This window comes from Akebia trifoliata, chromosome 12 (genome assembly GCF_017979445.1).
Source record: "Akebia trifoliata isolate Shusen 1 chromosome 12, ASM1797944v1, whole genome shotgun sequence".
In the NCBI taxonomy this organism is placed as follows: Eukaryota; Viridiplantae; Streptophyta; class Magnoliopsida; order Ranunculales; family Lardizabalaceae; genus Akebia; species Akebia trifoliata.
In genome coordinates, this window is record NC_141386.1 from 19494748 (window position 1) to 19566836 (window position 72089).

The following is a 72089-nucleotide window of genomic DNA, read 5'->3' on the forward strand; positions in this document are numbered from 1 at the left end:
CTTTGATTTACCTTATTGGAAACACAACCTGTTGCGGCATAGTTTGGATGTCATGCACATTGAAAAAAATGTGTGTGATAATGTCATTGGGACTTTGTTAAACATCGAAGGAAAGACAAAGGATAATTTGAAGGCTCGTTTAGACTTGCAAGAAATGAAAATACAAAATAAATTTCATCCAATTAGTATGAGAAATAAGACATATTATCCGCCCGCGTGTTTTACAATGAGCAATACTGAAAAAGAGAAATTTTGTAATGTATTGAAGAATGTTAAGGTTCCAGATGGTTATGCGACGAATATTTCACGATGTGTACACCCCAAAAAATGTAAGATTTCAGGACTCAAGAGTCATGATTATCATGTGTTGATGCAACAACTATTCCCGATAGCCTGGCGAGGTACATTGGTTAAGCATGTGAGCGCAAACTTAATTGAGTTGTGCACATTCTTTAAAGAGTTGTGTTCTAAGGTTGCACGGGCAGATGACTTTGAAAGGTTGCAGTCTTGGATTGTACTAACATTATGTCACTTAGAGAGGATTTTTCCCCCAGCGTTCTTTGATGTTATGGTGCATTTACCCATTTATTTAGCTGTCGAGGCATGAATTGCTGGACCAGTACATTATCGATGGATGTACCCTATTGAAAGGTATGCATTAATTTTTGTATTCTTTTTTGTTTTAGTTTCACATGCAGCACATTATTCAATCTCATAGTCAAATTATCTCAATGCATGGTCATAGGTACATTTTCACACTTAAATCTTATGTGCGTAATCAAAGTCGACCAGAAGGTTCTATCGTAGAAGGGTACCTCGTAGAAGAATGCTTAACATTTTGCTCGAGGTACTTTTATAGTGTGGAGACAAGGTTTAATCGGCCAATAAGAAATGATGACTTTGGTAACACTATCTCAGGTCGACCGTTGGGGAAAGAACAAGTGTTTACTCTAGATGAAATGTCATAGAAATAAGCAAATCGATACATGCTCTTCAACTCTGAAACACTTGTCCCATACTTTGAGTAAAAATGCATATTTATTTTAATTTTTACCATGCGTGTTGAATTTAATATATCCATAGTTAATCATATTTCTTGAACTCAAACATATACAAAAAACACAAGAATGAACTTAAGCAGCAGCATCGTCAGGTCAGTTGTTTTGAAATTGATAGGCTTCATGCCAAAGAATTTGATGATTGGCTTTTTAACAAGTCTTTTCATTAAGAGAATTTTGTACTTTCAGATGAAGTTAAGAAATTAGCAAAGGGTCCTGATCATGTTGTAAAAAGATTCAACACGTATATTATTAATGGATTCAGATTTCGCATAAAAGATAGTAAAAGTAAGAGAAAAACTCAAAACAGTGGAGTTATCGTAGTTGCAAATACATTAAGTTTCGCAAGTGTTAGTGATAAAAACCCAATTCAAGGAGACATTACCTATTATGGTGTATTGACTGATATCATTGAGCTTAATTATTATGGATGGAAACGTGTTGTATTGTTTAAGTGTGAGTAGATTGATGTTAGAAGAGGAATAAAAAAAGATGACTTGGGGTTTACGCTCGTGAATTTTACATACTTATCCAATACTGGAGCAAATGTTTATGATGAACCATTTGTACTAGCATCTCAAGCCACATAAGTATTCTACGTCAAGGACTCCTCAGATTCAAATTGGTATACTACTGTACAGTCAAAACCAACAGTAGAGGATATCGATGATTACTTGCAAAGCTTGCCTTGTAATGATCGAAGTATGGTAGATACTTTGATCGCCTCTGATGATAATGTAACATGAGATAGGTCAGATATGCCAGGAATAACGATTAATGGACCTCTAATTATCACGACACCTGTAACTGCCACAAATGAAATTAGGGAAGATGACATTGACGAGTCAGATTTCAATAGTATTGATGGGGATGAGTTGGAGTCCAGTGATGTTGTTTGAAATTATTCATGGACAATGATGCAATTCCAAGTTTAATGTATAATTTGAGATAGATTTGGTAATTAATAATTCAAAAAACTCATTAGTAAATATTTGAATTAACCTCCATTATCATTAACTTAATAACATTTCATATAAGTTTTCAAAATAACTAATCATTTTCTTGATCTGTATTATAGGATACAAAATCATGATTCAGAACCTCCCTAACATGGGGATAAGACGATACATTTGGGGCCCACGCAGATAGACATGACTGCCCCTTCCGATCAGGCATCTGATTCAACATCTAGTAAGATGGCATGCCCAATTGTTTTTAAGATTTTGCTCGCATATATGTACATGTAAGATAATTGAATGATAATTAATTTTTTGTATATGATTTTCTACAGGATCTACCAAGATGCGTAAAAAACGTGTATGGGGCAATACACGTCTTGAATCACTTTGGAATATTGGCCCACAGGATTTAAAAACACGTGTTCGAAAAAACAACTACAAACAACCTATTGGCAATGGGGCCCAGTTACTTGGCCAGTTCTTAGGTACCACGGTACGAAAGCCACGGTTCTTATCTTTCATGTATTCAGATTGGAGGCGAGTGCCGGTTGAAGCTAAAGAAAATATTTGGCAGATTGTTCAGGTAATCTAAAAAATAAATCAATTAAACTACATTGACTGTTTATATTTATCTAGAAATTTTACTCCTATGCTTTTTTAAATTTGATGTAGGGGGTTTTTGATATCAATGCCGACTTGAAGGGTTGAGTTCTTGAATCCTTCAATCAAAAATGGGAAGACCGCAAATCTCTTTGAAAAAAAAATACTATTTAGACTTTGTGGGTGCTCCAGATGAGGCAAAAAAGAACCTCCCACCTTTCATGGATTAAGTGGAGTGGGATTGGCTTGTTCAATTTTGGGAAATCAAAGTTGGTAAGGTATGAGTACCAACCATAGTTACATATAAATTCATTTAATTAACTGTTGGTAAGATTTGAATATTATCTAATTTTTTGTGGTTTACTTTGTAGATGCTTGAAATTAAAAACAAATCCAATTGTAAGAATAAAAAATGCATCACACATCTGGCACAAAGAGCTTTGCAAGAAAATTCAAGGAGGAAGTAAAATCAAATAACCATTGAGCCTATTTAGTACATGATTGCAATAATATTTATTGACTTGTTATGCTTTACTTGTTAATAGACAGAAAAGAATAATGGGATGGAGTCATCCCAGATGCAAATGTTCATAGTAACCCACACAAGAAAGGACCAGACCTTTATAGATGCAGAGACAGCGAGAGTTGTTGTAAGTATATTACTTCCAATGCCTATTTTATTAGAAAAGCTTATGTATCAAAATTTTCTATCTTATAAAAATGTTTTTAAGTTACAATAATTTTTGTCCTTTTTTTTTTTTTTTTTCTAAATCATGTTACTAATGATTGTATTTAATTTATTTTAGGATGAGATAAGACAAAAAGAGAATGAGTCCCAACTGTCAGATAGTTTCCAAAGCAACACAGGTAGGAACGACATCTTTTCCCAAGTCATGGGAGAAGATGGCCATGGTCGTGTCAGGCAGATGGGGATGGGAGTGAGACCTTCAGCATTTTTTGGACCCCAACCTACTCGTCAAGAATGTATCTCATAAGTCGTTGAGGCAAATCGTCGTGCTAATGAGGCATGCCGAGAAGCCGCTGCAACACGCCGACAGATGATTGAATTTCAGACAAATGTGTCGATGCAATTCGAAGCATTGATGTCATTTATGAGTCAGCAACTTGGTCGTACCGTAATATGGCTCAAGTACTTCGAGGTACACAGGTAATAACTTGTTATTCTGCCTTCTTAAACAAAAAAATTTTAATTGCATTTTCTTGTACTAATACTTAAAATAATATTGTTTGTAGGCTTCCAATGGTAGCGATTCACAAACCTCTGTTGAGCAGTAATAGTTTGATCTACAAGCTTTTTTGACAATGATCGGTGATCAATTTTTTGTTTTGTAAGTTTCATTACTAGTAACAATTTGATCAACAATACCTTCTTTTAATTAGAGATCAATGATCAATATTTTATTTTCTAAGTTCTGTTAATAGTAATAGTTGGATTCACAAACTTTTGTTTATCAGGTAGGAATAATCAACTTTTTGTACTATAAATTAGACAAAAACTTGGTCTTCAATGTGTATATTGTGTCTTATATATATGGTTTGATATCTAACACTTATTAGGTAAAACCTTTTTAACTCCGCCAATGTAAAATTAACGTTTTACATTGCCGGTCCCAAGCCCAGATAAAGAAGGAGGGAGAAGGTATGCCATGGAGGGTTGTTTGAATCTCAAGGAGGTCCAATAATTCTTGCTCAGGTAAACCGATCAATTGTCTAAGTTATCTATTCTTCTATTTCCTTGTTTTCAAGAAATGGGGTTGTGAATCTTTTACTTGATTAAAGTTAATTCTCTATTTAGTTTGGCAATTTTTCATTGACATGTTGATGGGTGCAGATAGAGAATGGAGTATGAGATAGGTGCTCCTGGTTGAGCTTATACTGAATTTGCTGTAGAGATGGCAATGGATCTTGGCACTAGAGTCCCATAGGTTATGTGCAACAAGATGATGCACCTGATCCGATCGTAAGTGATTGTTCACTTTGTTGACGATTTTCATTCACTTTTTCTTGTCATTTTCCTATAACTATGATCATTCTTGGTGATTTTCATGTGATGTGTTTCCTGACTTTCTTAGTGGAGTTTACTACTCACCAATATGCTTGGGTGGTTTGTGTGCTTTTTTGTTTTCTTTGTATCCTAGGTTAAGGGATGGCTAGGCAAAATGACACCCTTAGACAAGTCGATGCTTAGACAAAGCCTTACTGATTTTTCTAGGCATTGCTTATGAAAGAACTAAAGAATAAGTATAATATGATAAAATGTAAGGTAAAATAGCATATTTCCATTGGCTATGTTTGATATTAGTAGTAAAAATTATCAATTATTTATTTCTAGATTTGATTGTTCTCACGGCAAGCATGTTCTTTATGTTTTTTGATTTTTTTTTTTGCTTCTAGAGTTAATCCCAAATTCCTGGTTGCTGTTATAAGCTTCGGCCTTAAGTTGGAGTTACTTTAATGTTAAATCTAAAGTGTTCTTTGTTTTGCTAGACTTTATCTTAAGTTTAGTTACTCACCTTTATTATGTTTCGAAAAAGAAAGCTCTAAAATATTCAGTGTCTGTTACTCCAACACAAAACACTCAATTTTGGGTAAATTGTCCATATGTTCTACTATAATCTTTCCACAGACCTATTTCCTAGTTGCCTAACCTCCAGTTCGATAAAGCCACTCTCAGTATTGCAGTTGTGTTATAAAAATTTCACTTTAGTTTGATGGGTACGCTTAGGTCTCATTAACTTCAAAGTGTTGTCCACTTTAGCCATCCAACGACAATTTTCCTACCCTTACCAAAATAATAAAAATGTTCATGTTGGGTGTTTTGTGGCTATCAATATTTACTAACAAATCATACCATAAGTTTCCATACTAAAGTTGTGTTGTGCATATTTTTTCGTAGTCCCGATTTTGAAATCCTTAGTTTCTATGGTTTACCATCATGGTTTTAGTTCTGATGTTGAACTATCAATTATTCATGATTCTAAGCTAGCTTGTTTCTCTGTTGTTCCAGATCCGTTTGGAGTCTATTGAATCGGTTAATAAGATATTAGAAGAAGCCAATAAGCGCATTCAACCCTCTGGAACTGGTATGATAGTGTTGCATTCTGTTAATGTGGTTCTATAAGATTTTATCTGAATGCTCATTTACTTGACTGACATAACCACTACTGGTTGACATGATTATGAAATTTGGTTATTTGTTTATTATTACTGCTTGTCTTTTGATATTGTCTTTGTAGTGGAGTTATTTGTTTCCCTTAGAGGTCGTCTATATGATAGTAACAAAAACTTAGTGATGGCAACTTTGTCTACTATTGGTGGAATTGCATTTGCAATGGGCCCGATGGTTGAAAAATCGAGCAAGGTTTACAAATTAACTTTCAAGAAAGATTTACTATTTTTTCTTAAAGTTTCAATCATTGTGTTTTGGTGGCTTGAACAAAAGTGAGGCTTGGTGTCTTGTAGGGAATTTTGTCAAGCATTTTGAAATGCCTTGGTGACAACAAGAAGCACATGTGAGAATGCACTTTGCAGACTTTAGATTCATGGGTTGCAACTGTTCATATTGATAAGATGGTAACTGTTGACTTGTTAGTTTTGGAATGCTTTTTTTTTTTGACAATTACTCAAATTTCATGGAATTGCTTGGGGTTTGTAGGTCCTGTACATTACAGCTGCATATTAGCTCATTTAAATGAGGAGAAGGGTGGGTTGCATATTAGCTCATTTGATGTCTTGGGTGGGCCAACAGAGATGTAGAGGACAAAGAAAGAGGGTTATTGAAAGCGCCCTCGATCCGCGGGGTGCGCGGATCCGCTTTTGACCCTTGAGGTTTGGGAGTCGCCACCTAGTTATTGTGGTCTAGGAACCAAATTGACCCTACAATGGATAAAAAGAACTAATCTACTATAGAAATCTGAATCCGGGGATCATGTTACGGGGTTGGAAGGTGTTAGGCACCAACCCCGCCCGGCCAATGCCGGTCTCTACTTATCCCAAATAGATCTACATTGCTAATGATAAAATCTAGATTAAAAAAATAATAAAAAACCTTACCTTCGATCTGCAAAAGTGTTATTCCCTCAGATCTGGTTAGAATGGCTCCTTGTACCGTACTCCTTACTTTGTTCTGTCTCCGGATCTGATTTCTGATCTCCGAGGCAAGGTATCTCCTTCTTGGATCTGGATGCTTTGAATTTGTTGTAGATTTTTGGGGTGTTTTTGAAAGGTTTCTAGATGTTTTTTAGGCTAAAATCGGAGTAGGGGTGTTAGGGAAGGAGTTGGGACTCCAAAATTAGGGTTTTGGGGAGGTTGTGGAGGCTTCTTCACCTACTTTTTCCAGGGTTTTTTCTTTGATACGAAAATAGGGTGTGGAGGCTCCTATTTATAAAGTTTTTAGAAGCATTTAGGGTTTGATTAGGGTTTCTTTTTAGGGTTTCAATTAGGGTTTTGACTTAGTCTTTAGGGTTTTAGGGTTTTGACTTTAGTCTTATGAGATTGACTTGATTAGTTTTAGATTAGGGTTTGGATTTAGGGTTTTGACCTTAGTCTTATGAGATTGACTTGATTAGTTTAGATTAGGGTTTTGATTTAGGGTTTTGACCTTAGTCTTATGAGATTGACTCGATTAGTACCTTGACTTCAGTCTTGCTTGATTGACTTTAATTTTGACTTCAGTCTCACTTGATTGACTTTAATACCTTGACTTCAGTCTTGCTTGATTTACTTTTAATTTTTGGAGAACCCCCTTCTATTATATCTTTAATTCATTGAACCCCCAAATGGAGGGGTCCTTAAAGAAATATCCCACGAACCCTCAACAATTTTGCCTGAGAGTCCAATTAATCGATTTTTAGGTTCAACTTTTTAAATTAATTTCATTAATGTTTCACTTTAATTATTTAATGTTTTATTTATTAATTTCGAATTTTTTAATTATGAAAATTGTGAAATTACCGTTTTGCCCTCGGAGAGGATTTTTTACGTTTTAAGTCATTTTTCAATGTTTCAGGATGTTTTGGAATCAGTTTTTCGTAAGGAATTCAATGGGAATGTTGGTTTTTGTCATTTATGAAGTTTTTTATATGAAATGATCGTGAACTTTATGAGGGGTATTTTCGTAATTTTGTCAAATGTTGTGAAAATTGGCGAAGTGGTTTACTTGGTTTCGATTTGTTGTTTTTCCTAAGCGTAATGTAGGCTCTAAGGTTGTTTTGAGGTTAGGGGTATTTTGGTAATTTAATCATTTTTTGTGATTTTTATCGTGAAGCTTCTTTTTGGTTTGCAAGATGATGATTTCTATGTTTCTGAGGTCGTATTTTCCTAGCGTAGCGTGGTTTCTAAGTTTTGTCAGTTCGAGATACCTCATCCGGATTTCTGAAACATATCTGGTAACAAAATAAAGCATTGGAATAGACATCCATCATTGGGAACCTTTGCGATCGGGTTGACGACTTGATTAATCAGGCGGATGCAAAAATGGGGTGTCTACAGTTATTTTTTCACCTTTGAATTTGAATTTTAAATTTGGGAGCTTGGTGGCAGTTGAGTAGTCATCCAAAATTTGCAAGCATCTTGGCCTACATGAAATTTTTTGAAGAATAGGGAATAAAGTTTTATGGCTCACATATTAAGTCATAATTATTTCTTTATACTATCACCATATAAATCATATTTCCATACAACAGCAACAAAACCCTTAAACAAAAACAACAACCACAACAGAGCCCTTAATTACCCAAATACACACAACACATCAACCACCACCCCAACAACAACAACAACAAAGCCTTATGCCTTGGATGCATAATAGAACTGACATAGGCAACAACAATCTATTGCAACCTTCAATGTTCATGTGAAGCATGGGGTGGCACTAACTCCAAGCGACTTTGGATATAATGATGTTAATCTCACTACCAATAACTTCTCGCCAACGATGATCTGTATTGGCCTTGAGAGAAGCACATAGGTTCCTCGTCATTTTCTAGTAAATGAGGGTGTTTAGTGGCCGCCAACACATTCTTTTTAAAGATCCCAAGCTTGGATCGAGTGACCATAGGGTGAATAGGAAGGCTATCTTTATGAGGATGGTTGCTAGCTGTTTTGGGTGAGGGGGAATGAGAAGGTAGGCAGGTAATAGAGGGGTAGGGCGTTGGAAATATCAGAGGAGGCAAGGGTTGGTATAGCTTCAAGGAGGGATGATCATGGAGATGATGTGGATATCGTATGGTAAGGATATGAAGGCAAGGGCAGTAAGGATGGAAAAGTAATAGGAGGGGATGTCATGTCACACAAAGATAGGGTACTTTTAATGGCGACGAATGGAAACGAGTCCTCATTAAATGTCACGTGTCGTAATATGTGCAAGCGATTAGTAGGAATGTGGAGACACTTGTATCCTTTATGAGAGGGACTGTATCCTAGAAAAACACACAAGAGAGACCGGGGAAGAAGTTTATAGGAGTTTTAGGAACGTAGATGAGGGAAGCACACACCCAAAGGTTCACAAGGTGGTGTAGGTAGTAGCCATGCCAAAGAATACTTCAAGAGGAGACTTATTATCTAATAAAGGAGAAGGGAGGTGATTCACGAGATAGGAGGGCGTGGTGAAGGTGTCAACCCAATGTGTTAGAGGAACAGAGGCACCTATCATGAGAACAAGGCCGGTCTCAACAACGTGTTTATGATGGCGTTCAACAAGGCCATTTTGTTGGGGGGGGGGATAGAAAGAGAAGCGATGAGTGATTCCATACTTTTATTTTACGTTCAAACAAGTTTTCAATTTTAGTTTTGAAATAAAGAAACACTATAAGAGAATCAGATTTGCTCACAAGAGGAAATAGCCAAGTTGTATCTGCTAAATGCATTCATTAATAACAAATAATAGCTAAAACCATCTCGAGAAGGAACCGGAATCGGTCCTAAACATCGGTTATAATCAATTCTAAAGGACATGTAAAGACAGTTGGACTATACTAAAAATACAACGGATGACTCTTACTAGACTGACATGAACTACACAAATTTAGCTTTGTATTATGAACTAAGAGAATGGGCTGCAACGACGACTTTGACAATGCACATCCTTGGATGTTGTAGACACCCCATTTTTGCATCCGCCTGATTAATCAACTCGTCAACCCGATCGCAATGATTCCCAATGATGGATGTGTATTCCATTGCTTTATTTTGTTATCCGATATGTTTCAGAAATCCGGATGAGGTATCTCGAATTGACAAAACCTTAGAAACCACGCTACGTTAGGAAAATACGACCTCAGAAATATAGAAATCATCATCTTGCAGACCAAAAAGAAGTTTCACGATAAAAATCACTAAAAATTGACCAAATTACCAAAATACCCCTAACATCAAAATAACCCTAGAGCCTACGTTACGCTTAGGAAAACTCTCTCGAACACATAAAATAACAAATCGGAACCAAATAAATCATTTCGCCAATTTTAACAGAATTCGACAAAATTACGAAAATGCCCCTCATAAAGTTCATGACCATTTCACACAAAAAATTTCATAAATGACACAAACTAATATTTCCATTGAATTCCTTACGAAAAATCAATTCTAAAACATCCTAAAACATTAAAAACCGACTTAAAACGTGAAAAGTCCTCTCAGGGGGTAAAACGGTAATTTCACAAAGTTCATAATTAAAAAATTCGAAATTAATAAATAAAATATTAAATAATTAAAGTGAAACATTAATGAAATTAATTTAAAATTTTGAACGAAGAAATCGATCAATCGGGTTTTCAAGTAAAATTGTTGAGGGTTCGTGAGATATTTCTTTAAGGACCCCTCCATTTGGGGGTCCAAAGAATTAAAGATATTTTAGAGGGGGGTTCTCCAAAAATTAAAAGTCAATCAAGCAAGACTAAGGTCAAGGTATTAAATTCAATCAAGTGAGACTAAAGTCAAAATTAAAGTCAATTAAGCAAGATTGAAGTCAAGATATTAAAAGTCAATCAATTAAGACTAAAGTCAAAACATTAAAAGTCAATCAAATAAGACCAAAAGTCATAACAGAGTTCTAATTAAATAATAACTCAATCTAATAGAGTTCTAACTTAAAAACAATTCTACCTAAAACAATTCTAATTAAAACACAATTCTACCTAAAACAAGTCTAACTAAAACACAACTCTAATTAAAAGAACTCTAATAAAATACTAACTCTATCCAGATCAACCCCTAAAAACATCTATAAATAGAGGTGCTCACACCCTATTTTCGTATCAAATCATAAATCCTAAGAGAAGTAGGTCTAAAAGCCCCCCTAGCCTCCCATAAACCCTAGTTTTGGAGTCCCAACTCCTTACTTAACATCCCTCCTTCGATTTTAGCCTAGAAAACACCTAAAAGCACTTCGAAAATACCCCAAAACCCATAACAAACTCGAAGAATCCAGATCAAAAAAGGAGATACCTTGCCTCGGAGATCAGAAATCTAAATCCGGAGACAGAATGAAGCAAGGAATACGGTACAAGGAGCAATTTTTGTCGGATCTGAGGGAACAAGGTCTTTGCTATTGGAAAGGTATATTTTCTTATTCTTTTATTATCTAGGTTTTTTTAGCAATGTAACTTATTTGGGAAGTTAGTAGAGACCGGCTTTGGCCGGGCAGGGTTGGTGCCTAACACCTTCCTACCCCGTAACATGATCCACGAATTCAGTTTTTTCTTTTCTAGATTAGTTCTTTATCTATTTAGAGTCATTGATCGGTTCCTAGACCGTAATAACTAGGTGGCGACTCCCAAACCTCAAGGGTCAAAACCGGATCCGCGCACCCCGCGGATCGAGGGCGCTTTCAGTGACGACTCCACTGGGGACTATTGAGGATCAAACTTGAAAAACCCCAAGTATGGGAGCATTGCCAAGATGATCTAGTTTTTTTTATTATTTAATTCGATTTATTTTATTTATTTTTTTCTGTTTATTTATTTTGTGACTTGATTGTGGATGATTTTGGGTATTGCATTTTTTTCCCAATTAAGGATCACTTTTGATGACCCCTAAATAATGAAAGATTCAAATTGACCTATGAAAATGATGGAATGATGAAGGTTGGACAGAAATATTAAAACGTTTTTATAGAATATTTTAGTAAGAATTAAGTTCGGGAACCTATTAATAAAACTTAGATCTTCTCGATTAAATTAATTTAAAACCTGAGTTCACTCAATTTCGTTATAGGAAGCCTTAGATATCATCGATGCAAGTTCAATCTGTAAATCTAGAATTGTTGCTGAATTAAGGTTGGGACAGAAATGTTAAAACGTTTTTATAGAATATTCTAGTGAGAATTAAGTCTGGGCATCTATTAATAAAATGTAGATCTCATCGATTAGATTAATTTAGAATCTGATTTCACTCCATTTCGTTATCGGAAGCCTTAGATATCATCGATGCAAGTTCAATCTGTAAATCTGAAATTATTTCTGAATGAAGGTTGGGACAGTAATGTTAAAACGTTTTTACAGAATATTCTTATGAGAACTAAGTCTGAGCACCTATTAATAAAATATAGATCTCATCGATTAGATTAATTTAGAATCTGAGTTCACTCAATTTCGTTATCGGAAGCCTTAGATATCATCGATGCAAGTTCAATCTGTAAATCTGGAATTGTTTCTGAATGAAGGTTGGGACAGCAATGTTAAAACATTTTTACAGAATATTCTAGTGAGAACTAAGTCTGGGCACCTATTAATAAAATATAGATCTCATTGAGTAGATTAATTTAGAACTTGAGTTCACTCGATTTCGTTATCGGGAACCTTAGATATCATCGATGTAAGTTCATATTGTATTTTCCTAATTCACAGAAAATCCGAATTTATCTAATGTTGGCACAATTAATGTTCCTGAGAGTGAGCTCATCTCAACCATTGTTATTCTATCATCAATGTAACATCTATTGGAATCTCGATTTATTTTGGATCACCCAAAAGTGATCATTGATTGGACCTTAAAAATTATAAAAATTATGCCTATTGCAATGTTTGTTTGATCAATTATTATATGCCATGCTCATTAATTGATTTGCCATGATCTTGACAGATATATTTGTGATGTGTTTGCTTTTATCTTAATTTCGATGTGATGGGTTTTGTATTATTTTCTTGATCAATATTCATTTGATATCCATATGTGATGACATAATCTAGCCCATGGGCCCATGTGTTTGAAAAAGGCCCTAGGCACACCCCACCCTGTTTTGCACACACCACATGCACGTTTACTGTTTTGCACACTTACACATCCTATATAGCCAACGTGGCACTAGTGCGTGGCCCAATCTCTTCGGAGATGCGACGTCATTCATGAATACCACAACTTCATTCACGTACCTTAGGGTATATCAAACTGGGGCATCAATACCGTTTGATCAGGTGATTCTGAGAGATGTATTGATGCACCCAGGCTGAAGCGACCTGAGCCTTTTACCTATTGTGAGCCACACAGTCACATGTCCCGATTGCCAACGTAGTATTAATACGTGGTCGGTCCCCTCGTGGGATGCCAAACCATTTATGAAAGCTACAACTCTTGACTCGTACCCATAGGTATGTAAAAGATAATCTAAGTATATCAATTGCACTTCTTGTCAAAATCGGTGCCTAAGCAAGATCTTGCCCCGTTGTACCCTACTGTACGAGGGGGATAGACTACGTCTATTTTAGACGAGAGGTATTTAAGTGGGCCCTTGCTCAGCATTGTGCGCCACCTCTCAACTGGAGATCAAACTGGTTGTTTTTTGCTTCAGAAAAGTGAGTTGAGATTTTAGATTATCACCTATACGGTATATCAAACCAAGTCACCACGTATCGAGAGGTATATAGGTGTGCTTGGGCAAGGGTGGCTAGATAAAAATACATTGCACGTAGTAAACCTAAAGTCTAGAAGCCTTCCTATAGATCTCGACCCGAACTGACTATGGGTGTTCCCGGGTTGCTTTATTCAATCCAACCAACAGGTAGGTGGGCAGACCGATCCAGAATAATCAAACAAAACCAGTAATATAGGTCTGACCCAATCTGTGAAATGTACCGATTAATTTGAACCATTTAAACTGGTTGGCCCAATTGACAAATGGATCAAACTGATCAATACCAAATCAGTTGGACTAATTGGTTTCACTTTTAAAAATCCAGACCACTTTGTATAGAAAGATCGATCTTAGGATCAAATTAGTTTGTCTGATAAAAGGTTCAATCCCAATTAGGGGTAGACCCACGTTTAATCTTTCTCACTTTCTTGGTCACTATAAACTTATAGTGTATTTGGATTCAATATTTTCCACTGGACTTGGGCTATTCTATATCGAAACTTTAATCATGTGGTTAAGAGTCAAACTTTTAGAGTTAATGGTTAACCTTGATTTACTTCTAATCAGGTGATAATTGGTCCCTAAACGTTCTAAACCCTCATCTGTGTCATTTTAGGTCCTTTAAAAGAGTCATTTAGTCAAAGTACCAATGTTAAGTTCAAGTAGTCCATCCACCCAAAAGAACCTTCTCTCTTTGTAGATAATTGTCCCTGAGTTTTCTTTGAGTTTCAATCCAGTTTTTGTCAATCTTTAAATCCAGTTAGTTGTTTCAATTACGTTAGTCTTTATTCAACTTTCAAGTTTTAGTTGAGTTTGTCAGTCTATGTTTTTCAATTCCAATAAAATATAGAAGCTTTTGATTATCATGCGTGTAATAATGATTTGAGCATAATATCTAATATGAGGATTGACTTAGAGCTCACTAATCAAACTTGATAAATATTTGAATTAAAGAGTACACTCAAAAAGTACAAATGGGTACTACATTTTCCTTAGAAGAACATGAGAAGAATAATAAATTTACTTGAGAAATTCAACAATGTTCCTGCATGGTCTCGTGAGAATATATGGATAAATTGCACCAAAATAGATCAAATCCTAAAGTTGAAGGTGAACTTCAAAATAAAAGATTATCAAGAATGATGTAGTTGAAACCATCAACAAAGGTGTTAAGATCTACAAGAAGGGAATCATCATATTTTTCACTTAAGAAAGAAGAGTTCTCATTCGCGAAAGAATATAAGATTTTTTTCGAAGTTTGGAAAGGGTTGAACGAGTCAACGTCAAATACAAAGAAGTCAATCACAATCAACTTTGTAAAAGAAGACTGAAGATTTCTCTTTATCAGAAAAATACTGAAGATTATTCCTTCTCAGAAGAAGATTGAAGATTACTCATTCTCAAAAGAAGACCTTACTCGATAGAGCAATCAAGACATCAAGTTCTTAAAACCTTGGCCAAATCAAGTAGTATTTCACAAAAGGAGGCCTTCATTGGTCGAACCATTTTCCTGTCTTACCAAGAAAAATATAACCTTCTTTAGCCCCTCGTAGCCTTTAAAAAAAAAAAACCTCTTCTTTCTAAACCATGCCGACCAACCTTGGGAGGGAATCTTAGTATGAACTACGTTTTGACTTGATCCTAAAAGGAAAAAAAAATATTTGGGGTACGTAGGCAACTTGAGAAGTTACTTCAAGCCCGGTCATTAAAATAAAAATGTATTATCTTAAGGAAAGTGCCATCCAAAAGAAAAATCCCCTATTGAAATGTTCAAAAGAAAAGAATGCTAAACTAAGGGCATTAGAAAAAAGAATTAAAAAAAATGATAAAAAAAAATGCCAAACTAGGGGCATTTAGAAAAAAATCAAAATAATTGACAGAAAAGAGAGAATATCAAACTAGGGGCATTTTGGGAAGTTGAGCCTTATATCTTTTCTTTCTAAACCATGTCCTAAGCCCACCTATTAAGTCCTCCTGAATGCTTATTGACTCGGTTAAGGTGCAGGGAACCAAGAAGTTGTCGAGTTAGTTATTCAAGATCATCAAGAAAAAAAAGAAAAGCCCGCTAAGTCGAAAACCCGAAAAGGCGATTTAGGCAAAATTTAGGGCATAACTATAAAAAAGAAAGCCTGCTAGGTTGAAAACCTGAAAATGCGACCTAGGTAAAAATCAAGGCATCATTAGAAAAAGAAAAACGAAGTCCGCTAGATTGAAAACCTGAAGAGGCGATCTAGGCAAAAATTAGGGCATCATCAAATGGGAGGAAAGGTCCCATCAAGAAGAAAAATTCAGAAGGAAGCTTGTGCAGAAATTAGAAAATACATAACCATTCAAGCCACAATATTCCTTTTTTAGCCAAGAGCTCACATCCGATGAAGACAATGTTGAAGTCAAAAAAATCAGAAGTCATCTTGAACATTGTAGGATCTTCAAAAGTATGTTTACTTGTTCAAGTGTTCGCTAATGGAAGATGTAAAATCATCGACAACTTTGAAGAGAAAGATATTCTATTCTAATATTTATCAAGATTTTTTAAGTCTAGCTCAAGTATTTCTCAAAAATAATGATCAATTCTTTATTGTACATATGATAATCTTAAGAGTCTTAAATTTAAGAGAATGTCAGTTCTTCTATCTGTCATACATCAGAGTCCGTATTTTTCAAACGTAATCCATTCCATCAGTCTCGTAGTCAAGTCCCAGTTAAAGTCAGCCTTGAAACTAAGGGCATTTTTGAAGGTCATTTTAATTCCAAAGTTTTTATTCTTAATCACATGATAAAAAGAAAATCTTACAAAAACTTAAAAGTCTGGTGAAGTCCAATGACAATTATGAATTCAGATGCATGATAAGCCAATAAAGGCCCGATCTTTCAAACTTTACGCTCGATTAATAGGATTGTTTAAGTTCCTATAAATCTAAGCCCGATAAACGTGGCTTAGTAAGTTCGAGTCTGAGAAACGAGACTCCAACTTTTTGAATCATAGAATGAATAGGATTTTTGAAGTGCCTACAAACCTAAGTTCGAGTCCAAGAAATGAGACTCCAACTTTTTGAATCATAGAATGAATAGGCTTTTTGAAGTGCCTACTCCAACTTTTTGAATCATAGAATGAATAGGCTTTTTGAAGTGCCTACAAACTTAAGTTCGAGTCCGAGAAACGAGACTCCAACTTTTTGAATTATAGAATAAATAGGCTTTTTTAAAGTGCCTATAAACCTAAGTTCGAGTCTGAGAAACGAGACTCCAACTTTTTGAATCATAGAATGAATAGGCTTTTTGAAGTGCCTATAAACCTAAGTTCGAGTCCGAGAAATGAGACTCCAACTTTTTGAATCATAGAATGAATAGGCTTTTTGAAGTGCCTACAAACTTAAGTTCGAGTCCGAGAAACGAGACTCCAACTTTTTGAATCATAGAATGAATAGGCTTTTTGAAGTGCCTATAAACCTAAGTTCGAGTCCGAGAAACGAGACTCCAACTTTTTGAATCATAGAATAAATAGGTTTTTTGAAGTGCCTATAAATCTTAGTTCGAGTCCGAGAAACGAGACTCCAATTTTAATAAGATTGTTTAAGTTCCTGTAAACCTTAGTCAGAGTCCAAGAAACGAGACTCCAACTTTGTTTGAATCATATCAAACTAACAGGATTGTTTAAGTTCTTTAGCCCGAGAAGCGTGGCTACAATTGGCTCGAGTCCGATATACGAGACTCAAACTTTTTCTAACTTCAAATAGGATTTAACGAAGTTCCTACAATGTTATGACTCAAATTACCTCATTATTCAACCTTGCCATGATTGCTTTCGTTGCATAATCACATTTCAATTTTGAAACATTATTGTCAGTGAGAGAAGATCTCTAGGACCTGACACATTTTTACTCAGTAAGCATCACACTTTTGCACACACGTGCACTTTTACATTAGTCAGGAGAATTTTCTAAAATTCGAGGATCTGACATCGTCAGTGAGAGTTCAAGTTCGAGGACCTGACAACCTTTTAGTTCAAGGAGAGTTTTACGGTCAAGGATCCGAACACCCTGACGAATTGCTAAATCAGGCTGCAAAATAAACTATCACTAGCTTTGACATTCGGATATCGCACTATCTAACGAAATAGATTTGCTATCTAGTTTGCTTCAACCCTCTGCCAAAGACGGGCATCTGTAGACACCCCATTTTTGCATCCGCCTGATTAATCAACTCGTCAACCCGATCGCAATGATTCCCAATGATGGATGTGTATTCCATTGCTTTATTTTGTTATCCGATATGTTTCAGAAATCCGGATGAGGTATCTCGAATTGACAAAACCTTAGAAACCACGCTACGTTAGGAAAATACGACCTCAGAAATATAGAAATCATCATCTTGCAGATCAAAAAAAAGTTTCACGATAAAAATCACTAAAAATTGATCAAATTACCAAAATACCCCTAATCTCAAAATAACCCTAGAGCCTACGTTACGCTTAGGAAAACTCTCTCGAACACATAAAATAACAAATCGGAATCAAATAAATCATTTCGCCAATTTTAACAGAATTCGACAAAATTACGAAAATGCCCCTCATAAAGTTCATGACCATTTCACACAAAAAATTTCATAAATGACACAAACTAATATTTCCATTGAATTCCTTACGAAAAATCAATTCTAAAACATCCTAGAACATTAAAAACCGACTTAAAACGTGAAAAGTCCTCTCCTAGGGGCAAAACGGTAATTTCACAAGTTCATAATTAAAAAATTCGAAATTAATAAATAAAACATTAAATAATTAAAGTGAAACATTAATGAAATTAATTTAAAATTTTGAACGAAGAAATCGATCAATCGGATTTTCAAGTAAAATTGTTGAGGGTTCGTGAGATATTTCTTTAAGGACCCCTCCATTTGGGGGTCCAAAGAATTAAAGATATTTTAGAGGGGGGTTCTCCAAAAATTAAAAGTCAATCAAGCAAGACTAAGGTCAAGGTATTAAAGTCAATCAAGTGAGACTAAAGTCAAAATTAAAGTCAATTAAGCAAGACTGAAGTCAAGATATTAAAAGTCAATCAATTAAGACTAAAGTCAAAACATTAAAAGTCAATCAAATAAGACCAAAAGTCATAATAGAGTTCTAATTAAATAATAACTCAATCTAATAGAGTTCTAACTTAAAAACAATTCTACCTAAAACAATTCTAATTAAAACACAATTCTACCTAAAACAAGTCTAACTAAAACACAACTCTAATTAAAAGAACTCTAATTAAATAAACTCTATCCAAATCAACCCCTAAAAACATCTATAAATAGAGGTGCTCACACCCTATTTTCGTATCAAATCATAAATCCTAAGAGAAGTAGGTCTAAAAGCCCCCTAGCCTCCCATAAACCCTAGTTTTGGAGTCCCAACTCCTTACTTAACATCCCTCCTTCGATTTTAGCTTAGAAAACACCTAAAAGCACTTCGAAAACACCCCAAAACCCATAACAAACTCGAAGAATCCAGATCAAAAAAGGAGATACCTTGCCTCGGAGATCAGAAATCTAAATCCGGAGATAGAACGAACCAAGGAATACGGTACAAGGAGCAGTTTTTGTTGGATCTGAGGGAACAAGGTCTTTGCTATCGGAAAGGTATATTTTCTTATTTTTTTATTATCTAGGTTTTTTTAGCAATGTAACTTATTTGGAAAGTTAGTAGAGACCGGCTTTGGCCGGGTAGGGTTGGTGCCTAACACCTTCCAACCCCATAACATGATCCCCGAATTCAGTTTTTTCTGTTCTAGATTAGTTCTTTATCTATTTAGAGTCATTGATCGGTTCCTAGACCGTAATAACTAGGTGGCGACTCCCAAACCTCAAGGGTCAAAATCGGATCCGCGCACCCCGCGGATCGAGGGCGCTTTCAGATGTCCTAGACAACGATGCCAAGTATCCAACGAGGCACGTTCACCAACAAAACTTGAAGGAGATGAGGATGAAACAAGAATATCATGACACGATTCCAAGCAATAATTGCCATTTTTATTTGGTCTGTGTAGAAGAACTTTCCCCATGTGATAATCCTTGATAACAAAAAAATGAGGGTGAAATTCAAAGAAGGCATCATTGTCATGAGTAAAATTTGAAACAGATAATAGATTAGTCGTGATCTTGGGAACATGCAAAAGGTCTTTAAGTACAAACTTGTGAGGAGAAGTGGATAGTGTGGACATACAAATGTGGGAGATTAGGAGACCAGAACCATTACCAATACGAAGTTGATCAGGTCTTTTGTATTTGGATTGAAGATGTAGATTCCTTAAGTCGGCGGTCACATGATTAGGATCACCATTGTCAAGGTACCAATTGGGATCGTAGGACATGGTGGATGTTGCAAATAAGCAATGGCAGTAGGTGACAGAGTCGAGTTTCCATGGGCTCAATCAAAGTGAAACCAACATTTTCTTTGTGTCTGTGTTTGTATGCATTTATTTGTCTGTGTGAGTGTGGTGCATGGATGTCTGCATATATAGGTCTAGAATGCCAAAACAATGTTTCTGTTCGTCTCCATACTACTGGATTTCAATGCTTAATTTGTCCATCTTTCATGATGTGCATTAGCTCTATTAAACTCTTTCATGAATTTATAAAATCAGAATTTTAAATCATTAGTCCACTTGTTTCCATGTGGGAAGTTTGAATATTTCTCATTTTTTATGTTACATTCTCATCCTACATGTGTTTGTAAACAGATGGAATTGACAAGCAACAGATGAAATATTTCTCATTTCTCCGTTCAATGTAGTTGCTTGGCAAGGCAATTACGTGCCATATAAGGTGGGAATTTATATTAATTCCTCCATCCTGATTTTGTAGATAAATACAATTTTCTTGGAATTGTTGGCTCTTCTTCTATGAAATTATTAACAAGTGACTGTTACTAAAATTTTGAAATTACCTTGGGTCATGTACCTTGCAGTATGATCTAAGTAAGTTCTACCCATTTAATACTGTTCTGATGGATCATGGTGACCCTTCAATAAATACTGGTAAGTGTGTTTCAACCTCTCAACATATTTTTATTAGATAACATAAAAGCAAATAATCTTTGTGTTCATATACACTTCTTGTTTAAGTTGTATTGTTTTTTTTCTAACTGAATGGCAGTATTGATGGCGCCATCTGAGAAGCCTGGTGTTGCATTGCATGATTTTTTCATTTTCCCACCTTGATGGTTGGTTGCTGAGCATACATTTTGTCTTCCATATTACCATCGCAATTGAAGATAAATTAACAATGTGGACTAGGATTTGTTTAGGAGAAAACCAAGAGCTATAGCGATGCACTAATGAAAGATAAGAAACAATGTGAATTAGGATTTTCTATGGCTTTTTTGTTTATGAAACATAAGCTTATTTCTAATGTGAATTGCTTTCTCTTCGTGTCATTTTCCAGGTCTAACCTCCTAAGATTAACAATGTCCAGCGGCTATGAGTTGCATAGCTGCTTCACATACTCCATGCTACTTTTATTCCTTAGTACAGCTGGATTTTGGGTAACAATTTATGTTGTAATTTGTTTGTCATGTTTTGAGATATATTAATTCCAATGCCTCAATCATGTTTTAACTCCTCACTTCGATCTCTCTTTCTCTCTGTCTCAATTTTTTGGAATCGATCGATCATTTTTGGTGAATGATTAATTACAGGCACCACCACCACCACAAAGGAAACGCAAACCCCATCGCTTTCCTCCAGGAACAGTGGCTCTTCGTGAGATTCAACATTTTTAGAAAAACTGGAAGCTTCTCATACCAGTAGCCCCTTTCATCAGAATTGTGAGTTTTAAGCTTATTTGGAATCCAAAACCAGAACTATTTGTAGAATAATCTAATTAGAGAGTTCGATCTATCATTTTAGGGTTTATATCAATTACTAGGTGTTAATCACGCTTGAACTATGACTTATAGTCTTAATTTAAGCTAGAGCAAGTCAAATTACTTAAGACCAGATAGAACCCCAAAATGCTTTGCAATGTTAACTTAGGATTCATATTTAGCAATCTTTTAAGTAAAATTTCAAATTAGGATTGTCTTGTCTTGTGCCACTCTTGCATCAATGGTCAATGGAAATAGCATTATAACTTATGCTTGAATCTTGCAAGATTCTTATCTCCTTGAAGAAAATTTCAACCTTTTGGAAGTTATTCATGTCTGGTGCGTGAAAAATAGAGCAACTGTTTTTCTCGCCAAATTTTGTAATACATTTTATTTTTCTCTTTTAGATTCTCCCTCTTTCTTGTGCCCCTTTCAAGGTGTCCTTGTTGTAGATGCTAGTAATTGTAAATATTGTCTTATTCCCACCTAACCAGAGTTCAGCTGCCCCCCCTCCCAGCTCTATCCAAACCCCCTCCTCATTGTTGTTTTCTGATTTTGATCCCTCTTGAGATGGCTCAGTTATGGTTTGCACCATGGGTTTCAACTTAAGTTGGTAATGTTGAACCACTAGTAGATTTTGCAGCATGAGTTCTAGTGAAAGGGGGATGACCATGTAACTTTCAGCAAACTGCTAATATGATTTGGATCTCTGCCATGGTAAATTCAAATATTTTCCAGATGTCCTACATTTTTCCAAAATTAATTTTTTGGTCCTTGTTCACGATCCTGACAACACTTGGTACCATCCGAACATGGGCTGATATTTCTGAAACATAAGTATGGCAATCAAGACCCATAAGAGCAATCGATGGTCGGTATAGAAATCCATGAAATCGACAAAAAAAATCTTGATTAATTGTGTGCTACCTAAGCAACATAGTCTTGGTTAGGAAAAAGGGGGAAAAAAATAACTTCTGTTTAGAGAAGATTGATTCTCAAACCTTGATCTTTACTTGAAGCTTTGATTTTGACTAATCATGGCTTTGATTCCATTATATAGCTTGCTATTGCTACTGCGTTTTTATTTTAGGTTAGACATATGTTGCATTCGTAGTTCTTTGGAAAATATATGGGCATTTATCATTTCTTAGAGGTATATCCGTTGAATGTATATGTAGCATCTTAATATGCTTTATATTCGAGTATAATTTGTAGTGTTCGGTGAATTCTACAAGTTTAGTTTTGCATTCAAAAGCCATATGACAACATTTCATTATCTGCACAAAAACCTCCAAATTTTTTAATTTTTTTTGTTGGAATTATTGATTGGATGTAGGTAGATGCTATAGCTATACCTCGTTAAAATGTACATAGACACATGTTACATTCAATGGGGTGACCATTTTTGTAGGCGGCTGAAGATTATTTGGTTCAGATGTTTGAAGATGCATTGCTTTGTACTATTCATGTGAAGCGTACTACACTTAGTAAGTTGAAACTCTGTTCTATGCATGCTCTTTTTTGTTTGAGTTTTCAATGGACGTAGGTAGGAGGATATAAGTTAAATGTAATATATATATATATATATTTTTTTTTCTAAAAATTTATCTATTGCAGTGGATATTTATATCCGCTGCTATATGTAGTATATTTTATTAATTAAAAACTGATATACTGCCGCAGATAGTAAAATTCGTCACTATATGTACTATATTTTTTTAATTAAAAACTGATTTATTGCAGCGGATATTAAGTTCCGCCACTGTAGGAAGCGAATCTATTGCAGCGGATATTAATATCAGCTGCTATAGGTAGAATATTCTATTCATTAAAAATCGACATATTGCAGCAGATATTAGTATCCGCTGCTATAGGTAGAATATTATATTCATTTAAAAAATCGACATATTGCAGCGGATATTAAGATCCGCGGCTATAGGTAGAATATTCTATTCATTTAAAAAATCGACATATTGCAGCGGATATTAAGATCCGTCGCTAAATGTACTACCTGCAACAGCGGAATACATTATCCGCTGCTATAGTTAGCGACGGAGGAATCAACGACGGATATTTGATTCCGCTGCTCATCGTCGCAATAGCTTTTACCGACGAAAAAATTGCCTTATAGCGGCGGAAAAATCCGTCGTTATAGATAAAAAATGTTGTAGTGCATTTCGCCAATTTCATAAAATTCAACAAAATTACGAAAATGCCCCTCATAAAGTTCACTATCATTTCGTACAAAAAATTTCATAAATGACACAAACTAATATTCCCATTGAATTCCTTACGAAAAATCGATTCCAAAACATCCTGGAACATTGAAATATGACTTAAAACGCAAAAAGTCATCTCCGAGGGCAAAACGATAATTTTATAATTTTAATAATTAAAAATCTAAAATTAATAATTAAAACATTAATTAATGTAAAGTGAAATCCTAATTAAAATTAAAATTAAAGTCAATCAAGTAAGACTAAAATCAAAATTAAAGTCAATCAAGTAAGACTAAAGTCAAAATCTTAAAGTCAATCAAGTAAGACTAAAGTCAAAAAATTAAAGTCAATCAAGTAAGACTAAAGTCAATCTTAAAGTCAATCAAGTAAGACTAAAGTCAAAATCTTAAAGTCAATTAAGTGAGACTAAAAGTCAAAACCCTAATAGAATTCTAATTAAACAATAACTCTATTTAAAACAATTATAATTAAAATATAACTCTACCTAAAACAATTCTAATTAAACACTAACTCTACCTAAAACAATTTTAATTAAATACTAACTCTATCAAAACAAGCACTAAAAAAAATCTATAAATAGGGGTCCCTACAACCTATTTTCGTATAAAAAAATAAACCCTAGAAAAAGTAGGTCAATGAGCCTCCCCAACTTCCCCAAAACCCTGATTTTGAAGCCCTAACTCCTTACCTAACATCCATAGCCCAACTTTAGCTCAAAAAACACCCAAAAACCCTTCTAAAATACCTTAGAATCCATTAAAAAAAAATCAGAAAACTCACAGATCCAAGAAGAAGATACTTCAACTTGGAGATCAGAAATCAGATTCGGCAACAGAACGAAGCGATGAATACTGTACAAGGAGTTGTTCTATCAGATCTGAGGGAACAAAACCGTTGCGTTTGAAAAATGTAACTATTTTTATTTTTTTTATTATTATTTAGGTCTTGTTAGCAATGTAGTTTTATTTGAGAATTAGTAAAGACCGGTGTTTGCTGGGCTGGGTTGGTGCCTAACACCTTCCAACCCTATAACGTGATCCCCGGACCCGTATTTTTCTTTCGTGGATTAGTAGTATTTACCTTTTTAAAGTCAATATTTGTTTCCTAGACCATAATAACTAGGTGGCGAATCCCAAACCTCAAAGGTCAAAAGCGGATCCGCGCACCCCGTGGATCGAGGGCGCTTTCAGTGGCGACTCTGTTGGGGACTATTGAGGATCAGACTTAAAAAACAAGTATGCGAACATTGCCAATGACCTAATTTTTTATTTATTTATTTTTTAGTTAGTTTTTTTAATTTCTTGTTTATCGATTTTTTTTATTATACTTGTTGGTCCAATCATTAATTATTCGGTTCGATTTTGAGTGCGTTGATTTGGTATATGATTTTCTATGGTTCAATCGAAAGTTACTTAAGGTGACCCTAACTGGTGAAGGATTTCAAGAAATCAGTTTGTTCAAGATGGATTAATGATTGTTAATGCATGGAGGTTGTCGGTTTTAAAAAAAAATAAAAAAATAAAAAAATAAGATAATTTTTAATTTTTTCTTTCTCTCTTTTTAATATTCATTAAGTGTACGATGATCTATCCTTTGATAGTTATTTTTTTAAAAGAAAAAAAGGGGGCTGGTGTGTTAAATTTTTTAATGTGTTGTTGAGGGCAGCAATGTTTTATAAAAAAACAATAATAAAGAAAATTTTCTTTTTTGTACTGTTAAAAGGCAGCAGGGTTTTTACAAAAAAGGGCTGGTATGCCATAAAAAAAAAACGTTTTTATTTTTGTCATCTTCTTCTTCAATAAGAAGAGAAGAAGACAACAAAAGAGAGAACGTCCTCTCTCTCTCTCTTACTTCTTCCTTCTCCACCAAACCAGCGACCCTCCAATTCATCGACTTGGTTAGAATGTTCATCAATGGGTACTTCAGAGTTCATGAGTTTAAAAAAAAAAAAAAAAAAAACAGATAGACTAATTAAATCGTTAATCCCAATTTCTATAACATCAAGACCATCCGGGTGAAAAAAAGAATTTTCTTTTTTTTTTAGTTTGACCCCCAAATTGAGTGTTGCGTTGGCAACATTAATCCGTGTTATATCCTTCGAATTTGACTTCAAGGTGAGTGTTACAACAACAACATAGATTAGTCACCAACCAATGTTGTGAATCGATTTGCTTTATTTGATCTAACCTCAAATTAGGTGCTGCAATAGCAGCATAAGATTGGTCACCAATCGATGTTGTGAACCGATTTAATTTCCTTGAATCTAACCTCAAATTGTGTGCTGCAATGGTAGCATCGATTGGACATGAATCAATGCTATTTTCATCGAATCTGGCCTCCAAATTGAGTGCTGCAATGGCAGCATTAAGTAATGTTTTATCCTTTGAATCTGACTTCAATTTAGGGGGCTGTAATGGCAGCATAAATCGAACACTAGTCAACGGTGTAAATTAAAGTATTTTGCTTGATTGAGTGCGGTAATGACATCACAGATTATTTGGACATGGCATCGTAAATTGAAAATAACCCAACTATGATTAGTGAGATTCTGTCGTCCCTCTTAAATGGATTGAGTTTTAGGCGAATTGCCGAAGAAAATGCAAAGATTTGGTTCGGGTTATATATAATCTTGATAAAACAAATCGATATTCATACCAACACACCATCGATGGTCGCAAACTCTTTCTTTGATAGCCAACGGATTGGTACAGAAAAATTTTATTTTTGGGTTTGATTTTCAATAGTTTTTTTTTTCTAAAAATAAAATAAAATAAAGAAAATAAAACAGAGACATCTATGGCTGCCCTCTCTGCGCCAGAAATAATGATCTTGTGTGTTGGTTGAGAGTCGTTATGGCCACACCAAATTTTACTATAGATTTATATTTTTGTAAAAAAAAAAAAAAAATTCAAATATTTCACTTTTGAGCCAATGTTGCTGCCGGCAATATTAAAAAAGGAAAAGAAAAGTTGAAGTTCTATAAATGTTTGTTTAGTACTCTGGAAGACTGCTATAAGAGTTTTATCTTTATGGTTGCTGAAATTGACTTAATGATGGGATTGTAATATTATCTCAAATGGCTCATGGAATCCTTGTCTATTTCTTATTAGTTTTTGCGTGTCTCTGATCACGTTTGGTCCATTCGAATTGAGTTTATAATTTTGGGTTTTGAAATTCCTCATGTAATAAGCAGCTTTTCCCTTGGTGTTGTTAAAGTATTGGTGTTGGCAGCATGTTGTGGCAGCTAACAATCAAAGAAAGTTTTTTTAAAACGAGTTTGAGTATTGCTAGCAGCAACAAAAAATAAAAAATAAAAACTTTGTTGCATAATTATTTTAGAAAAAAAAAGGAATAAGCTGGTCTTACTAACTTAGTAATATTCCTTTCTTACTAAGAGTCATTGATCTCACCACGTGACACTCAAAAAGATGATCCAACGCCACGTGCTTGTGGCGGATGAAATTTTAAAAAAATTTAAGGGAAAAATTTCAAGAAGATTTTTTTTTTTTTAAATTAATTTTCCTTTCAAACTTTGATTTTTTTTAAATTTAAAATTTCATAATCACTCAACCTTGGACCTAAATTTCTCATTTTTAGAATTAATTTTTCTCTTTTGGTCCAAGTATTTTCTGTCAAATCTAAAAGACTATTGTATTGGATTATTGATGCAATGAACCACGTTGGCCTAATGACTCTTAGTTAAATTTGAAATCTTATGAGTTTGTCAAGTTAGCCTATGTCCTCAAAGGATTTGCTTTGTATGTTTCTCAAAAAAAAAAAAAAAGAGTCATCTCTTCATCTCAACAACTATCATTCTATTCTCGATTCAATATTCATTAAAGTGTCAATTTATTTTGGATCACCCAAAAGCAATCCTTGATTGGACCATGAAAAAAATAGATATATTTTGCCTGTTTCAATGTTGGATATGATTGATTATTTTTGATATCCTGATTGATTGCCTATCTACTATGCCATGATCTCTACATATATATTTTTGATATGTTTGCTTTGATCTTAATTCCGATGTGATGGGTTTTGTATTATTTTGATTAATATTCATGTAGTACCCATGTTGAGATAATATGATCAGGCCCATGGGCCCATTTGTTCAAAAAACGCCCCGGCCATACCCCACCCTATTTTGCACACACCATTAACATGTTTATCACTTTGCACGTTTGCATGTCCCTTATAGCCAACGTGGCACTAGTGCATGGCCCGGTCTCTTCAGAGATGAGACGTCATTCATGAAAACCACAACTCTAGTCATGTACCTTAGGGTATGTTAAATTGGAGCATCAGTACTGTCTGATCAGATGGCTCTGAAAGATATATCGATGCACCCAGCCTAGAGCGACCTGAGCCTTTGACCTATTGTAAGCCACACGGTCACATGTCCTGTTTGCCAATATAATACTAATACGTGGTCGGTCCCTTGTGGGATGCCAAACCATTTATAAAAGCTACAACTCTTGACTCATACTCGTAGATATGTCAATGATGATCCAAATACATCTGTTGCACTTCTTAGTCAAAACCAGTGCCTAAGCGAGATCCTGCTCCGATGTACTACAGTATTAGGAGGATAAACTACGTTTATTCTAGAAAAGAGGTGATTTAAAAGTGCCTTTGCTCAAGCATCGCGGGCCACCTCTGATCTAGGGATTAAACTGGCTACTTTTGGCTTCAAAGAAGTGAGTTGAAGTTTTAGATTATCACCTATACGGTATATCAAACCAAGTCACCACGTATCGTCTGATAGAGTACGCTCGAGAGGTATATAGGTGTACTTAGGCAAGGGTGGCTAGATAAAAATGCATTGCACGTAGTAAACCTAGAATCTAAAAACCTCTCTATAGGTCAAGACTCGAACTTATTATGGGTCTTCTCGAGTTACTCTATTCAATCCAACCAACAGGTAATTGGGCGGACCGATCCAAACCGTTCAAACTAAACTTGTGATATCGGTTCGACCCAATAAAATCATCTTAATCGGTTAACTCTGCCAATCCATTGGGTTGAACTTAGTTTACATCAAACCAACCAGTCAACCCAATTGAAAATAGGTCTTATTGAATTACATCGAATCAATTAGACTGGTTGGTTTTTGGTGATAAACTACTCCATTCCTCCCAATGGATCTGAATAGTTTGTAACTAATCAATTGGCCCATTTGGAACAAGCATTTGGATTAACTTTTACAAAATCAGATGGATCAATTGATTACAAGTAAGGAAAAGTCTAATTTAGTCCATTAGGTTAGATCAGTCTAAATAGAATTAACAACTTGATTGGGCACGTGGTTTAATTCATGGAACCAGTTAAATCAACGGGTTCCTATTATTGTATCTGATCAAATGAATTAAATTGGTCACATCACTATGCCCATCGGACTGTAGGTCATTATTTTAATTTCTTTTTTGGTAAACCTGGTAATGATAAAGGATTCATCCGGATTCAATAAAGTAGGAAATATTTTATTTGGTCGAAATTACTTTAAGAGATTCTACATCATCCTATTTTATGTCTTTATCCCGGTCATTCTATCAAGTCATCTAACTTGTCGTCTAAGCATAGTCTTTATTGTTTGGTCAAATCCTTTGCCCTTGTTGATCGTGATCTCTAATTTATTTCCGAAGGATCATCAATCTTCAACACGACTAATCTACGTTAAATCATGCAAGATTTTGTAAACTAGATGAATCATGCTTGCCAATGCCATCCGATGGGGCATGCCAAGATAACGAAGACAGACATAGAGGGGATTCAACCACTAGAATCGATACTTCAAAAAAATATGAATTACTAAGCATACCTAAATACGACGGAACTTCCTGTCCAAGAACTCACCTATGCTCATATATCGGGGACATGCATCTTCAAGGTTTAGGGAGTGAACAAATGGCACAATTATTTTGCACCACTCTCAAAGGACCAGCTCTTGAATGTCTTACATTGCTAATACAGTCTCTGACTTCATACTTGGGAAGAAATCATAGAAAAGTTTATGAAGCATTTTAGTCTGAAGGTCGCTAACTCTAATCCAACACAATCGACAGTTAATGTTATTAAGCGATTCAAGCCTAGAAGAAAGTTTGATAATCTCGGGATGACCTTGAGTATCACCTTGAAGATGTTAACAAAAAAAGGACTATTACGGCCTAAGTCCGTACCCAATGCCCTTCAAAGTAATGATGAAAGTCATCAGTTCTACGAGTTTCACCAAGTTACAAGTCATTACACCGACAAATGTATATCTCTCATTCATGCTATTCAAGACCTCATCGACGTAGGAAAGATAACATTTAAGTGAAATGTTGAGTCTGCTGGATAAAACACCATCTAGTTGTCCTAGTCTTTCCATTATTTCTTGTCTCGTTAATTTCCAAGTAGTGTCAAGTTTCAAAGAATATTTCTATTTACAAGAGTCATTGTTCTAGGTTAATAATGGAATCCTTCCATTCCAATGAAATAAAAAGATTCTTTCGATTATCATGTGTGCAACAAGTCTTCAAATTTTTGAAAATGAATTTGATTAAAAATTGAATCTAAAGATAATTCTTGAGAAGTGCGAATCAAAACTGTCCAATCCTTAGAGGAACATGAGAAAAATAATGGACTTACTTAAGGAGTTCAGAGATGTTTTAGCATGATCCTATGAGGATACGCCTAATGTGAGCACTAATATTTTTCGACAATGAATCTTTGGTCTAATAATATGGGCATGACTTATATCTCTAGAATCGAAGGTTATTCTGACAGTTCGAAGACACATCGCGAGAGTCACGATCAAGAGATAGAAATTCAGAGCATGAATTACACTCAGAAGAATTGAATGTCACCAATGAGTTCAAATACTCAAAATAATCCATCAAAGTGGATTAAAGACTCAAGATAATGAATTTTCCATTATAATGTTCAGAACTTATCATCTCAGGTATCAAGGAAAGGAACATTATATAATGGATGCCAAAAAGGAAACATCAAACAAGGGGCAAAGATTTTTTCCTTTACTATTTCTAAGAGCCAGAATCAAAAGTCAACACCATAAGAGAAGGCCAGCTCAAATACTCAACGATAAAAATGAAATCACTCATAGAGTTCAACCAAAGAATGTTTGAGCCCAACTAGAAATGAGTAGTTATCATCAAAGAGACCTTACAAGGCAAAACATTGACTAACCTCAATCAAATTATGTGATATCCCATTTAAGGAGGCTTTTCTTTGACCAATGCACTTTGCCCGATCTCATCATTTTTCAAAAAATAAAATAAAATAAAATATATATTCCTTTGCTAGCCCCTTTATCCAATATGAAAAGATAATCATTTTTTTTTAAACCACACCAACCAACCAACCTAGGGGAAGGTATTTCGAATTACGTTAAGACCTGATCCCAAACTAAATTGGGGTACGTAGGCAACCTGAGAAGTTACTTCAGGCCCGATTTTTTTTGTTTTTTTATTTTTTTAAATGAATAAAGAAGGGAGTATTTTTCAAAGAAAAATCTTTCATCCAAAATATAGAAGAAAGAAAATCAAGAATGCCAAACTAGGGGCATTTTTTTTTAAAATAAAAAAAAAAAAAAAAGTTACTTAGAAATGGAGAGTATATTAGACTAGGGGCATTTTTTGGGATTTTGAACCATATATCCTTTCTTCTAAACACTCCTAAGCCCACCTAAAAAGTCCTCCTGGGTATTATGCAAAATGATCAAGGGAAATTCGTGATATCGCCAATAAGGATCTCTTAGTGAAGAAAAGTAAAAGCCTACTAGCTTGAAAACCCATAAGGGCGACTAAGGCAAAAGTCAAGGCAAAAAGAAAAAAAATCAAAGCTCGTTAGGTTGAAAATCTGAAAGAACGATCTAAGCAATTAGATTGAAAATCAAATAAAAAATCCTAGCCTGCTTGATTGAAAATCTAGAAGGGCACTCTAGGCAAAAGTTAAGGCACCATCAAAGAAGAGTCCGAGAGGAGAATCTAAGAAACTTCTTTCAAGGTTCGTGCCGCAATAGAAAGATCAAAGGAAGGACAATATCAAAGTCAAAGTTGATAAAAACTCAGAAGACATCGAAATCATCTTTGATTTTTGAAGGAATGTTCATCTGATTAAATGATCTGAAAGGAAGAAAGATATATTAATTTCAAACTTCAAAAGAAAAATCCAAACTTTCAATGTTCATCAAATTTTGAGTTTTTCAAACAATGTTCATCTATTCAAAGTTGCACATATGATGCTCTTAAGAGTCTCAAAATTTCAAAGGATGTGGTCATTTGAGTCAAGCATATTCGTCTATTCTTTGTCATCTCTAAATAATTGTATTTTTTTATCTTAGTCGTAGAAGTTTTTGTTATGTTTCATGTGTTCAAGTTGTCCGTTGAGCAATCTTGACCTAATAAAAATTGACCATCTCAATAAATTCAGATATTGTCAAACCAGGTTTATCAAAAAGAAAGAAATTCTGATTTAAAGATCGATTTGGAACATGTGCCCAAAGAGAATGAGATGCCTAATATGTTTTGAACAGAAGTTTACAAGGTTTTTCTTTTTAAACTTTCTTTTCATTAGTGTTTATTCAATTTTTTGTTTGGGGATAAAAGTATCGTCAAACTTGTTGATAACTCAGATATTTTCCCAGAGGTTTTCTCAACCTTCAAGTTTTATTCTACTTAAAATTTTTCCAAATTCATTCATTCTTTCCCTTATTTATTATTTCCCAGATTTATTCCCAGATTCATTCATTATTTTCCTGATTTTTTCCAGATTCATTAATTATTTCTCAAATTTATTCATTCCTAGATTCAATCATTCTTTCCCAGATCTATTCATTCCAGATTCAATCCTTCTTTTCCTTATTCATTCTTTCCCAGATTTATTCATTCTTTCTCAGATTCATCCATTCTCTCCCAGGTTTATTCATTTTGCTCAGTTGCTGCTGAGGGTTTTCACTGATTATGATCAGCCAGTTGTCATCGAGGGTTTGCTCAGATTATGCTCAGTCAGATGCCGCCGAGGGTTTGCTCGGATTATGCTCAGTCAGATGCCACCGAGGGTTTGCTCGGATTATGCTCAACCAGTTGCCGCCAAGGGTTTTCTTGGATTATGCTCAGCCAGATGCTGCCGAGGGTTTAGTCAGATTATGCTCAGCTAGTTGCCACCGAGGGTTTTCTCGGACTATGCTCATCTAGTTGCCGTCGAGGGTTTGCTCGGATTATGCTCAATCAATTGTCGCCAAGGGTTTTCTTGGATTTTACTCAAATTTTCACTTAGACCTTCTAAGATTTATCTCAGATTTTAAGTGTACAAACTTGCACATTTGTTTCATTAGTCAAGGATAATTTTCTAAAATTCAAGGATCTCACACTATCAGTGAAAGTTCGCGCATAAGGACCTGACAACTATTTGTTCGAGGAGAGTTTTATGCTCAAGGATCCGAACGCCCCAACGAATTGCTAAATCAGGCTGCAAAATGAACTGTCACTAGCTTTGGCATTCGGACATCACACTATCTATCAAAATAGATTTGCTATCTAGTTTGTTTCAACCCTCTGCCAAAGAGGGGCATCCGTAGACACCTCATTTTTGCATTCGTCTGATTAATCAACTCGTTAACTCGATTACAACGGTTCCCAATGATGGATGATTATTCCAATGCTATATTTTATTGCTAGATATGTTTCAGAAATTTAGATGAGGTATCTCAAACTAACAAAACTGTAAAAACCACGCTACGCTAGGAAAATATAACTGCAAAAATGTAAAAATCATCATTTTCAGACAAAAAGAAGCTTCACGATAAAAATCACTGAAACATGACCAAGTTACTAAAATACCCCTAACCTCAAAACATCCCTAGAGCCTACATTACGCTTAGGAAAACCCTTTCAAACACATAAAATGACAAATCGAAATCAAATAAATCATTTCGTCAATTTCGACAAAATTTGAGAAAATTACAAAAATGCCCCTCATAAAGTTCACTACCATTTCGCACAAAAATTTTCGTAAATGACACAAACTAATATTGCCATTGAATTTCTTATGAAAAATCGATTCCAAAATATCCTGGAACATTGAAAAACGACTTAAAACGCAAAAAGTCATCTCCGAGGGTAAAATGATAATTTTATAATTTTAATAATTAAAAATTTTGAAATTAATAAATAAAAAATTAATTAATGTAAAGTGAAAGCCTAATTAAAATTAAAATTAAAGTCAATCAAGTAAGACTAAAATCAAAATTAAAGTCAATCATGTAAGACTAAAATCAAAATTAAAGTCAATCAAGTAAGACTAAAGTCAATCTTAAAGTCAATCAAGTAAGACTAAAGTCAAAATCTTAAAGTCAATCAACTAAGACTAAAGTCAAAAATTTAAAGTCAATCAAGTAAGACTAAAGTCAAAATCTTAAAGTCAATTAAGTGAGACTAAAAGTCAAAACCCTAATAGAATTCTAATTAAACAATAACTCTATTTAAAAGAATTCTAATTAAAATATAACTCTAATTAAAATATAACTCTACCTAAAATAATTATAATTAAACACTAACTCTACCTAAAACAATTCTAATTAAACATTAACTCTATCAAAACAAGCACTAAAAAAATTTTCTATAAATAGGGGTCCCTACAACCTATTTTCGTATCAAAAAATAAATCCTAGAAAAAGTAGGTCAAGGAACTTCTCCAAAATCCTAATTTTGAAGCCCTAACTCCTTACCTAACATCCATACTTTAGCTCAAAAAACACCCAAAAATCCTTTTAAAATATCTTAGAATCCATAAAAAAAAATATAAAAATACTCATAAATCAAAGAAGAAGATACCTCAACTTGGAGATCAGAAATCAGATCCGACAACAAAACGAAGCGAGGAATACTGTACAAGGAATTGTTCTGATTGTTCTATCAGATTTGAGGGAACAAAATCGTTGCGTTTAGAAATGGTAACTAATTTTATTATTATTTAGGTCTTGTTAGTAATGTAGTTTTATTTGAGAATTAGTAAAGACCGATGTTTGCCGGGCGGGATTGGTGCTTAACACCTTCCAACCTTGTAACGTGATTCCCGGACCCGTATTTTTTTTCGTAGATTAGTAGTATTTACCATTTTAGAGTCAGTATTCGATTCCTAGATTGTAATAACTAAGTGGCGATTCCCAAACCTCAAAGGTCAAAAGCGGATCCTCGCACCACGTGGATCGAGGGCGCTTTCAAAGACCCTTAGGGTTTAAGGCGTGGAAAACAGCGATAGCTCTAGTAGCTTCAAAGAAACGATTTTTTGGACTTCTGATCTCCGGTGATCGACTCAACGTGACGCGAAGCAAGGTTCGGATCTCTATTGCGAACAGGAACGTACGCTCCCTATATTTCTCCTAACATTGGTATCAGAGCCTGAATATGTTTCGTGCTCTGTTATGCTGTTCTGATAAAGCCTAAATCAGAATTTTTTTTCCATCAATTTTGAACAAGAAAGTTGGGGTTTTTTTTGTCGAATCCTAGTCAAGCATTTAGGCCCTATTTTTCTTTCGATTTCTATTACTTCTTGATGAAGTTTAATAATAAATAAGAAATAAAAATTAAGAAGAAGAAGAAGGAAATAGAATCAGACAAACGAAATAAAGATTAAAGAGGGTTAGAAGTAGAGATCTGAAGGAACTCACTTGATTTTGTCTCCGATCAAAGCTTAGGCGAGGCCATGGCTAATGGTTTGCCATCAAGCTCTCCTCTGTTGGGGATTTGGACGGCTATGACTTCATCTAGGGAGAGAGGAAGTGACATGAGGTTAAAGATCTCAATTTTTTCTTGTTGAACCTCATCGTGGACTCGCAGCTTGGGTTCCATGGACAATTCCTTGATTGCTTCAATAGCTTGAGGCGATTGAAGATGGTTGTCATCTTCGTTTTAAGCTCCACCGAACCCTTCTTCTCCAAATGCCTTAATGAAATTTTATTTTTTGGGTTCTGTTAGAAGTAATGAAGAAGACAGAGTTCAAAAGAACTTTTATCTTATTAAATCATTGATTTTAATTGGTTTTGCAAATATAGAATAGTTAGTTATTTAACTAAAAGACATTGTTTTTTATTTTTTTTGTATACATCGGTGGTTGTATAACTAAACCACTTTGAGTTCAACAGAACTCAATTTTTCTTGATATAATGCATTGAAATAAGTTTTGTTTTTATACAATAGTAGTTGTATAATTATATTGCTTTTGAGTTCAACAAAACTCAATAATTCTTGATATAATGCATTGAAATAAGTTTTGTTTTTATACAATGGTAGTTGTATAATATTGCTCCAAAAATAGTTTTTAATATACAACACTAGGTTGTATAGTTTAACAACATCGGTTATAAAAAAAAATAAATAAATAAAATTGCTCACCAACTAAAATTGGACTATTTATTTGGTGTAACCTTGAAGCAATTTTTTACTATGCTAAGTAGCATGCACAATGATCTTATTGGCTAATTCAAGGGTTATCAGACTGCCAAAGATATGTGGAATGCTTTGAAACTGTCTTTTGCGGGTACTTCAGCAACCAGATTACGCACTTTGACGCTGAAATTTGACTCATATAAGAAGGCTCCTAATGACACCATGGTTGAGCATCTTAGGAAAATGTTTCAAATGATTCGCTATTTAAAAGTTGCTAAAATGTTCTGACAGATAAGCAGCAAATTCTTACTATCTTGAGATATTTACCTGATTATGGGAGTAGATGAAACTCAATATGACGCACAATGAGAGTATTACCAACTTCTTTCAGTTGTCGTGACATCTAGAATTAAAAGCTGAACGTCAGTCTGAAAGGACTAATAGTGTCGATTTCATTGTTGCATCTGGTAAGCGCAAGAACTTCAGATCCAAGTGCAAACTAATGAAAAGAACTCAGACTAATGATATTGCGCCTAAGAAGAATCCGAATTTCAAACGTCGCAGAGGAAAATGTGGTGGAAAGAAAGACAAATCTAAAATGGCATGCCACAACTATAAGAAACTTGGACACTTCGCTCGTGAATGCATTCAGCCGAAGAAGGTAAAAACCAACTCTAAACCCCCCTTTCATTGTTTTATTTGCACAGAGGTGCTTGTTGCTGATTCTTGTGATCTTGATTAGATTGTAGATTTCGGAGCAACCAAACATATAGCAAGGGATAGAGTAGGGTTCATAGAGTTTCGTCGAGTCCCGCATGGTAGCATGAAGATTTTAATGGGAAATAGTTCTAGTGAAGACGTAATGGGAGTGGGTACATATCAACTACAGATGCGTACAAGATGCACATTGTTACTCCACGATGTTCTTTATGCGCTAAGAGTTCGACGTAGTTTGCTTTCAGTTTCATTGCTATTAGATTTAGGTTTTGATTTCTATTTTTTGTTAAAAATAGTTAGTATTTCTTTGGATTCAGTTGTCTATGGATACACTTTTAATTCAAATGGTTTGTTTAAATTAGATATTATTTTAGTAATTTAAACCCTGTTGCTTATTCAATTTCCAATGATGTTGTTTCTGATTCTGTGAAATGGCATGCTAGATTAGGCCATATTGGGCAAGATAGGATGAAAAAACTAGTGAAGGAAGGATTATTAGGTTCACTTTCAAAAGTCGATCTTCCGGTCTGTGAACATTGTCTAGTCGAAAAGTTGAGTAGGAAACCATTTGGTAATGCGGTACGTGCATCAATTCTTTTAGAGTTAGTCCATTCTGACATCTGCGAACTACTTAATGTGAGGGCACGCCATAGAGCAACTTATTTCATCACATTTATTGATGATTATTCGTGATTTGGATATGTCTATTTGATTTCACATAATTCTGAAGCATCAGATTGTTTTAAGAAATTTATGTTGGAAGTTGAAAATCAGTTGGAGAAGAAAATTAAGACTCTTAGAATTGATCGAAGACGCGAATATTTATCAGACACTATGAAGAGGCTCTGTGAAAAAAAAGGTATCTGCAGGCAATTAACAATTCTTTTTACTCCGCAACAAAACGACGTAGCAGAAAAAAAGAATATAACCCTTTTAGATATGGTGAGATCGATGATGGTGCAAGTAAACATTCCTTTTTCTTTCTGGGGATATGCTCTTTTGACTGCAGCCTACATCCTTAGTAGGGTACCCTCCAAATCTATTACATCCACCCCTTATGAGTTATGGACAGATAGAAAAACTGATCTGGGTCATCTACGTCCATAGGGATCATCTGGTTTTATTCATATTCCTTCCCATCAGGTTGGGAAGTTAGACATGAGTGCTAAGAAATGCACGTTTATAAGATATTCTGAGCATTCTAAGGGCTTTGTGTTTATATATGAACGAGACAATGGTGGAATACTAGAGATTGAGTTGCGAGATGTGGATTTCATTGAGAATGATTTCCCAAGTAGAAAGAAAACTCAGACATCACATGAGTTTTATGAAGTGATAGAACCCACTCCAGAATTAGAAGAAGAACCTCCACCTGACGAGGGTGGGGCAACTAAACCTTCTGATGATCCGATGATCGTCGAGGGTAGTGGGAGTGTACCAATCAATGTGAATGTACCACTAGATGTTATTGATGATGATCTTGAGTTATGTAGGAGTAAACGTGGAACAATAACCCGTCGTCGATTTGAGATTGAAGGGGAATCATTCATGTCTGCTCTACTTGATGATGATGAACCTAAGAATTACTGGGAGGCATTGTCATTATCTGCTTCTAAAGATTGGATGAATGCTATGCAAGATGAAATTAGTTCTATGATGAAGAACCAAGTTTGGAAACTTGTTGATTTTTCGCCTAGACGAAAGACTGTTGGAAACAAATGGATTCTAAAAGTCAAGCGAAAGACCGATGGAACTATTGATAAGTATAAAGCCCGTCTGGTTGCGAAAGGATATACCCAAATTGAGGGTATTGACTATGATGAGACTTTCTCACCAGTAATAAGACTCACATCTGTTCGCCTCATTTTAGCCATTATCGCACATTTAGACTTAGAACTTTTCTAGATGGACGTTAAGACAGCATTTCTTAATGGAGATTTGGATGAGGAGATCTATATGGATCAACCTGTAGGCTTCAAAATAGAAGGACATGAGTGTAAAGTTTGCAAGCTTAAAAAGTCTATCTATGGTCTGAAGCAATCATCCAGGCAATGATACTTTCGTTTTCATCGAGCCATTACTACAAATGGGTTTACAATAATGGAAGAGGACTATTATGTGTATGTTAAACGGAGTGGAAAGAGTTTCTTAATATTGTCTCTGTATGTTGATGACATTTTACTGGCTGGAAATGATATAGAGTTGATTGTCGTCACTTAGAAGTAGTTATTCTCAAATTTTGAAATGAAGGATATGGGTGAAGCGAATTTTGTACTTAGAATTAAGATCACTCGTGATCGCTCTAAGAGACTTCTTTGTTTGTCTCAGGAAACTTACATTAATAGAGTACTTGAGCGTTTCGGTATGCAAAATTGTAAACCCATAGACACTCCAGTCCAGAAGGGACATTCTTTACATCTTGGTCTTTACCCTATGACGGATGCAGAGAAGGATAAGATGGCACAAGTGCCCTATGCAAATGCAATTGGGAGTTTGATGTATGCTATGATGTGTACTCGACTGGATATTTGCTTTGCAGTAGGATTGATCAGTCGCTATCAAAGTAATCCAGGAACTACTTATTGGAAGGCAGTAAAGAGATTTTTTCGATACTTGCGTGGGATTGCAGACTATTCACTTTGTTACCAGGGAGCAGATTTACGATTACAGGACTATAGTGTTGCGGATTGGGCTAGTGATCTAGATGAGCGTAGATCCACATCAGGTTAAACATTCTTTTTTGGAGGTGGTATTATTTCTTGGTCTAGCAAGAAATAGTCTTGTATTGCATTATTCACGATGGAATCAGAATATATTGCATGTAGTGCTGCGGTTCAAGAAGCCGTGTGGTTGAGAAGGTTCTTTATTCGACTCAGTATAGTGCATAATGCCTTACATCCTGTATCATTGTATTGTGATAGCATGGCAGAACTAGCATATGCCAAGGATCCTAAATACCATGGAAAATTGAAGCACATCAACATTCGCTATCACTTTATTCGAGATATGGTTGCACAGAAGGAGGTGGTTTTATCACATATTACTTCAGATCAAATGATAGCAGATCCTTTGACTAAACCTATTCCACGAGACATTTATCATACTCATGTTAGGAGTTTAGGACTTTGTAGATTTTGATTTGTGATTGTAATAGACTTCTTATTTTATTGGAAATTTCTTTTTATATATAGATATTTATTCCTTCCTTTCGTTTAAATCATCATAATATTGCAAATTTCTTTTTAGATTATCTTATGCCCACACATTTTTTTACTATGTTTTTTGAACATGGACTTGTTTTTCGTCATCAGGCTAAGATCATTCACTCACACAATGATCGCCTTGACGCATAAACTACGAGCAGGAAAGCGATGCTGAAGTACCTAAGACAGTTTCGTGCTAATATTAGTTCCGTTTTGAGAAATCTTGTTTTAATCTTATTTATCTTAAAAGATTGGGTACCACCCCTAAATAATTGAATCATATGTAATTAAACATTATGCATCTTATTTTTTTTTAAACATTATGACGACACTTGGTTTTTGTACCCACAAGTAGCCAAACGAAAGAAATATAAACATCCTGAGAAGCTTCCATACTTTCTTCGATCTTCACCCACAATGAGTACCTTAGAAAACCCACCATCCATGATAGTAAAGTTAGTTGAAGCCAATGCAAGAATAACAAGGTTGTTAAAAACAACAGAGTGACAAGTTATGTTGGCCAACACTAGCATCATACAAGTCCCAACTATACAACACCAAGCATCCGGATTGAGCCAAGATCTTCCCGATCCATAATAGCCAGGGCAACAAACTACCCAGCATCCATTGGTTCCAAAATACTAAGGACCCCAACTTCATATCCGACAATATTGATCGCTTCCTCTAATTATCTTAAATGATGAATGTGACTTCAAGGTAGCTGGAACCAAAAATACTATGGATAAGAGATTGCTCAATAGATCGAATTTCTTCAAGAGGAAATGAAAAGGATCAAAGGGACAAATAGGTTAAGAGGAACTAGGTTTATGGATCTTTATTTTTATCCCAGCACACACTACCAACCAAGTTCAAATGCCTAGAGTTTGAGAAATAAAATAGCATTGGATGCCCTCTATCACATCTAAAGTTATAGTACGGGTCAATATGTCTGTTCGGCGAGGATAATTGATTTCTAGTACTGTTGTTTCAAAGAAACCTGATGGTGCCGATACTTAAATGGTTTTCTGAGTTGAACCATGAAGAGAAACTATACCTTCTACAATCCAATCCAGGTCATTCAGGCTAGTGCCATAAATAAGACTCCCCCAGTCGAAGCTTGCAACCCAATGTATATCCTGGAAAACGGGTAAGAACTAAGTCATCACCGTAGAGTCATTCTCCAAGAAGAAATAGCTCCCCAACATGTTGAGGAAAGAATGATCGAAAATTGCAACAAAATCATCATCATCTCCCCTAACATAGCGGTCCTGGTGACCCAACATCTCCTAGAAAAATCTCATTCTGAGACGGTACAGCTTGCTGACCTCAGCAACTTGTATGGGAGGAGTCTAGATACCACAATCTTCGTAAGAGTAAGTATGTAAGGGAAGATGGGCTCTCCCTCCATCATGATCCTGGTAATTACAACAAAGTCTGACAATTTGATGTCGATTTCAGTCTCAAGTATGTGAAATGTGTAAATAGTTGGGTACCACCGCTCCATCATCGCCACAAAGATAGGATGATCAAATTGAAAGTAAGGGATCCTAAAAAATGTTCCAAAACCCTTCATTGTAAACTACCTTCTTAATTCCTCAGTAAAAACGGCATACTCAGTTAAGAACATCTTCCAATTACTCTAAAAGCTATTAGAAGGATAGTAAGTCAGCATGTCCATCCGAACATATATAGAAAAAAGTCCACTAAATCCAACTAAGAGGGGTGTATCAGGCACTCTCTCTGATATTTGTGAGAAATACAATGCGCGGAGCCTCTACTCTCCTACCTTGGACTTTACCACCCTGACTATCTCTACTAGCTACAACTCCACCTCTACCATCACAAGTCTTACATCGAGCAACGGACCGACGCTACAAAGTACTGGCCTCAACCTCACTCCCGAATGATGAACTACTCAGTAGAGCCTTATCTAAAGAAGTCACCTCCTCGACAAGGGGTGCCTAGATTGCCTTGTACTTATACCTAACTATCATAGCCTTATCTAAAGAAGTCGCCTCCTTGAGTAAGTTCACTATTTTCTCATGTTCTTCTAGGGATTGGATAATTCTCATTCGTCCTTCTCAAGAATTATCCTTAATGTCAATGTTTAGTCAAATTCCTTTTTAGATTTTGAAAACTTGTTGTGCATATGAAAATCGAAAAACTCTTTCATTTCATTGGAATAAAAGGACTCAACTAATAAACGAGAACAAAGATTCTTGGAAACAAAACTACCCTTTCACCTTGACACAACTTCGAGACTAACTTTACTCAGACCAAAAGCACTAGATATGACTAGACAAAAAATAAAATGAGAGAATTAGGACAGCTAAACTGGTATTTTACCTAGAAGATTATATTTTGCTCAAAGGTTATTTTTCCTTTGTCAATGAGATCCTGAATAACGTGGTAAAGATATATGCATTTATCGGTGTAATGACCTATAACCTAATGGAACTTACAAAACCGGTTACCTTTGTGATTACTTTGAAGGGCATTATGTACAAATCTAGGTTGCAATGGTGAAATCAGTCCCTTCTTTATCAACATCTTCAGGGTGGTACTCAAAGTCATCCTAAGATCATCAAACTTCCTTATGGGCTTGGATAAGCAATGACCTGAACTATTGGATAGGCAAGATTTAGCTTTGCAACCTTTGGATTAAACTAATTCATGAACTTTTCCATGATATCTTCATAGGTGTGAAGGCAAGACTATATCTAAAACACAAGTCATTCAAGAACAGGTCCTTTGAGAGTAGTGCAAAATAATTATGTCATTTGTTCACCCCCAAACCTCGAAGATGTATGTCTTGAACATACTTACATAGGTGAATTCTTGGGCAAGAATTTTCACCATACCTATGCATGCTTGCTACTTCATACTTCTTCAAAAGATCGATCTTAATCATCGAATCCCCTCCATATCTATCTTTGTTGTCTTGACTTGTCACAATCGGGTGACCTTGGTGAGCACAGTTCATCTGGTTTATGAAACCTTATATGAGTTGACAAAAATTAGCCGTGTTAAAAACTAGTGATCCTTAGAAAAATAGATTGAAGATCACGATAAAAAAGGCTATAGGATTTGACTAGATAACAAAAGACTATGCTAGATGACTTGGGTAGAGGTTTGTTAAATAGACTCAAAACAAAAAAAGGATGACGTAGAATGTCTGAGAAGAATTTCAACAAAAAAAAATATTTCCATCATAATTGAGTCCATGTGAATCATTGATCATCATTCGGTTCATCAAAAGGATGGATTTGTAGAATAACCCAAAGTTAGATGGGCAAAGTGGATAGTTCAATTCATCTTATCAGAATGGCTAGATCGATCCTATGTGTAGACACCTCGATTTGAATGGGCCCTCACTTGAAGGGGCCCAAAAACAATTCAATAAGTTCGACTAACGGGCCTCAATGGCCCGAATCATCGGAAAATGATATTTTCGCCGAAACCCAAGCCACTAACACCTTTCAATGGGTTAGTAGGTCCACCAAAAGGGTTCGGCACGCTCCCGTCTACCCCGCTCCATGCAAAATACCGATTTTCCAACAAAAGGGGCCAATGGGCCCCTAAGGCCCAAAACACCAAAAGTAGTAACCACGGTTAAATCAATGCCCCTAAGACCACCCCGTGGTCTCAAGGACCCGCAAAAAAGGGTAGTGACCCATCCCACACCTGTTCAACATCGTCGCTTCACGCTCACGTACAAAGAATGGATAAATTCCCCAACGGGCCCGAAAGCCCGGTTCGCCAACACGTGGCATTTTGATTAAATCAATAGTTTCAAAAAAATCAAAAAAACAAAATGCGAGACTTGGGATGCCTACCCCTTCATCCAACCTTCATCGTTCCATCTCCAAATCCACAAACACCTTAAACCCACTCAAGGCCCACGAACCATTAACTCATTTTTAGAATTTTTTCACCTCACCCCTAAGCTAAAAATCAATCCTACATCATTTAAACCTTAAAACCAACCTACCTTATCAAAATTCAATCCAAAATGAGCCTTGTCCAATCCAAAACAACCTACATCTCCTATAAAGCCTAAGTCCAATCCATAAAAAAGCCCTCTAACCACTATCCATACCCCATTCACTATCCAACCCACAACCCAACCCATCAACCCTTACTCACATCAACCAATCAACCCCTCAACATCAAAAGATGACACTTGTCATCACCACCCTTCACCTCCCTCATCCAATCACCCACTCCCATCACCATGTTCTAAACAACCCATCTAACCCATCTCACCTCTCTCCAAAATCACCTCAACCCATACCCTACCCTAACCTAACCCATACCCTAATCCATCACCATCATCAACCCCCACATCACCACCCATACCTCTACCCATCATCTTCCTTAAAACATTCCAATAAAATCAACTCAACCCATACTTCATTCATCATCAATCAACTAACCCATTTCTCTCTCCCTAATCAAACAACCCCCATCAACCAATCAACCAATCTCATTCCTCACCCTCTCATCATGATTGTCACATGGCATTATCTCCTTTCTCCTCCCAAAAACTAACTTAACAACCTCTTACACAACCCATTCCCCTAAATCTACACACCTCACCTCATCAACCAACCTAACACTCATTCTCTAAACCACTCTCTTACACCCCCACTCCACCACCAACCATCACTTATGTCAACCCATCCAACACTCTACCCAAATGGGTTCGGGTAGGATCCAACCCATTTGGGTCTAAACCTCACCCATTTTCATTCATTACACATTTACCCTCCATTTCACCTTAAATTTCACACCCCTCACTCCTAAATCCTATACCATTAGCCTTTCTCTCATATTTTAACCCCATTATACCCCCAAACCCCCTCCAAACACCTATAAATACCTCCCCTCTCACCCCAAAAATGGTTACACCAAGTCTCCATAAGAAAAAAATCTACTCTATCTACTCCTCCTCACTACTCTCTCATAACATACTCTAAGAGAAATAACTTCACTCTCAACTCACCAAGGACTAAAGAGAATTCAAAGAAGAAGAAGAAGAAGAAAAAGAAGAAGAAGAAGTCCAAGAGTACAAGGTACACACCGGGTGACCATTCACACCCCTTTTCAATTTGAATGGTGGCGACTCCAATATTTAGTAGTTGTGGTCGTCATGACGACGAAAACCACGTAGCTACAGTTGGCGACTCCACTGGGGACTTTTCGGCTCATCCCTCGCGAGTAACTCGATCATTTGAAAAAAAAAAAAATAGATTTTTAGTTTACTAATGTTGTTTCTTGTTGTTGTGTGTATTTTGTTTTTCTTTCGATGGCATTCTTGTATCCACAATTGTAATATTTACTTACATTCTTGTTTATGACGTTTGTAAGGGGGTCGATGAAAAAAAATAATGAATATGAAAATGCACACGTGCACTTGCGAGCATAGCCTCACTTCCAAGCCACCCCACCCATAACATACTTAGCCCCGATGCTTAGTAGTTCCACGGCTTGAGATCGTTATTTCAAGTGTCGGGAATGAACACATCAAACCCGATCACCAACCAACGACGTGTGTATTTCGGTATGCATCGAGGTTTGAAGATCGGGTAGCCGTGAAGCCACCTTCATGCATTTGCCCGGCTAGATGAGCTAGGACACAAAATTGTAATGTTACATCGACCCCCAAGGCAAAGTTGTACGTGTTTGATGTATTCGGGCCTCGAAGCCCAAGTTGTAAGCCCAAAGAGGCACACGTAGACCGTAGGATTTATCTTTGTTTGTTTCTCACCTCTCCTAGGTAAAGGGGAGAGAATGCTTGTTGCATCATGTTCAAAAAAGAAGAGAAAAACAGTGAGCAAGGGACTTAAAACAGGGCGACATGGAAAAATAGGGGCCAAAAGAAATAGTCCTGTGAAATTCCAGAAACTGGATTTCATTCTAGTCCGTGCCCATGACACGGATACACTAAAATGTGTGTCATCCGTGTTGGGAACACGGTTAAAACAGAAAATGTCTCATCCGTTCCCAAGACACGGATAACAAAAGATAAATTACAATCCGCGCCATTGACACGGACCAGAGTGAACTCAACCCCCCTGAATGAACTCGACAGTCCATTTTTTTTAATAAGAGGAAAAAAAGAACCCTCACCATTTGTCAAGTGTTGAACACATCCACGTGGGAAGATCATGAATTTTGAGAAAAAAAAAAAAAAAACTACGGGAGATGGATTTTGGTCAATCAATCTTGTTCACAAGGTACAATCAAATTAAAAATAAAGAAAAAGAGGGGGAAGATATCGAGTGAAGAAGGGAAAGAGGGAAGGAATTGCGGATTTTCCCCAAAGTCAAAAACAGTTTCGTAAACTGGATCCCCACTCGTATCCAATCCCATCGGGTCCACAACACACACCCATCTAAAAACTGTGTCATGACTTAGACCCATTGGCAACTGGGTTCACGACCCAGAACCGCTTCCAACTGGGTGTACGACCCAGATCCAAATCTATTTTCAACTGGGTTCACGACCCAGATCCAATCCAACTGGGTCCACGGCCCAGATCCACTTCCAACTGGGTGTACGACCCAGATCCAAACCCATTTTCAACTGGGTTCACGACCCAGATCCATTCAAACTGGGTTCACAACCCAGATCCGCCCAACTGGGTCCACGACCCAGAACCATTTCCAAACTGGGTCCACGACCCAGATCCACTCAAACTGGGTTCACAACCCAGATCCGCCCAACTAGGTCCACGACCTAGATCCATTTCCAAACTGGGTCCACGACCCAGATCCATTCAAACTGGGTTCACAACCCAGATCCGTCCAAACTAGGTCCACGACCCAGATCCATTTTCAACCGGGTTTGCGACCTAGATCCGTTTTCAAACTGGGTTTACAACCCAGATCCATTTCAAACATGGTCTTCGACCCAGATCCATATCCATACCAACTGGGCCCAAGACCCAGATCCAAATCCTTTTCAATTAGGACTACAACCTGGATCCATTTTTGACTAGGCCTAAGACCCGGATCTAGACCCAATTTCGAACCAAGTTCACGATCTAGCAAAGATAACAACCAATCAATCAAATCCAAGGGAATTCAAAAAAAAAAACAAAAAAAAAACAAAAAAAAAAACAAAAGATTTCAGAAAGCACTAATTGCAGTCCTTGATCAAAGTCGGTGCCTAGAAAGATCTTACCCTGTTGATACGAGGGGGATAGACCACGTCTATTCAGGGAACAAGGTGATTTAAGAGTGCCATTGTGCGCCGCCTCTTCCTTGGAGATCCGCCTGGCCGACGATGATTTCATAGAACTGAATTGGAGGCTACCAAATATGAGTTATTCCAACTCGATTTACCTCAGAAATTACTTTTAATATATATATATATTTTTGATGCCAGCTCCGTGCTGATGAAATTACCTTTTCAAAATATTTTTTCCGACTCCGTGTCGATGCCGACTCCGTGTCGATGCCAGCTCCGTGCTGATGAAATTACTTTTTCAAAATATTTTCCCGACTCCGTGTCGATGCCAGCCCCGTGCTGATGAAATTACTTTTTCAAAATATTTTCCCGACTCCGTGTCGATGCCAGCTCCGTGCTGATGAAGTTACTTTTTCAAAATATTTTCCCGACTCCGTGTCGATGGCAGCCCCGTGCTGATGAAATTACTTTTTCAAAATATTTTCCTGACTCCGTGTCGATGCCAGCTCCGGCTGATGAAATTACTTTTTCAAAATATTTTCCCGACTCCGTGTCGATGCCAGCTCCGTGCTGATGAAATTACTTTTTCAAAATATTTTCCCGACTCCGTGTCGATGCCTGCTCCATGCTGATGAAATTACTTTTTCAAAATAGTTTCCCGACTCCGTGTCGATGCCAGCTTCGTGCTGATGAAATTACTTTTTCAAAATAGTTTACCGACTCCGTACCGATGCCAACTCCGTGTTGATGCCGACTCCGTGTCGATGCCAGCTCCGTGCTGAGATAATTCTGCTTTCAAAATGTTCTTCCGATTCCGCGTCGATACCAGCTCCGTGCTGATGCCAACTCCGTGTTGATGCTGACTCCGTGTCGATGCCAGTCCTGCGCTGATGTAATTCTTTTGTAAAATATTTTACCAACTCCGTGTTGATACCAGCTCCGTAGCGAGCAATTACCACTTCGTCAAAACACACAATAAACAACTTTACCTGATCTAATAAAACATCATGCATCCTCATTTTTTGTGAATAAGATAGTAACACTTGGTTGTCTGTATCCACAGGTGGCCAAACGAAAGAAATACAAGCAGCCAGAAGTGCCTCCCTATTTTCTCCGGTCATCCGCCGTCACCATGAGTTCTTCCGAACCGGCACAACCTCCAGTGACCGAAGCATCAGGTATCGACCCGCAGATAACAGCACTACTAAAGATAATCGAAAGGGAAGAAAAAATAGTCAGTACTGTGTTAGCCAACGCCAGCATCCTACAAGGGCAAACGATACAACAGCACGCATCCGGATCGCATCAAGAGTTACCCGAACAACCTCCGCAGGGACCCCAGACTACGATGCCACCTGCAATGCCTGAATACCAAGGGCCCCCGCTCTATATTCCGCAGAATCGACCGCCCCCAGTGGTCATTCCCGACGATGAGTGCGAGTACAGAGCTACAGACGAAAAATTGGCACAGCAGATTGAATCTCTACAGGAAGAGATGAAGAGAATGAAGGGCCTCAACACTATGAGCGGAACCCGATTCAAGGATTTGTGCTTCTACCCTAATGCTCAACTGCCGGCCAAGTTCAAATGCCCGGAGTTTGAAAAATATAACGGTATAGGGTGTCCGCTGTCGCATCTGAAATTGTATTGTGGTTCCATGTGCCAGTACGGCGAGGACGATAGATTGTTGGTACAGTTGTTTCAAAGGAGCTTAACCGGGCCGGCGCTCAAATGGTTTTCTAGACTAGATCACTCACTCATTAAGAACTGGCAAGACTTAGCCGAAATATTCTGGCAAAATTACCGGTTCAATACTGATGTAGGGCTAGATCGAAATGACATGGCCAAAATGACAAGAAAGCAGAGGGAGACGGTGAAGGAATACGCCCAGAGATGGCGAGAATCTGCCTCACAAGTAAGGCCCGCAATGACAGAACAAGAGATGAATACTACGTTCATCTCAACACTAGGGCATGCCTTCTACACTCATCTGGTGGGACACACCACAGGCACATTCTCGAACCTAGTACAAGTGGCAGATAGGGTCGAGGACGGAATCCGAACCGGTCTGATCTTCGATTTCACGAGTCTAGGGGCAACAACGGGAATCCCTCTTCAGAGAAAGCCAGTGCCTCCAGGAAAGAAGAGGGAAGAAACTCAAGTCAATAACGTACAGCCAAACCGACCCCTCTTCATTCCCTCACAGGCACCGAGACCGCCAACACCGACAACTTCATGGGCACCAGCACCACCAATGTGGAACCCTCCTCCTCAAAATCAATTCAGGGCAAATCCTCCTCCAGTTGCACAGCAGGCACCACTATACGGGCAAAATTAGCAGGCACCACCTAACCGAGTAAATAGAGTGTTTACCAGGTTACCCATGACATTATCAGAATTACTACCACTCCTACTCAGGGGTGAGTATCTTACAAAACGCCCACCAAATCCGGAGGCTGCCAAAGGACCAGGATACAACCCTAATTTATTCTGCGAATTCCACATGGGTGCACCAGGGCACTTTACGGACCAATGCTGGCAGCTTAAGCATCAAGTACAGAACTTAATTGATAAAAAGGCCCTCATTCTAGATGGGCCTGCCAACCCACCCCAGCAGCAGAATGTCAATCAAAACCCCCTACCCACTCACAATGGAGAAGGCACAGGGTAAATGTCGTCTATGGAGAGCTCAACTTCAATCCTTCGAATCTGATAGCACCGGTAGGAGCAAAAATTAGGGTCCACTTAACCCAGGAGCCAAAGATATCGTCAGTTAACACAGTCAACAACTACACAACCAATCCACCTCCAAATCCACAATTACCTCTCAGAATGGCCGACCTCACCATACATCCCACTCATCAAAATGCTGCTACCCGACCACCTCTAGTCATACCTTGCGAATCATCCAACCATCAAAGTCCAACCCGACCTCCCCTGGTTATACCGTGTACATCGCCATACTCACAAAGATCAACCCGACCTCCCCTTCACGTACCCTACGTCCCATCTCCACGTCCACCACTCGTCATTCCATACACCACCATTGCCTCCAAACCATCACCGCCACCCCTCATCCTCAACATGAAACCCGATCCACCCCCCATAATCATATGCTCACCCAAACCATTCCCCTATAGCTCCAAATAGGCAGTCCCTTGGAGCTATGAGACCACTATCACCACCACCACGGGGATCGAAACAGTGAAAGAAACAATAGTGGCAGATATCGACCATACGACAAGGGTAGAAAAATGCCAAAATTTGCCAGGGAATGGGAAAAACATCAGGGAAGAAACCGAAGAGGCCGAAGAGGGGACAGATAAAGAAAAAAGAAAAGCAAAGGGGAAGGGTAAGCTGTATAAGGAGGAGAAAACAGAAGAAAGGGCAAAGGTCACCGACAGGGAAGCTGTAGACTTCATTAAGCTCATCCTCAAGTGTGAGCATAACGCAGTAGACAGATTAAACAAACAGCCAGCTCAGATTAGTATCCTGAGACTAATGCAACAATCAGAAGAATACCAGGAGGCACTGCTGAGAGTTTTGGGAAAATCACATGTACCTTCAACCACGACACCATCACAGTTGGAACAAACAGTCAGCCAGATCATGGCCCCCAACCCTATTATTTTCACAGAGAATGAATACAAGCCTGAGGGGACGGGGCATGTCGAACCACTGAACGTGATGGTCATATGCAAGGGCATGATGGTCGCCAGAGTACTAATCGATAATGGCTCAGCACTTAACGTCTGTCCACTTGAAACATTCCGGAAGCTCAACGCTGACTGGTCATATGTGAAACCCAATAATAAGGTTGTCCGAGGCTTCGACAGTTCGAGAAGGGATTCCCTGGGAGAGGTGGATTTACCTATCACAATAGGTCCTTGCACCTTCGAAATAACATTTGAAGTCATGGAGATACCAACGACATTCAACCTGTTACTGGGCAGACCTTGGATCCACATTGCCGGAGCTGTACCTTCCTCGTTGCACCAAAGAGTCAAATTTATCATGGGGCAGAGGATGATATCAGTATTGGCAGAGAACTTTATTCCAGCTGGGAGAGCTCCAGATGTGTCATTCATTGATATAGAGATGACGAAAGATAAAGCACTCTACCATTCATACCAATTCGCGGCTGTCAATCACATCGAGAAGGGGAGAGAAAAGGTAAGGGCAAAGCTATCAAGAGCGAACCTTATGGTTGGTCGGATCATGAAAAGATCGGGATACCGACCCAAGCAAGGGTTGGGACCGGGAGGAAGAGGAAGGGCTACACCGGTTGAAGCCAGGAAGCATATTCCTTACTTTGGTTTAGGGTTTAAACCCACAAAGAGGGATATTGCCAAAATGAATGACAAGAAAAAAGAACTTCGGCTAGCCAGAAAGAAAAATCGTGATCCGAATATCTGGAATCTGGGCCGAGTCCCTCACATCAGTGTTAGCTTTCCGAAGTCCCATATTAGACCTGACGACTTATCAGAACTGCCATCAGCAAAAAAGCCAAGAACGGTAAACCCTGAACCAGTGAACATTCAAGAAGACCTAATCGTAGAGTCCCAATCATCCTTCGAAGAAGGCATTGATGTGCTATTCAATGGGGATTCCGATGAAAGTCCATCAGAGACTGCTCCAAAGCCTACTAAAGTGGAAGTTACTACCAACCAAGAGAACAACTCACCATTTTCATCAGGGATTGACTGGGCATCAGTCATCATCCCACCAAGCTTGGGAGGGATTATGCCCCAACCTGACAACATTCAATCGGAGATCATGGTAATCTCCGAACCACCAACCAAATCATCCAACGAATCATTTGTTCATCTCATCCGCCCCCTCAGAGAAGGGGAGACATTGCGCAACTGGGAGGAATTCCCACTGACACTTGAGGCGGTCGAGGCCTCAAAAAAAAAAATGCCATTAGGCAACATCAATTTGCCCGAGGATCATAATGAGCCCTCGTCCTCGGGCGAAGACTGTTTTGGGGGCTCCCTACCTTTATTAACAAGTTTGCATGGTTGTTCTTCTTATTTCAGGTATCCAGAAAATCACAAAAAGATAAATGTTTCTCAAAAGGCAAAAAAATCAAAAATTTCTCAAAAATCAAAAAAATCAAAAAACTTTCAAAATCCCCAAAAAATAGATAATCAATGCTGACACTGTCAAAAAATACTACGCCTAAGAATTGACCTTGAAATGACGAAAGGCCATCTTTGCTATTCTAAACAAACAAATCTAACCCTAGTCAACCTTTTTTGAGCCATCACGTTAATTTCTTAACCTAAGACAGGGGTAAGTCAAAAAATAAAAAAAAAAATAAAAAAAAAAAGATCATCATCAAAACAAAAGCATCCAGCTACTCCTGGCCCGCATGAGGATAAACTGTGAACGGCTAAAAACAAAAAACAAAAAAAAAAAAAAAAAAAAAAAAACTCGGACACTTGATCTGAGCTCGACCCAAATCTCCAGCCTAAACAAGTTCGAGAGACGCTGAGAGGAGATGCAGATCACCTTTTCGAAACAAAAATAGACAAGCCCCATGTCTAAACCGCTCTAATGTATCCAGACCTTAATCCTTTTTGTAACCTTTCATCACCACTAGCCTAGGCCAACGTTTCGTCCCAACAAAAGTCCTTTTTGATCAGGGAATGTCCTAGGGGAACCCAATGATAATGACAGCATCAATGATCTTGCGACTTGGTCCGAATCTCCGAAGTCTTATTAGTCATTGAAAGACTCGAGAGGGAAATCCAGGTCGGATATTCGAAAAAAAAAAGTACTCAAAGTGTAGAGTAGCCGATCTTGCAGCTCAACTTGAGTTGCCGAACCACGAATAGTCGTCAACAAACTCGAGAGGGGAATCCAGATCTATTACTCGAGAAAGAGTGTCACAACAAGAGTAGAGTCGCCGATCTCGCAGCTCAACTCGAGTCACCAAGCCACAGAGACACAGAGACTCCGAACAGAATTGTAAGGTAAAAACCTAAAGATACAAGCATAGTCTGAAAGGGCATAGTGAAAATCCGAAAGGACGCTATGAGTAAAAGAATCAGACTATGGCAAGATCAAAGCCACCGGCACGATGAAAATCCCAAAAAGGACGTCGATGCGCAAAAATGTGAAAACCGGGTCTGGTGAAAATCGTAACTGGCACCAGGGGCAATAAGGGCAAAAAAAAAAAAAAAACTCCTGGCCCGCAAGAGTATAAACTGTGAACGGCAAAATCCATCCAAAAACTCCAAGACCCCAAACGGATAACGACCTTCCGACACCAGGGCACTGGGGATGATTCTAAAGGAACCAAAAGAATAATCGACATCTGCATCACCCGTGTTGGGCAAAAACACCAAAATCGTCACAACCAAAGATTTTGCAAACTCTGAATTTATCGCACTCATTTGATAAAGGCATTTCACAAAATTGCATTTCAAAACTACTATTTTGGCCAATGACGACAAATCTAGAATGTATTCAACAAAACCTCAAGTTTTCAAGAACAATAGATATACCTGAGGCCAAGTAAGTACAAAACCTATTTTCTTCGCATTAATCCTTCAACATTTTACATGCATTCATATAAGGAAAAGAGAATACAAAAAACAAAACAAAAAACAACAAAAAAAAAGAGCGAATACGACACAGTCAATCAAATGTCATGAGGAGAAATGAAGAAAGAGTCAAGGCGTTCCTCCAAGGCACGGATCCGGGCAGCCTGACTCACCATCACTTTCTCGGCATCTGAAGCATCACGACTCACCAAGTATGCTGCAAAGTCCTTAAAATGAGGACACTGGGCAAGTCGATCCCTCAACTCATCAACCTCAGCTCGAAGCCTAGCCACTTCATCACTATCACTACTTCCGGACTGGGCAAGGGCAGATGTCAGTCGAGCAATCTCTTTCTGCATCTTCTTTTCGGATTTGAGCCAAATAGCCTGAATTCGACGATGATTGGTTTGAGACTCCTCAACTCGATCTCGGTAATCAAAGAAAGATGAAGCGCCGGGGCGTGTCCGAGGAACTATGGATACCGATGGTCTCCCAGAAACAAGCTCTTGAATCCAATGCAAGTATGCTGGGAACTGGTGCGCTGCAAAGATGGGTCGACTCAGAACCTCAACCCGACCCCATTCTTTCATGAGTCGACTCAGAAGTGTAGTCGACAACGAACCAACCAACTCACTAAAATTTTCCGGGAGGAGCACACCTTGGTCATAGCCAAATTGACGAAGAACCCGAAGTGGTACATAATGAGTTGCCTCGTGAAGACCAATCAAAATAAGGAAACGAGCCCCATCAAAAGCAATCACGGGAGACCCTCGAGGTTGGAAGGCACCAACCCATCTCACTTCCTCATCATCAAGGTTGCCGACAAAAGAATACCATTCTTCTTTGCCGCCTGAGATAAAAGGAGCAACTCGCTTTGACATCATAAGTACGAGATCGGCATTCACGCAAAAGGGGCGATTAACCACTTCAGTTGAAGCCAGATGATCCATGAACCAGAGCTACAATAACAGGAGTATTCTAAAACTTGGGAAACTAATGAATTTTAATTCAAAATTTTAATCCAAACTAAAATGGAATTTACCTGCAGGAGGGGAGCACATCCTCGAAAAGTTCGATCGTGGCCCAAAGAACAAGTCGTGAGAGATTGGAACATTCCACTTAAAAGCATCGGGGCTAACCGGCGTCCCTCCCGGACTTGTTGCACAACGTGAATAAGAGAAAGATCTATGATGTCTCCGCCACTCGGGAACAAGAGTTGACTCACCGCCATCAAAGTGAGAGCATTAAAATGAATCAGAGGCTTCGAGGGATCCGTGAGGCGGTCCACCAAAAAAGACTTGGACATTGTCTTCAAAACCGATCCGCCATCCGGAATCTTCAAAAATTTGCGATTTATGCCCAAAAAGTCGGAAGCCTCACTTCGGAATCCATCACGCAAAGGCGGAATCACGACGGGGCCCGATATCTTAAGCCTCAACAATACTTCAAATTCCTCGATAGTGGGAGTCATTTCATGTACCCCAAACCGGAAAAGATTAAGCTCGGGAATCCAATACCCCAACATAGCCTCAATCAAACCCCATTGCAATGGGACCTTAGGCAACGAGAGGGTGAACCCCAACTTGTTCAAGCACCATCGAGCTCTATCATCATTGTCCATGCTATCTATCCAACTACTCAAAAAGGAGTCAACAATGCCATACCTTTTCAAGTTGGGAAGAGTGGATGACACCTCCATAGAGCTTGAGAAGAAGCTAGAGGGAAGAAGAAGAGTAAAAATCGGCCAAAAGTAAAAAAGGGAAGTAAAGGTGAAAGTGAGATGTTAGGGCAAGATGAAAGGTTAAGTAAATCATTCTGGTCCATGCCCAAAGCACGGATGCAATCAAAGATAACACATCCGTTCCAACAGAACGGATGAAGCAAGATATGACTGATCCGTTCCTATAGAACGGATAAGACATAAAATACCCTATCCGTGCTCTTGGAACGGATGAACATTGAAAAAGTCCATCCGTGCTAAGAACACGGACCAGAACATTCTTCAGCCTCTAGACCAAATCAGTAGAAGTGCTGATAATGCCGGATTATCTAACGTTTATCTTAAGGAATTCCTACATGCTCGATAAATATTTTCGAAACTCGCAAAATTTCTCAAGATATATATCGGGCACATGTAGGAACTCATCAAGATCATATTAAGCCAAATTAGACCTCGAAGGACCATATTACTCGCCATGAGTCCCAAACGACTCACACCACTCAAGAGCACACTCGAAGGGTTCTTGGGACCCTCGTCGCACCCCTTTTACCCGTCAATAGACCCACCGACACTCGAAAGGACTCGAGAACCCCAATGAACGATATCTCACCCGAGGAGTTCGAATGAATTACACATGTAGTCATGACAATGTAACAAATACAAGGAACAATGAGCATAAATGCATATATAAATACCAAGGTTATAATGTCTGCATACAATAGCTGAAAGTCTAATATAGAAACATCTAATGTTTTGCAAGGTACATAAAAAAACAAAGTCAGACAGAGGGGGGAGCATCGTCCCGAGCACTCTGAGTCTCTGGGATAGTTCCAGAAGAAGATCCAGCCACCGCACCCGAGCCAGACACCCCGGAAGAAGGTAGGCCGTGCATCCGCAACCGTCCCTCCGAATCCGTGAAGAATAGCTCCGCATCTAGAGCAGCATCTTGCTTCGTAGTACCCGCGAGATCAACGCCGGGGACAACAGGTCCGGTAGAAGGGGAGGCCTGAAAATAAGAGAAACAAAGCACAATGACGTATGCAGCATGGGTATAGAAATGAACAGAATGATATATGCAGCATTGGTAGAGAAATGAACGGCTAAAATATAAGTACTTACCCTAGGAGGTGTCGGAGGCCGCGCAGAGGTGCTCGCGCCATCTCGGCGTCGATAGTAGTCCTGGAAATATCATATGTTGGAACTAGTCAAAATTTAATACCATGAACTACGAGCTACAAGGCAGAAAATAAGCAATATGACGTACCATCTCAGCCTGAAAGCGAGACTCACGCATGGCCATCTCCAGTTCCAACTCTTGGATCCGGGCCGCCTGAGTCTCGAGACAAGCCTCCTGCTCCTCCAACCGAGTAGCCTGCTCCTCCACCTCTGCCCTAGAGGCCCTCCACCTGTTCTCCATCTCCACTGCCCTCGCCGCTTGGGCCTCGATCACATCGTAACCCTCTCGAAGACGACGAAGATCATCAGCCTGAAAACAAGAAAGTCAACCAAGTAAGAATAATAAAAAGCAGAAAATTCTAAAAGAAGGAAGGCAATGATAGAATATATACCGTGACAGCATGCTCCTGTAGAAGGACCCATCCAATCTCAGTGATCCCGGCCCGGGCAGTGATAGCAGGCATAATGCACCCAATAGAGGCCTCTCGGAACCACGCCTGGTAGTCACCCCCTCTCACCAGTCCAGCAACATCTACGCCCCTCGCCTGGGCAAGATACTCATCCACCGTCATCGTACCCGAAATAGGCTCAGGTGGAGCGACAGGGATGCGAAGACTCCCGTCATGCTGAAAGAACAAGCGCTCCCCTAGATAGAATGTATATCTCTGCTCACCAATAAAGTAGGGGTAGCGCTGTCGCCTGGTGTTACGCCTATAGGCGTTCCTCACCTCCTGCCTCCCGCTAATGGTGCGGGGAAGGTCTCGCAAAGTAACAGAGAAGATCTGCAAAAGAGATAGTCAAAAGACAGAAAAGTTTAAGGCCAAACGAAAGAGAAAAGTTCAAGTACTCACGTCTCGAAGACGACACCGGTCGATGTGGGCCCGTGTACTCCTGGGGCTGCTCCTAATGGCCCTAGCATCTCTGGTGGCCCAAAACGCCCCCAATGGGTAACCCTCGTCAGGATGACGACGGGTAGGCAGATAAAAGGGAAAGTAGATGTGAACGAAGATCTGAAAGAAAGAGCAAGGCGTCAGATGAGAAAATAGGAAGTGGAAGGAGAATTAGATAGAGAAATAAAGTCAGGACCCAGTTTACCTCAATAAAATGCCAAAAGAATCGAGTAGAGATGCCAGCTCCACGGGGCGCAGTAATGCCCACCACTACTCGATCAAGACCAGCCAGAATGGTACCATAAATGAGACTACCCCAATCAAAATCGCCGATGTGATCGATATCATGCATAACAGAGAGAAATGTGGTGGAAACTTAAGAATCGTCCTCTAAGAAGAAACAGCTACCAATGAGAAGGAGAAAGCAGATCCGAAAGATAATGTCGAAATCAAGATCACCGAAGCGGGCCGATCTCTCTCTATAGGTAGGCGGGGCTCCATCCTCTCCCTCAATTAATAGTAGACCCATCAATACCTCTGTGCTAATCCTACCCTGCTTCCCCACCATAGAAGCGGGTACTCTAGTGATGCCCAACAGCTCTCCCACCTCCTGGATAGATAACAGAGTCAAAGGCAGAGGCTCTCCATCCATCGCGATACCTGTAATCGCCACAAAATCCGAAGGCCTGATGCCTATCTCCACCTCTGGCATGTGAAATGAATGAGTCGCCGGAAACCACCTCTCCACCATGGCCAAGAACAAGGGCCGATCCGCCTTGAAAGACGGTATCTGCAAGAAAGTGCCAAAGCCCACAGTGGCAAACTGCGTCCGAATATCATCAGAAAATAGGGTGGCAGTAGAAAGAAAGGCACTCCACCTACCCCTGAAGCTGGCTGAAGGATAGGGTGTAGGGATGTCCAAACGAACTAACATGGAGACATGCCTCCCTAATCCACGGAGAAGGGAGGTATCTGGTACTCTCTCCCTCTCCTCTGCAGGAATCTCAACCCTGGGAACCTCTCTGCCAACTCTACCGGCACCTACGGTCCTATCCGCCCGACCTCGGCCACCGCGTCGACCTCTACCACCACTACCGCTCGGCAGATCCTCAACTGGACCGCTATGAGAAGAACTGGCCTCATCTGCCCTGCTGCCAGACGAAGAACCAGCTATCGACGCTGAATCAGGCCTACGTGAAGGCTGTCTTGGCCAACCATACTCTGTGGCCACACCGGATCCCAAGGCAAAGCGAGCCCGAGTCCGGGGCCTCGCCTCCTCCTCCTCATCATCAGATGACTGATGCACTATTCGGCCCCTCCGCTCTCTACCCATCTGCAAGTCGCCATGTGGTCAATCAACAACGCAAAAGTCCCGTATCTCGAGGAATCTGTCTAGGTTAAACCTAACCAAATCAAGTCAAACCTAAGGCAAAACTAGCCTAATTGAGTCAAACCAACCCAACTTAGTCAACCAAAAAGTCAAATCCATCCCATCTAGGTCAAATCTAAGTCCAACCCTACTCAACTCGGTAAACATGACCAACTCAGCCAAATTCAGTCAACCCAAGATCAAGTCAACCCGCAAATCCAGTCAAAACCAATCCAATCCCAGTCAACTCAAAGTCCTACCAAAACCTAGTCAACCCAGTTCAGCCGTAAACCAAGTTAACACAAACCCAGTCAACTCAGTCCAACCAATCCGCCTAAGTCAAAACCCAAGGACAATCCAGTCAAAACCTAGTCTACTCAGTCAACCCAGTTAAACCCAGTCAAATCTGAGTCAAACCAACCTATTCAAATCGGAATCATACCCGGCTGATCTGGCCAATCCCAGTTAAAGTCTAAACCAAAACCCAATGGATTCGATCGATCCCAGTCCATCTAAGTCAAACTAGGTCAACCCGAGTCATACCCAGTCAACTCAAGTCAATCCAACCCTATCCAAGCCCAGTCAACCCGATCAATCAAAGTCAATTCAACCATACTAAAACCCCATCATATGTTACCCTCAACTACCATCCCTATATGACTCACCCTCAACCACCATCCCTACATGACTCACCCTCAACCATCATCACTTCCAAACTACACAAGCCCACCACCGCTAGGCATTCAAGGCCAAATACATAATACAATAGCAATTGAAATAAGGCAAGAGATGACAAGTGACAATGAAAGGTAATATACATTGTCCCTAAAACATGAAGACATTTAAAAAGGGGGCAAGCATGACTCGTCTCAAACATTCGGGGAATCATCACGATATAAAGAAGTCCAAATGAAGGCAACAAAAATGACAAGGGAAGAGTCTGTGATCGGTAAAAATCATGGTGTTCACTATCATTCTCATATGGCAAATGAAAACAAGAAAAGAGAGAATAAATCAAAACTCACCTCTAACGCGTAACTCACCCAAGAAGCTTTAAGTCGCTCTCAAGCATCAAAAGACCGCACATGCGCTCTGAGTAATCCTAACGACCAAGACAAGTGCTCAAACCAAGAAGGAATAAGAAGGAGACGAAGAGAAAGGAGGGAAATCGCCAGAGAGAAGGAAGGAAGGAAGAAAAACGGAAAGAAATCGAAAATGAAAGGGCGCGCAAGTTTTGAAACGTTTGGACCCATACTGGTCCGTGTCACCAGCACGGATAAAGTAAAATTTGATCTATCCGTATCACCAACACGGATGAAGAGATCTTCATTGGATCCGTACCTCAGACACGGATGAGATAAGAATAATGCCATCCGTGTCTTGAACACGGGTTAAATTGTTCTAAATGTCATCCGTGCCTCAAGCACGGGTCAACAATAATTAAAAAAAAAAAAAATCAAATCTGAAAGTTCAAAAACCTTTCGAGTTGCACTCAATTTCGATTTGTTAAAACACGACCGAGAAATACCCAAATTTTAAAAAATCACCAAATCTTCATCAAACCCAAGGTCTCACACGAGCTTCGCGCCATCGAGACCAAGGAATCAATAAGGTAACTCTGTCAGACCCTGTGCTTGAGTAACCATTTTTATGCAAAAGTCATCAATTCAACCGATAATTCGAAGTCGTGTTTTGCAAAATTTCGTCGGGCCCGTACAAATAGGGGTTTGGTCTATTCTTTGCAGTTCTTTGCACGCAATTCCTGCAAAGAAGGGTAGCTATAGACACCTCGATTTGAACGGGCCCTCACTCGAAGGGGCCCAAAAACAATTCAATAAGTTCGACTAACGGGCCTCAATGGCCCGAATCATCGGAAAATGATATTTTTGCCGAAACCCAAGCCACTAACACCTTTCAATGGGTTAGTAGGTCCACCAAAAGGGTTCGGCACGCTCCCGTCTACCCCTCTCCATGCAAAATACCGATTTTCCAACAAAAGGGGCCAACGGGCCCCTAAGGCCCAAAACACCAAAAGTAGTAACCACGGTTAAATCAATGCCCCTAAGACCACCCCGTGGTCTCAAGGACCCGCAAAAAAGGGTAGTGACCCATCCCACACCTGTTCAACATCGTCGCTTCACGCTCACGTACAAAGAATCGATAAATTCCCCAACGGGCCCGAAAGCCCGATTCGCCAACACGTGACATTTTGATTAAATCAATAGTTTCAAAAAAATCAAAAAAATCAAAAAAACAAAATGCGAGACTTGGGATGCCTACCCCTTCATCCAACCTTCATAGTTCCATCTCCAAATCCACAAACACCTTAAACCCACTCAAGGCCCACGAACCATTAACTCATTTTTAGAATTTTTTCACCTACCCCTAAGCTAAAAATCAATCCTACATCATTTAAACCTTAAAACCAACCTACCTTATCAAAATTCAATCCAAAATGAGCCTTGTCCAATCCAAAACAACCTACATCTCATATAAAGCCTAAGCCCAATCCATAAAAAAGCCCTCTAACCACTATCCATACCCCATTCACTATCCAACCCACAACCCAACCCATCAACCCTTACTCACATCAACCAATCAACCCCTCAACATCAAAAGATGACACTTGTCATCACCACCCTTCACCTCCCTCATCCAATCACCCACTCCCATCACCATGCTCTAAACAACCCATCTAACCCATCTCACCTCTCTTCAAAATCACCTCAACCCATACCCTACCCTAACCTAACCCATACCCTAATCCATCACTATCATCAACCCCCACATCACCACCCATACCTCTACCCATCATCTTCCTTAAAACACTCCAATAAAATCAACTCAACCCATACTTCATTCATCATCAATCAACTAACCCATTTCTCTCTCCTTAATAAAACAACCCCCATCAACCAATCAACCAATCTCATTCCTCACCCTCTCATCATGATTGCCACATGGCATCATCTCCTTTCTCCTCCCAAAAACTAACTTAACAACCTCTTACACAACCCATTTTCCTAAATCTACACACCTCACCTCATCAACCAACCTAACACTCATTCTCTAAACCACTCTCTTACACCCCCACTCCACCACCAACCATCACTCATGTCAACCCATCCAACACTCTACCCAAATGGGTTCGGGTAGGATCCAACCCATTTGGGTCTAAACCTCACCCATTTTCATTCATTACACATTTACCCTCCATTTCACCTTAAATTTCACACCCCTCACTCCTAAATCCTATACCATTAGCCTTTCTCTCACATTTTAACCCCATTATACCCCCAAACCCCCTCCAAACACCTATAAATACCTCCCCTCTCACCCCAAAAATGGTTACACCAAGTCTCCATAAGAAAAAAATCTACTCTATCTACTCCTCCTCACTACTCTCTCATAACACACTCTAAGAGAAATAACTTCACTCTCAACTCACCAAGGACTAAAGAGAATTCAAAGAAGAAGAAGAAGAAGAAAAAGAAGAAGAAGAAGTCCAAGAGTACAAGGTACACACCGGGTGACCATTCACACCCCTTTTCAATTTGAATGGTGGCGACTCCAATATTTAGTAGTTGTGGTCGTCATGACGACGAAAACCACGTAGCTACACTATGAATGTATCCACGTACTCAATCAAGTTACTAGTTTAGTTCGGACTGGTCTGATCAAATGGACTGAACTAGTCAATCTTTTGCTTGTAATCAATTGATCTATTTGGTTTTGTAAAAGTGGATCAAAGCGTTGTCCAAAATGAGCCAACTAATTAGTTATGAACTAATCTGATCCATTAGATTGAACTGAGTGGTTTATACTTAAGAACCAATCAATGTAAGTGGTTTGGCTTAGTTCAATTAGATCCATTTGTCGATTAGACAGACTGGTTGGTTTGATGCACATTGGGTTTGATCCAATGAACTGGTATAGTTCACCAATTAGATTAATTTTACTAGACCGAACCGGTATTACAAGTTTAATTTGAGGGTGTGGACCGATCTGCCCACTTACTTATTAATTAGATTGGATAGAGTAACCCGGGAGCACTCATAGTTAATTCGCTTCTTGAGCTATAAGAAGGTTCCTAAACTCTAGGTTTACTATATGCAATACAATTTCTCTTAGGTATATCCAATCAAACAATATGTGGTGACTTAGTTTGATACACTATATAGGTACGAGGCTAGGGTTGTAGCATTTGTAAATGATTTAGCATCTTACAGAGAGACCGACCACGTACTAGTACTATGTTGGCACTCAATTCATGTGATTTTACGGCTTATAATAGGACAAAGGCTTAGGTCTCTCCAATATGGGTACATCAATATACCTTTCAGGGGCCCTAATTTTAGAATAGTCAACCACACAATTAACATGCAAAAATAATCACATTCACCACAAATATTTACAAAAGTAAGCCACAAAAACACAACCACGACAAAAAGGACAAAACTATCCTAGTCTAAGTCTTCTCGAGTTAACTGAGTTAAGTCAACAGGCAACCAAATGAAAGTTTCAGATCAGGACAAGTTTGACCCTAAAATTCCTAGTGGAGTCGCTATTGAAAGTATATTGAAACTTTTTACAAAAAATAAAAAGTATCTAAAAATTGGAGCGATTTTTAAAAAAGGGAAGTCACAACCTAGTTTAGATCTAAGAACTGTAAGATGACTCCAAATTGATTGAAAGCGATCCACAAGTAAGAGAAATAGGTAGGGGGTCGAGTTACGAGTTTCGGAAAGTGTTAGACACCAAACCCACACGATCAAGGTGACCGATCTCTATTACAATGCAAGGCTATCCTATGGTCAATAACTCAAAACTAAGGTCAAGCTAACATCCTGAGGTCCAATTATCGTTATTTTATATGTAATAAGTTAAACGAATCATCATCATTTTATATCGAATTAATCAATCAAACCCAGTAACTATAATTTCCTCTAATAGGGAAGAAATCATCCTACCCAAATATAATATTGAAAAATCTTGAAAAAGCCACAATTTCTAATTAAATCCACATAGCACACATCAATGAGCCGATTTGCAAATCAATTTGAATCCCATTGTACAAAAATCAATAAGTCAACTTATTGGCGACATTTTGAAATCGAAATCCAATTTTACGTGCCACATCCGCAAAAATCAATGTATTAACACATTGGCCATGTTATACATAAAACATAATTTCTCCCACCCCACATACACGAAATCGGTGAGTTGACTCATTGACTAAGTTTGTAACAAGAAAGGAAATCCATTTTTAATCTCCGATGTGCAAGAAATCAGTGAGTCAACCCGTTGGATGCTTTTAAATTTTCTGACTTCCTTCCCTAACAAAATTCTACTATTCCCAACGCAACGAGTAAGAATCTAAAATAAGAATCGCCAAGTCCCTCACCCAAGAGATTAATCATTATTCTTGGAGCAATGATCTTAATCATGCCACATGGAATAACGATTTATCTTTTGAATTAGGCTGATAAGTGTGGCTAAAATTGAATCCACTTCACCCTACAAAAGAAATAGGTTAGTGCGTAGAGAATCCAATAATTGTAATATTGACGTAGTAAATTTGGTTCTCCATCGATGGCTTTTCAGTCATTTTCCCAAATAGATGATGGATTTTGAACTTTTTAAATGAAAATGTGAATGAAGACGATGTGACTGTTGTGAGTGTTTCCTTCAGAACTTTGTAGGTTTGTGAAAGATTGACAGAGGTGGTGGTTATACGGTTGGCCGGAAAGAGGAAGGAAAGGGGTGTGAAGAAGGTAGCTAATGTGCGATAAAGAGGAAGAGATAAGGACGACGAGTAATGATGTGATATTGTCTAGTAAGTCCAATACGAGGTCACGGCTGCTGCAAGAAGGGAAGAAAGAGAAAGGTAGAGAAAGGTAGCAAATCCAAGTCTCTTGGGTCAGTGAATCTCTTTTTTTTTATTTTCTTCATTTTCCTCCTCTTCTCTAGTTTTTTTGTGGCTCCGGTGAGAGAGGTTAAGAAGGAGAGGTCATGAGAGTGGGAGATTAAACGAAGAAAGGTTGAATGGGATATAAGAGCTGTGAGGGAGGGAGGCCAAGAGAGAGAGGAAGGATGAGAGAGAAAGGCCGAGAATGGGAGGAAAGTTGCAAAGGGGAGCAAGAGGGAACGAAGAGAAAGGGAGGCCGAGAGGTGGCTGAAAGGGGGTGAGGATGAGAGATGGCTGAAAGGGAGAGAAAGTGAGAAAGAGTTGAGAGAGAGACAAAGGGAAGAAGGTGGGGCTGCTGTTGGGGTATGCTTGACCGAGAATGGAAGAGAAGAAGGTGTGCTATAGGGCTGCTGCATCTTCCTTTCTTTTTCATTTTTCTTTTTTCTGTGTTGTTGTGGTGAGAGAGCAATCGTCCATCTCTTATGTGTTACAAGAGAGAATAAAAGAGTGGGCGTCGTGAGAGGGAAAATCTAGAGTGGGAGGAAGTTTTAATGGATGGATCGAAAGGGATGTCCAAGCCAAAAAAAAAAGGGTTTTGGGAGGTTTTAAAAACCTGAGAAAGAGAGCTTGAGAGAAAGAGAAAGGGGGGGTTCAGCCTCTTGTCTCCAGGTTCGGGACTACTATCTTGTGAGAAAGGGTGTAAATATATATAAGGAAATGTTCAGCACCCAACATTTTGCCCAACAATTTGCCCAACATGTTTTGTCCTGTATGGGTTAGAAGTTTTGGAATGGGCTGGATGATCTCATCCTTGTCAAAAATCAGCGCATTCCAAAACTTCTAACCCCATGTTTACAAGTTGAAAAATCGTGAACCGTCCATTTTTTGTAAACCATTTGTGATGGGGTTAGAAGTTTTGGAATGGGCTGATTTTTGGTGAGGTTGATCTCCTCACCAAAAATCAGCCTATTCCAAAACTTCTAACTCATGTAGGACAAAACATGTTGGGAAAATTGTTGGGTACCGAACAGGACCCATATATATATATTAGGGAGAGATTTCATGAGCCAGAGAAGATCCGTGCAAGTCTGGGTCTCTCTCCTCTTCCTCTACCTTGTCATTTAATGTGAGAAATGGAGGATTCCTTTTTGAATTGTGAAAATTTGATTTAGGCACGTGGCATATTTAAATCTACGATTTTCGAGTCAGTCACGTCAAGTCATTGAATTGACACGTGCCTAAGTCAGATTATTTCCTTTTTTGATTTCCTTCTTCTTCTTTTTTTTCTTTTTTCTTTTTTTTTTTCTCAAAAAAAGGTTCTTTAGTTGGCCAAAAACTATAGTGAGTGGAAATTCCAAATTTTGGTTCTATATATATATATATATATATATATATATTTTTTTTTTTTTTTTCTTTTTTTGCTTGACCGAACCCCAGAGGGAATGTGAAAGAGAAGGAGAAGCACAGGTACTACTTAGATGGGAGGGCAACTCTAGTACAAGTCGATCAAAAGGTTTTTGAGATTCAGAAATGTTGGGTGAAGAATAGTTTAGCTACCAAGATAGTGGAGAGAAGAGACAAGGGTGGCTCGGAACTAGTGTTGTTTGAAAAGGAGCGTATGTGGTTAGTGCAAACCTTGGTAAATGCAAAGAAATGGGATTCAAAACAGAACTTTTGGAAGAAATCGACAGTAATGGGGCATTATAAGATGGCACGAGGTTATGAAAATGAGTATGAATGATTTCTAAAAATATCTGAATTCTCAAGAAAATGATGGTTCCCATCTCTATTGATTCTCGAAGAAAATGGCTGTATTGGGTGGGAGAATCTTTTGGAGGCTTTATTTGAAAGAGGAGCAGTTGTTGCTAACTCTTGGAGGAAAGGGTTCGAAGGTAAAACTGTGGCTGAAATTAATAAGAGGTATCTGTAGAAGTCACTAGTATCAAACGATGAGTTTGGATACACAGACAACTTCAGAGCGTGGAGGTGGGCAATTATTTGTGAAGCTGGCGGACAGATGATTTGTTGGGAGGAGGTGGCTAGAATTGTTCACTCAATGACCTCAAATCTTTCCAAAATTATTCTAAGGCTATGCGGGCCCAATTCTGGAATATTTTTGTGTCACGATAAAAAGGACTTTGTTGCATTTAGGGATTTGAAACAACTAAAAATTCAAGATGCGGTGGTTGAATTGAGAGCGTGGTTTGCTAACTACAACAGTATAGCGTATCGGTGGGATCAGGTTGGTACATGGATAGATATCCTTGGTCTTCTTTTCCATAGATGGGAAACAAAGTCTTTCGAGTTCATCAGCAACTTGTTGGGTGGTTTGCTGGAAGTAAAAAAATCTACTAGTTTGTTGGCAGACCTCACAATGGCGAGCATCAAAGTGAGATGGAGGGCCTTGGATGTCCCTAGATGGGTTAAAATCCCAATTAGAGGTGGATCAATTACAGTGGGCATTAAAGTTGCTGAAAATTAGAACATTGGTTGGGAGAAGATGAAGCCTGGAGTAAGTAATAGAGGAGTAGCAATATCAGAGCAAGTTGTGTCAGCTACAATAATGTTGCTTCAAATCAAAGAATTATCAAATCAAGCGGAGTTGTACAAAGAATTATCATATCAAAGGAAAGGTAAGGTGGTGGAAGTCAGTAGTCAAGAAGCGTGTGAGACAAGCAACCAAGATGGCAGGGAGAAAGAGTTGGTGGCGAGCCCAATCGTAGACACACTTGTGCCAAATCAGATGATACAAACCAGCCACGTGGTAGATTCAAATAGGAAAAATGGGACTCATGCAGCAACTTTGCTAGCGAATCTGAGAGAAAACGTGATAGGGCCTGCAATGCCCGTAGGGGCCAAGCCCACAAACGGTGATTAGATCCGGCCGATACCAATGGAAAGCCACTGTTTACATCCAGTTTGGGCCAAGCCCACAAACGGTGACTAGATCGGGCCTGCTATGGTCGTAGGGGCTAAGCCCACAAACGGTTATCAGATCGGACCGATAACCATCGAAAGCCACTGTCCAGATCCAGTTCGGGCCAAACCCATGAAAACCAACTAAGCCCGACAGCGCGGAGATTCATTCAACGAGCCCATATGGCCCAACGGTATTGAGCAACACAAGGTACAAATCAGTGGCTAGTGACGCTGAGTTTGTAGAATCTCTTAAACTCACAATGACGAAGTCCAAGGACGTCGTGTTCCTAGAGGATGATCTCCTACAGAATATGTTAGAGATGGAACTTTCTGTGGCAGATGGGCTAGATAAGGCGAAGCAAAGTGAAACGACCGTTAGTAGCATTTTGTGTTTAGAATGTGAAAGCGCCCTCGATCCGCGGGGGTGCGTGGATCCGCTTTTGACCCTTGAGGTTTGGGAGTCGCCACCTAATTATTACGATCTAGGAACCTAACTTTGACTCTAAAAAGCAAATAAACTAATCTACGAAAGAAAAATACGAGTCCGAGGATTACGTTGCGGGGTTGGAAGGTGTTAGGCACCAACCCCGCCCGACAAACGCCAGTCTCTACTTATCCCAAATAAGACTACATTGCTAACAAAAAACCTAGATAAAAAAAAAATAAGAAAAATTTTACCTTCGTTACGCAAAGATCTTATTCCCTCAGATCTAACAAAAACTGCTCATTGTACCGTACTCTTAGCTTTGATCTATCTCCGAATCTAATTTCTGATCTCCGAGGCAAGGTATCTCTTTCTTGGATCTGGATTCTTCGAATTTGTTATGGATTTTGGGATGTTTTTGAAGAGCTTCTAAGTGTTTTTCAAGCTAAAATTGAGGTATGGGTGTTAGGTAAGGAGTTGGGGCTTCAAAATTAGGGTTTATGAAAGGCTAGGGAGGCTTTTGACCTACTTCTCTTAGGGTTTATGATTTGATCCGAAAATAGGGTGTGAGGACCCCTATTTATAGATTTTTTTAAGGGTTGATTTAGATAGAATTAGTGTTTAATTAGAATTCTTTTAGTTAGAGTTGTATTTTAGTTAGAATTGTTATAGGTAGAGTTGTATTTTAATTAAAATTATTTTAGGTAGAGTTATATTTTAATTAGAATTGTTTTAGGTAGAGTTATATTTTAGTTAGAACTCTATTAGGATTTTGACTTTTGGTCTTATTTGATTGACTTTAATACCTTAACTTTAGTCTTACTTGATTGATTTTAAGATTTTGACTTTAATCTTGCTTAATTGACTTTAATTTTGAATTTAGTCTTACTTGATTGACTTTAATACCTTGACTTTAGTCTTGCTTGATTAACTTTGATTTTTTAGAGAACCCCCCTCTATTATATCTTTAATTCTTTGGACCCCCAAATGGAGGGGTCCTTAAAGAAATATCTTGCGAACCTTCAACAATTTTGCTTGAGAGCCTGATTGATTGATTTTTCTAATATTTCACTTTAATTATTTAATATTTTATTTATTAATTTCGAAATTTTTAATTATAAAAAATTGTGAAATTACCTTTTTGCCCCTAGAGAGGACTTTTCGCGTTTTAAGTCGGTTTTTTATGTTCTAGGATGTTTTAGAATCGATTTTTCGTAAGGAATTCGATGGAAATATTGGTTTGTGTTATTTATGAAATTTTGTGTGAAATGGTCGTGAACTTTATGAGGGGTATTTTTCATAATTTTGTCAAATTTTGTGAAAATTGGTCAAATGATTTATTTGGTTTCGATTTGTTATTTTATGTGTTTGAAAGGATTTTTCTAAGCGTAATGTAGGCTTTAGGGTTGTTTTGATGTTAGGGGTATTTTGATAATTTGGTCATTTTTTAGTGATTTTTATCGTGAAATTTCTTTTTGTCTGAAAAATGATGATTTCTAAGCTTTTGAGATTATATTTTTCAAGCGTAGCATGGTTTCTACAGTTTTATCAGTTTGAAATACCTCATCCGGATTTCTGAAACATATCTGGTAACAAAATAAAGCATTGGAATAATCATCCATCATTGGGAACCGTTGCGATCGGGTTGACGAGTTGATTAATCAGGTGAATGCAAAAATTGGGTGTCTACAGATGCCCCTCTTTGGCAGAGGGTTGAAGCAAACTAGATAGCAAATCTATTTTGGTAGATAGTGCGATATCTGAATGCCAAAGCTAGTAACAGTTCATTTTGTAGTCTGATTTAGCAATTCGTCGAGGTATTCGGATCCTTAAGGGTAAAACTCTCTCCGAACTAAAAAATTATCAGGTCCTTGAGCGAAAGCTCTCACTGATAGTGTCAGATCCTTGAATTTTAAAGAATTCTCCCTGACTAAAAAGTGCAAATGTGAGTGTGTGTACTGTGTGAAACTGAGTAAAAATTGAGAAAAAATTGAGCATAATCTGAGTAAAATCTGAGCTTAATTTGAGCAAAAGTGAGCATAATCTGAGCAAAATTTGAATGTCTTACTTTACTTACCCTGGGTGAAAGAAAAAAAATTTTGAAGTCTTACTCTACCTACTCAAGGTGAAAGAGTAATGAACTAATTTTTTTGGGAAGTTCTACTCTACCTACTCGGAGTGAAAGAGTAATGAACTAATTTTTTTGGGAGTCCTACTATACCTGCCCAAGGTGAAAAAATAATGAACTAATTTTTTTTTGGGAAAGTTCTACTCTACCTACTCGGAGTGAAAAAGTAATGAACTAATTTTTTTGGGAGTCCTACTCTACCTGCCTAGGATAAAAGAGTAATGAACTAATTTTTTTGGGAAGTTCTACTCTACCTACTCGGAGTGAAAGAGTAATGAACTAATTTTTTTGGGAGTCCTACTCTACCTGCCCAGGGTGAAAGAGTAATGAACTAATTTTTTTTTTTTGGAAAGTCCTACTCCACCTACTCGGAGTGAAAGAGTAATGAACTAATTTTTTGGGAGTCCTACTCTACCTGCCTAGGGTGAAAGAATAATGAACTAATTTTTTTTTAGAAGTTCTACTCTACCTACTCGGAGTAAAAGAGTAATGAACTAATTTTTTGGGAGTCCTACTCTACCTGTCCAAGGTGAAAGAGTAATGAACTAATTTTTTTGGGAAGTTCTACTCTACCTACTCGGAGTGAAAGAGTAATGAACTAATTTTTTGGGAGTCCTACTCTACCTGCCCAAGGTGAAAGAGTAATGAACTAATTTTTTTGGGAAGTTCTACTCTACCTACTCGGAGTGAAAGAGTAATGAACTAATTTTTTGGGAGTCCTACTCTACCTGCCCAGGGTGAAAGAGTAACGAACTAATTTTTTTTTTTTGAAGTTCTACTCTACCTACTCGGAGTGAATGAGTAATGAACTAAATTTTTTGGAGTTCTACTCTACCTGCCCAGGGTGAAAGAGTGATGAACTAATTTTTTGGGGATAAATGGGGAATTTACACTGCATTTGAATTTTTTTTTTTAAATAAAAAATTGAATTTTATGAAGGTCCGGTAAACATTTTAACTCTTTTTGAATCTGAGGAGTTTTCAAAATTTCTATCAAGAGGGTAACCTTTAATTCAAAGTTAACTTTATCCTTTGAGGTTGGAATTGACCAGGTTTCATAACCAAAATGCCCATCGTTTGATAAGGAACATTGCACTGGGGATAATTGAACTTAATCTAAAAACGAATGCCCCTAGTGTTTAGGGGGGAAACTGTACTCTTTAGAAAAACAAAGTACCCTTGTTATGAAAATTTGAAATCCTTAATTACCGCAAGCGCAATAAAGGTTTAACTTTTAATTTTGACTTTTTATATTGAAGATTTTAAGTCAGGCTCAAAGAAATTGGAACAAAATATTTCTTTCTGAAATTCATCATAGAATTTGTCCTTTCTCCCCGTCGGTTCGCTTAATGACATGAAACTTTTCAGATCAATCAAAGACGAGATACTTGTGGCTTCTGAGTCTGTACCTGGTTTAAGTATTGAACTTGATTATTCGGACTTCTGATATTTCAGCTCGGACCTCTCTTAGCTTTTCTTCTGTTTTGCTTTGTTGGTCTAACTTTTGCCTAGATCGCTTTTTCAGATTTTCAATCTAGCGAGCTTGCTCTAACTTTTGCCTAGATCACCTTTTCAGGTTTTCAATCTAACGAGCTTTCTTTTTTCTTTGCTCTGATTGTTGTCAAAGTTATCCTTTCGGATTTTCAACCTTGCGAGCTTGCCCTAATTTTTTCCTAGGTCGCCTTTTTGGGGTTTTCAACCTAGTAGGCCCTTTTTTTCTCTTTTTATTTTCTTCCTGTCTGAACTTTTGGAGTTGCTGTCTGATCATGCTTTGCTATCTTCCTTGACTTTTAGCAGGTTACTTAGGAGGACTTTTATGGGTAAGCTTAGGACTGGGTATAAAAAGAAAGGTATTTGAGGCTCAAAAACCCGAATGCCCCTTGTGTGGCGTTTCTTTTATTTTGCTTTGAATTTTCTTCCCCATTTTGG

General features: G+C 38.1%; 2 long non-coding RNA genes across 2 annotated transcripts; both read left to right on the plus strand.

Moving 5' to 3' along the window:
- The first annotated feature begins 2987 nt into the window (after positions 1 to 2987).
- On the plus strand, positions 2988 to 4014 carry LOC147389029 (uncharacterized). The gene is made up of 4 exons (XR_015170415.1): positions 2988 to 3080; positions 3163 to 3267; positions 3424 to 3785; positions 3872 to 4014. It is a non-coding gene; the product is annotated as an uncharacterized LOC147389029 (long non-coding RNA).
- Positions 4015 to 20210: 16196 nt separating this feature from the next.
- Positions 20211 to 21204, plus strand: LOC147389030 (uncharacterized). Its single transcript, XR_015171018.1, has 3 exons — positions 20211 to 20297; positions 20440 to 20509; positions 21169 to 21204. It is a non-coding gene; the product is annotated as an uncharacterized LOC147389030 (long non-coding RNA).
- The last annotated feature ends 50885 nt before the right edge of the window (positions 21205 to 72089 follow it).